This window comes from Vidua macroura, chromosome 6 (assembly GCF_024509145.1).
Source record: "Vidua macroura isolate BioBank_ID:100142 chromosome 6, ASM2450914v1, whole genome shotgun sequence".
In the NCBI taxonomy this organism is placed as follows: domain Eukaryota; kingdom Metazoa; phylum Chordata; class Aves; order Passeriformes; family Viduidae; genus Vidua; species Vidua macroura.
In genome coordinates this window covers 12,890,847-12,962,935 of record NC_071576.1, presented here as the reverse complement: position 1 = coordinate 12,962,935, position 72,089 = coordinate 12,890,847, and the positions used below count along the sequence as shown (strand labels likewise).

Below are 72,089 nucleotides of genomic sequence, written 5' to 3'. Positions count from 1 at the left end.
GCATTTACAGTAAGTTACCTAAAGTTCCCTTCAGATCAAGTTACACAGTATTTATTACACCTTCAGGTTATACTTTTAAAATTCACAGAGTAACTGACAGGAGCAGAGGCTTTTAAAATCTATTTTATAAAATGCTGTAAGAATTTTCACATGGTTTTCAAAATTGCCTGGACGAGTTTGCAGCCTAAATCCTTACAGTAACCACTAGACCCTTTGGTACAATTGAAAAACTGTACTCACTGTATTCATACTTGGCTTTAAATGCTGCTTATCTTCCAGAAATCCAAGAGCTGTTGCCATTTTTTTTACAGGATGCCTAAAAACAAATGGCAAGAGGTTCTGATTGGGTCAGACTGTGTCCAGAATTCTTCACTGGAGGCCATAGGCAGCAGCAATTCATTCATTCTCCCTTCCCCTAGGCCATGTGCCCTAGGAGTCTTAGCCCCACATGAAATCTCCACATATTTTGAATTCCGAATTCTCATCAGCTGTGTTTCAAGGTTTCATAAAAACAGTTTCTAGGAAAATCTGCAAACATTTGTCCCTTGCCATCACTAATAATAGGCAATATGAGAAAACTATTATTGTGTTATTGATATTCTTCTATGTTGCTCGGTTGCACTTTTTCTTTTATCTGCATTCATTAGCAATTTTCATCAGACATGGGGATTAATATTAAAGCTAATTTATTAGCAGCTATACCAATTTTTCTCCACTTACCCCACAGTCAGAGAGAAACTGTCTACATACAGAACCCTTCAGTACTCCTCTCTACATCCACAGACTTTGTGTCACTTAGGGAAGATGTCTTGAGACATCTATCCTTCAAGATTAAATGCATCCCTTCTGAGTGGCAGTTGCCACAATTGAAGTAAGCATTTACTGCTAGTGCTCAGCCATGCAGCTAACTGCTCTGTGGCTGTGGCCTCTCAAGGTGTAGGACATTCATGGGGGAACACTAGTAATTTTGTTTTACCCTGCAGGCATGCAGTTTCTGGCTACATTGTAAGGAAATATCGTTGAGTCCATGCTGAGATTGCGGTGCCTGCTGCTCAGAGCTCTCATGAAATGAACTAAAAGGATAAGAGCTCTCTTGACCTTTAAAGTCCACTTATTTAGGGTGATGGATCTCCCAGACATTAAAAAAAAAATAAATCCCAAGCCCATTAGAAAACAAGTGAGGATTGGCTGAATAGAGTGATCAAAATTCCATCTGCCAGAACAAAGAGAAAATCTGTTGTAAAAAAAGTAGAAGTGGGTTGGCAATTAAAGTTCATTTCCACAACTTTATGACTAAGGGCTGCTAAGAGTCTCCCACTTCTTGCCATTCTACTTCTGCCACAACAAGGAGTCATATTCTTTTCATTTCTTTGATGTCCATTCTGTTATTGTTGTTTGTTTTTTTTTTTTTTCAAAGCCAACCTGTCTTCCTTATTACCAATTATCAAATCAGCCAGAACTTTTGCTTGTGTAAAGTATGCTGGTGAAATGATGCAGAAAAAAATAGATTCAGTCAAGTTCAGATATAATTCCTGGGACAATCTTTATGACCAGAAATCAAACCGAAATATTATCAGGGGAAAGAGGGAAAAGTTAACAAAATTTTCAGTGTCCAGGATTTGATCAGGTTGACTAGATAGTGTTCTAAAACTGAGGTAATTTCCCAAATATTGTGTCCCTCTGTCTCAAAGAGAGTTTTTAATCTTTACTCCACACCCCACATCTGCTCAAGAAGCAGGATCCACTTTCCATGCAGTTAATTCTTTATTCACCAAAGTAGAAGGTTTTTAGCCTGTAAACCATTTTGCTACATACCAACAATCATGTGAATATGCTATCTAAGTTAGTGAGGTATTTGCCAGTTTAACCACTTCTCCACCTGTGTCCTGACTGAAACCCTGAATTGGTTTGTGGAAGATTTGAAGGAGCTGTGACTGTTAGAAGTTCCACAAGAATACGACTCCACACTGGTCAAATGTCTTGTTGCTCTTAGAAATTCACAACAAGGAATAAATTGATATTGCCCTAAAGGAAAAATAAACAGCAGACTCTTCTTTTAGTGTATTTATCAAACAGATGAAAATAACATCTGACACAGCGACATGGAAAGGTTTGCAACACTAATCTATTTCATTTTTTCTAACAGCAGCATTTTTAGTTGCTGTATTTATTGACTGAAAGTTCATTTGAATTTAACAAGGTGGAATTCAGCTCTTTCAATCTTGGCATAGGATAATACAGGCCTGAACAGAACCACAAAATACTTTGCCCCCTTTTATGTTCACATAAATGACACTATTGTTTTTGATAGCCCTTACCACTTATTCTGCCATGTATACTCCAGACAAAAAAGATGGAAAGCATAATAGGAGCTCCTGATAAATCTATAAACAGACTGAGCTGGGGATAACAAAGCAGGAAGGGAACAACCATGCTGGATCAGAACAGAGTCCTACCAGGCAGTGCAGCCCGCAGAGGAGTTGACTGTTTAAGCAAAAACAAGTAGGCTTCAAATCATCAGGGTCCTCCTCCCCAACGCCCAGCTCTGAATTAATATGAAGGATAACAGAATGATGTGGCACAGAACCTGGGGTGAAAAAAAATCTGAAATGTAGAAGCTATAGACCCCACCAGACAAGGGAGAAAGAAGAAAAAAAAAAAAAACCAAAAGCCTGATGGCACTGAACAAGGGACTTTCCTTGTAAAACACAAGGCCAAGTTCTACAGTGGAGGTTGGGCCTTTTCCAGCACTGCTGAATCTCAAATCTGTAGCAGAATGAATAGAAGGCTGAGAAAAATTCCACCATTGTCAATGCAGTATTTATAGAAAATAAGTTCTTGTGTAGCATGTGATGCTGTCCTCTGCTGTGAAAAAGGAATCTAGAATAGGATCAAAAACATCTGGTTTATGACAGGAGAAAGAATGTTACCAAAGGGAAAGGGTGTCTGAATCACCCCATAACCTCAACTTAAAAAAAAAAAAAAAAATAGTTCGATCATTACCAAATGGACAAGGATGATGAAGAGTAGGGTAAACAGGCATTCAAGATATTTCCAGTTAATACTTTCCCAGGCACCAGCTCTTTTCAGTCTGGGGATTCCAGACCTGAATGTGATTTCTACGTATTTAGTGATCTTCAAAGGATTTCTCTTTCATAATATTGCCCAGTCACAGAGCCTGGATATAAGCCAGCAATGTGAGCTTGCAGCCCGTAAAGTCAATTGTATCCTGGTCAGCACCAAGAAAGGAGTGACCAGCAGATTGAGGAAAGGGACACTGACCCTCTGCTCTGCTCTGCTCTGCTCTGCTCTGCTCTGCTCTGCTCTGCTCTGCTCTGCTCTGGTGAGACCCCACTGGGAGTGCTGCAACCAGGTCCTCATCACAGGAAGGCCTTGGATCTGTTGGAGCAAGTCCGGAGGAAGCCACCAAGATGATTCTGAGGGACGGAGCAACTCTAGTAGAATTGGGATTGTTCAGACTGGAAAAGAGTAGGCTTCAGGATGTCCTAACTGTGGCCTTCCAGTACCTAAGCAGAACAAGGAAATGGAGACACTATTTACCAGAGTGTGTAGTGACAAGACAAGGGGGAATGGCTTCAAACTAAACATGAATAGGTCTAGATTAGATATTAGGCAAAAATTATTCACTGTGTGGTTGATGAGGCACTAGAACAGGTTGCCCAGAGAAGTTGTGTGTGCCTCATCCCTGGAAGTATTCAAGGATAGGTTGGGTGGGGCTCTAAAAAACCTGGTGTAGTGAAAAGTTTGGAACTAGATGGTCTTTAAGGTCAGTTCAAAGCCAAGCCGTTCTACCATTCTATTTTTCTATATTATGTTGGTCCCTGACACATCTCAGCCCCTCTCCAGTGCATCAGTGTGCTCTTCTACACTTCTGCTCCAAGGAAGAAGGTACTATTTAGCACCCTTGATCACACTAGACAGTGTAGGCAACTGGAATTTTAAAGAGGCACAGCAATGAGGCTGTGTGCTTTGTTTCTCCGTCAGTAGGAACTGAAGAGTAAGTCTGCAGTAACATTGCCACTGCTTAGCTTGTGTATTTAGATGCGTGATCTGCCAAGATTCAGACAGTATTTTACTTCTGCACACAGACACAAAGTTCCTTGGAAGGGTGTACTCTGTGTAAGAGAAAGCGTGAGTAGGCATGTTTGCAACTAATTGAGGCTCTTGCGCCTCAGCAAGACTTCAGCCCTTTTGGACCAAGTCTCTCATTTGTTTTATACATGCATTTTGCATGAAACAATAGATTCCTACTGTCTGTGGTAGTTGCTAAGTAATAATGGTGGAAATTCAATCAAATCATATGAATGGATACACTCTTCACATAATGGTCATGGTTTCCTTAACTGTCCAAAACCAACACTTCATAACACAGACCAATACTTGGAATCATCCTTCTTTTCACAAGAATTCCTTTGTTTAACATAGGAACTTGAAGCGGTTTCTGATGGATTAATTCTTGAGAACTTGATATATAAATTTAGTATTTTCCTCAAGCAATTCTATTTATTCATTCTTGCAGAGTCAAGTTGGAAGAAACCAAGAGGAGAGTTACTAAACAGATTTTCCCCTGTCGCTAATATTTCCTGTTGTTCTTTTCCTTGTCTTGTCCTGTCCTGCTTGCAGAAGGCCAGTGCTCCAATTCATGCTCTTGCCCAGTTTTCCCAGTAGGATACAAACTTTGCTCTTCACATCAAACATCAGCATATTGATTTTTCTTCTCTTTCCATGAAGTTTTCTCTATTCAGTCATATTGCTGCAGAAAACCGGACCTTGGCTCTTTCCCCAGCCACACTGGACACATATTTGCTGACATGTCGTTTCAATTAGACTACCCAAGAGCTGCACAGAAACAGGAAACCACTCTCAACCTCAAACCAATCCAGACACCGGAAACCAGGGGTAGACAGAAGTGAGTTGCAGCTTCATTAACAGCAGTCAGAGCAGCAAAAAGCAGTATTTGCAGAAGGACAGCAGACCTTGTGGGGACGTATACTGTTCTGACAGTCATTAGTTAAACACATGAGTTAAATCCTTCCCACTTTGCTGTCTCAGACCCATTTCAACTCACAAAGGCAGCACTAGCCATCAGTGGCTAGGGGCTCATCTTCACCAAAGTCACACACAGTAACAGGTTTATTGCAATGAAAGGACACACAAACCTCCTCCAATCCTCTTGGCACTGTAGCCAGACCATTAGGGAGCTCAGTTAGGAAGAAACAGAACCAACCACTGAGAAATATACAGCTGTGGCTAGGCAGTTTTCTACTGAACCAGAATGTCTCATACCTAACTTAGCTTACAAGTAGCAAAACCACTATATTACACTGCCTCCTGGTATGTAGATATACTCTGAGAGATGAACAGGAATACTTGGGAGGAAATGACTGTCATTCTCACATCATCATCTCTAGTGGGTTCTTCAACCAAGAAACTAAATTTGGCATGTAATAGATACAAAGTTTATTTTTCAAAATAGACAATTTTCAGCCTAAGAAACCACCTCACTGAAAATTTTGCCAAAAATCTCTGCATTGCTAATTCCTTTGCTGAAGCAGTATATTTAGGGAATACATATATATATATATATATATATATATATATATATATAAATTCTAAGTAGTGTTTCTGGTGAACTGCAGATTGGGCAATATTGTGTTGCAACCTTAGAAGAACAGATGTCAGTGATGATTGATACAAGTAGTAGAGCATGGGAGACAAGTTTTTAAGCATTGCTTAAGAAAAGCAAAAGATGTATAATGGGAATGATGTCTTCATTATCAACATCCTTCCACCTGACAGTCTGTGCAAGTGCTCCAAACTAGTATGATTTATCAAGACATCAGGAGTGGCACAGCTAGCCCCTTCTCTGGCTTTGGACTTTGGAAGTCTGGTCCCTGATTGCTTGTTTGACTCATAAAGTAATGAATGCTGTTATTTGCTTGCTGACAGGTGCTCTTTAATATATAATATAATTTATAACTTGATTAATATAGTTTAAAGTATAAGGTATGTATAATAATATGTATTATAATTTGGTATAATGCAACCTTGACACCCAAAGCAGAGGAGGGAAGAGGAACATCTTCTTATTGACTTACAGCCATCAGTTCTGTGGTATAGACTGTGCAAGGCACCCCAAAAGGCACACTCAACTCCCAGAAGCCTTCACCATTCTGCAACAAAGATTACTCTGTCATTAGGAGCCATGGGGAGCTTTAGCTACACAGCAGGACCTGGATCCAGGCCTAATTCCACGGTTTGGATCACAATCCAACAGGTATTAGAGATGAGAGGCCATTCAGAAGGACCACATTTTTTTCTGAGATATGTAGTCAGACTGGCATCTAGTGGGATTTTGAAATGTGCCTAGGAGCCTAACTGGATTTCGGAAACCCTCTTTTAGCACTGATCAACAGTTTTTGGTGGCTGAAATCTTCCAGGCTGGCACGTGGTTTTGATTTGTAGTCAATCTTCTGCTAGCAGAGCAATTCAAATCTAAAGTTTCAGTTCTTGTTTCTCCCTCTACTTGATTTGTTTTTTTATTTGGAAAAAAAAGAAAAAGGCTGTGCTGCTCTTGGACAGAGCTAGGAGTGGCAGCTGAATGTGATAAACAGGAGACAAATGCATCAGCTAACAGGGCTTTTTTTAGAAACTTCAAGTATCACTTGAGAGAAGATTTGGCACAACATGTTTTTATACAAGTACCACGTGTTGGATAGTTTGGTGTGATTATGTTCTCAGCAGACATGGAGAGTGACAATACATGCTTTACCTCTCATTTCACTGGGAAGATAGCCCTCCAGATGACATGACAGCACTGATGCTGTTGATCATCTGACACACAAATGATAATTTACAGAGACTTTTATTGAGCTGACCTGTGTCACAGAATGACATTAAAGCCTATTGGTTATCCCTGTTTCAATGAAGAGACTTAACCTGACACGAGTATCTCAGGATTATTGAGTTTGGGTAAAAATATTGAGTACTTTGATGATGGTTCATCTTCACATGCAAATCAGATGGAAAAGAAAAAGCGTGGTCATAACTAGAAACACAGTTAGAAAAGAACATGGATATTTGGTACATATGCAGGGACTATCCATTTGTAGATTATGTATTTCTTCTAAGTCCTTTATTCAATTAAACACCCTTCAACTGCCAAGAGACAGTCTTCATAAGATTCTTATATTGAGAAATAAAAGCAGCTAAATTGTTTTCTTTTAATTTTATCTTTATTCATAACAATTTAAGTTGGTTTTGATTAGGAAAAAGTTTGTTCATTGGCATTTTTTTAAAGTATCAGTTTGAGTTTGCATCTCTTGATGTAGGATGTTATATTAAATTATTCATTTTTACAGAATGGAAATTAATTATTGTGTATGAAATCCCAAACACATATGGTCACAGTGCTGGTTAGATCTGCCTCCCGCTATGCTTTAGAGATTCAAATTTGGAGGTAGTATGTTATTTTCCATGCCAAGACCACCTATGGTTTTCAAGATATAAGTATCTGAAAATTAGCATTTTCACACTGAGCACTTGTTCCAGCTTTATTATACATTGACGACTACCATCTTGTAGCTACATGTACTAGAAGGGATGTTAGCAATCTACAAATGTAATTTAAGTTGTTCAGAATTTCACTGACTGACTGCATTTTCTACATCTACCTTTAGCACCATGTAACATCAATCTCTTCTTTTGAAATCTCTCAGAATGTCTTTTGACTGATAGCAGTGATTGGCATTAATTAATTTCAAGGGTCAGTTGTGAATGATTGGTTTGTCATGGTCGAGGACTGAATTATATACGATCAGGGGAGCGTGCTGAAATGGTCAGTCAGTCAGTGAAAATCAAAGAACATAAGTTCAGATGGAAAAGAATTCACAGCTCTGTTTATGAATGCAGCCAAGACATTTTACATCTGAAATTAAGGGGTTTTGGTCTTGAATCTACTCTTACGAAAATAGCCCAATCTCTAACTGCATTTTTGGCAATAAAATGTATTTAAAAAAAGTTATATTTCTTTCTGTGAATGTCAAGAAAAGTCTTACTAAAAAGATTCAGAAAATCTGTTCTTTATTGTATATTTATAAAAGAAAATAAGATTAATTTCTGTTAGTATATAATAAACTTCTATTTCTTAACTCTTCTAATGCATCTACATCATATGCTATCAAAAGTAGAAAGATTCCAGGAGAAGCAACAAAAAATAATGATCCCTATTGGTTTTTGTTTGTTTTTGTTGGGGATTTTTTTGTTTTTGTTGGGGTTTTGTTTTGTTTTACTTTACATTCTGTTTTGTTTCCCCTGCAGTTTGTAACTAAAGGGAAAGTGAAAAAAATATTATTAGATGCACAGAATATGCTTGAGGGAGAAATATCTTTTTTCCAAAAAAGGGTCACTCATGATTTTTTGTTAACTTATATGTTGATAAAGGTTAATCTTGAAAGTATTCTAATCAAACACATCAGTGAAGGATCATTGCATGCAGCTTTTGTAACAGTGTAGCAAATACTTGAACTGATATGTCAGTACCTATAGGAACTTATAGAATAGCATATTGGGGAATATCGGAATATCTTAGTAGATAAGTATTTAGAAACCTACTGACTGCTGATGGCCAAAAGGGTAATTCAATTTACTCACCTTAACATCTCAATTGGTGGTGGTACAGATGAACAATTATTCAGTAAAAATATATATTTTTTAAAGAAAACATTTTTTATTCATTTTATGTATCTTGCAAGCGCTCAAGACAGAAAGATGCAACATTTATCAATCTATATAAGCTTTTGATTCACCATCTGAGAATATCCAGCATTTAGTGCAATACATTTTAATACATAGCAATGATACCTGGACTGGGCACAAGATCAAAAACCAGACTGGGTAGATTTTACTTCTCTGCAACTTTCTTACATTCAAAACTTGAATGATATTTCTTAGAAAAATGAAGGCCAAGACAGTGCAAAGAAACTTGATATTCCAGCAAGTTTTAAGAATAAATACTTTGCTATTCTTTTATCATAAAGACAAAGGCCAACAGTCCATAGACAATAGGAAAAAATTTTACTTTATAGGATGAAATTAAACCCTGAGCAGACAATAAGGGCTAGATGGGCTAGATTAGACTTTGAGCTAGTCACTTTGAGTATTTGGGGGCTTTTAGAATGGCAGTCCACTCAACTGGAAAGGTCAGTTTAAGTGATTAGAGATTAAACAGTAAACTAAAGTGCAACAGGTACAGGAGATGAAAGGCAGAATGTCTGCAGTAGGAGCATGCAAACCACAGCTATGGACAGCTCTGTTAAATATATTCCTAGTGCTACGCTTGCAAATTAGCACTGTCTACATCTCTAAGGGTTCATCAGCAGGACTGTGGAAGGACCACCTGATGCAATGATTTTCATCCTGTGCTATAGTCATGCATGACCATCCTAGCCTGTGAAAGCTTACAGGAAAGAAGAAAAGAAAATCCAACATGCATGTTCTACTCAAAAATGAAGAGGTTACTTTGCACTGATATATGTTGCCCAACTGAACACGCAGATAGACCCACAGTACTGGCCAACCATCCCTGGCATAAGGCACCACTAACTTTGGCATGCACTAGAACCATGCGAAAGTCATCAACAGCATGTCACAGGGAAGGAAGTTTCACTCAAGGAACTTGTCATAGTGGCACCAAGAGCTGCAGCTCTAGGAGCCAGGGAGCCTGCTTGTGAAAGACATGCACATCAGGAAGCAGCACCCCTTTTGCCTCCTCTGTAGTCAACACAAGTAAATTATCAGGTAATTATTCTGCAGAACTATCAATCAAAAGCATATCAGAAGAACAAATCCTAAATATAAAGTAAAAAGCTTGGCTCTAGCAAAGTCACTTTTAATTTTTTTTTTTTTTTTTTTTTTTTTTTTTTTTTTTTTTTTTTTTTTGGCTACAAAAGGGCTTGAAGCCAAGGTTTGATATGAACTTTTTCATGGTCAGGCAAGATATGATTACAGATCTACGGAGGTAAGGTGATGTTTCATGGCGCATTGCTAATACTGAACTCATCAATACTAGCTCTCCTGATCTTATTCAAGTTTCACATTATCGGTGTTTTCAGTCATCGATGACAGATTCAAGAGAACTCTAACATAAAAATCTCAGTAATCTTTATTTAAATGGGCTTCTTTTGTTTGTTTAATGGCAATTCTAGCCATATCATTGCTGAGAGAACTCTGAGTATATGTTCTAAATGCAATCTCCGGGCTAAAACTCCATTAGAAGAACACAAAATAGTTTTCTAGTACATCTTGGTGACTGTAAGATGGTTCTATGAAGCAGGAACTTTTGAGGATAGTAATGTCACCATTAACTTGCCACAGAAATGAGAATAGTCCAGTGAAGTGCAAAATTTCACAACATTTCACTCTCAAGAAGCCATATGAATGGGGCCTATGACAGTGAGTGGCACCTCAGCGTTCTCGAGAATGTCATGGTACACGAATCTAGCATTGTTTGTAATAAAAAATTGTAAGTATGATAAATGCCAGCTCTTCCCATCTGCTTCTCAAATCGAAACAGATCCAATTTCTTAAAGGTGTTGAGCCAAAAGTGGACCTTCTGTATTTGTAAACTAAACTGGATATAAATTGTTTTCTTTCTATTGTTACAGTTATATCCTATTTAGTTTTAAAACCATAGAGACCACTGTCATCATAATAGTGTCATAATACAGGTGTGTTTCATAACATGGGTACATGGTTTTCATTACCAACAAAGCTGGAAGTGGGTGTTATTTATTAATCCAATAGCACCTAAATTTCCAGCCCTGTTAATTTCTCAAACAGACTAGGATCTGCACAAATATAGTACTTCCAATCTGTGTATGGAAACCATGCCATCAATAATCCCACACATTTAGAATATTCAGTAAATATCAAACTTCTGTTAAAGAATCAAAGATGGACAGCAATGCTAACAAATATGGAATGGAGAGAGAATCAGGATTGCAAATCATCATGGACATCAGTGATAAACCAGGTGAAAAAAAGTTAAAATAACTAGGCAGTGCTTTTTGCACAGTAAAGTTCATAGAAAAACCAGTCTTCCTTTCAAAAAAAGTGAAAATATATATATATATATATATATATATAATTTATACCGGGCAATTCTGTTCTTGAGACCTCTTATATACATTCCAAAATATTTAAAACTTGTGAGACCCCACCTGGAACATGGCACCCAGCTCTTGGCTCCTCAACATAAGAATGACAAGAACCTGTTATAGTGGGTCCAGAGGAGGGCAATGAAGACGATCAGACGGATGGAGCACCTCTCCTACAGAGACAGGATGACAGAGCTGTGGTTGGTCAGTGTGGAGAAGAGAAGGCATTGGACAGATCTCACTGTGGCCTTTCAGAACAGTAAGAAGGCTTAATAAAAGGAGACACAGAGACTTTTTATACAGGAAGATTATATAGTTTTGAACTGAAAGAGGGCAGGTTTAGATGAGATATTAGCAAATTTTTTTTTTACTCTGAGGGTGGTGAGGAACTGGAACAAGTTGCCCAGAGAAGCTGTGGACAACCCATACCTGGAAGTGTTCAAGGCCAGGCCGGATGGGGCCCCAGAAACCTGATCTTGGATCAGGGATCTTGGATACCCTGATCACGGATAGGGAATGGAATCCCTGTCCGTGGCAGGGGTTTTTGAACTAGGTGATCTTAAAAATCTCTTTCAACCCAAATCATTTAACTATTCTATGATTCTACTAAGCAGTATGAGAAACCATGGTGATGGACACATTAAAAAATACCTGAGACAGGGAAAAAAAAAATAGGCTGATAGAAAGGTGACAAGGTCACATGGCATGCATCCGCAGGTGATGCGCATTGGGTGACAGCTGGTACCTGGAAGCATGCAATATATTGTAAGGCCTTTTTTTTTTACCAGAAAGTTGGTGCATTTCCAAACACTGGTGAAAAGCAGAAACACCGTGAGTGGGTCAACCTCCCACAGTTCACATCTGATCCACTGAGAGTAGGATTAAATGTGATTGGCGTAGATACTCGTCTATTCCCATGTAAACTGATGGCAATATATATAAACAAAAGTAGCTGTGTGTCAGTCATTTAATCAGATGTTGCAACTTTATTAATTTAGTATGTGCACAAGGACAGAAGTTTTCCAAGGAGAGTGCAATTTCTGATAGGGTAGGTGTATCTCTGATTTTTTTTTTTTCTTTTCTCAAGAGAAAATAACCCTGCTTTAGACACTCACAATACTAGTGAAGCAGTTTAACAAAACAGCAAGCGCTGCAGGAAGAATGATCGGACATCAGGTAGTGATCAAACTAATGATCAGGCAATGTAGGTAAGTGGAGAACTATCAGTATACAGCTGACACGAGAGTTGCAAAGAGCTTACCCATCCACTTTCACCCTATTTATTTAAAGAACTCTAACAGAGACAGTGCAGATCAGTGCTACCATATCAGTAAACTTAGGGGGTGACAGCCCATGTTGAAAAGTGAAATAACCTGCAATTTGCTCTGTTAGCATTTTGTCAGCCAAATAGAGAGCAGAGTGGGCAGACAGTTTCTAATTCCAGGACCAGCAGGTTATGGCTACCAATCAGGCAGGAAAAGACAAGGGTTAAGAGTTTACCTACATTTACCCAGACAGTTAGATTCCCAGGACAGGGGAATATGAACTGGTAAGTTATTGCCCTGGCCTTCTTTCCTTCACTGTATTCTTACAGTGATTGTGATGTCTTGGATAGTCTGTTCATGATCAAGTTCACAAAAATTAGGGTTTCTCCTCATATACAGTGTACTGGTGTCAGACCCTTAATAGAGTTTTACTATGAACTTTAATTTTTGACTGCCTATGTTAGCAGATACCAAAAATAAGCTGCATGGGTGCATCCTACATACCTACAATGCCAATATAACTCAGGACTATTTAATGGTTACAGTCCATCAGTGCTATTGCTGGGATTCAACACAGTCATTTGGATGTTAAATTGCATTAAATTTGCTTGTTGAAAGTTGGTGCTCACAATAGAAATAGATAACAATCTCTGGGTATTGAATCAAGAATGGATCATAGTTCTAGCTGTGTTGGCTCCCTATTGTCTCAAAAACACCAACATTTTAAAGTTCTGTAAAGAGACAGAAAAATTGAAGAAGATTTTAATGGATCATTTTAAGCCTTTAATGAGAATGAGGGTACATCTTGGACACAGGTCATAAAACTGGCTCAAGACTGACAACAATGCATAATGACTATGCAAAGGAATCCCCATTATCAACCTAATAGTCAGGAAAAGATAGATTAGGATGGCAGAGTGTTCACATGTGGCCTCTTGGGGATCATTTCTTAAATTAATTCTTAACACGCAATGCTGTAAAAAGATGATTTGTTGAGACTTGAGGATGATTTCTTTCCCAGATATTTCCATGGTTTTAGCATGGCTGATGACATATTTCCTCCTAAGGTTGTGTGCCCAGAAAAAAAAGACAGGAATATATTAAGTGGCATAAAAGCACAGTTTAACAAGCATCTTAAACTCCATTCATCAGGATTCATATACTGCAGGGCAAAAATACAGATTGCTTTGAGTCTTTGATACACACAAGGAGAAGTGCTGAACACAGGTTTTCTCTACAAGAACCACTAAGCTTAAAAGAATTAGAGTCAGAAAATTCCTCTGTAACATCATGGCTGGAGCAAATCTTCATTAATCCCAATGGCTGTCAATAATCATGTGAAAATTCTTGGTGCATTTTGTCCCATTTAAAATATAAAAGTTTTATATGGATGCCTGTTAACATGGACATCACAGAAGGGGATCAGTCTATGATGTTAAGTTACAGACTCCACTGGAAAAAATTACCCATGTATTCGAAAAAAGAAGTCTTCCTGTCCATTCTGACAAATGGTGGGTGGTATCTGCCAAAAGAGCACCAAAAGACCATTATAGCAAACTCTCTGAGGACATTTTGTAAAAGGATAAAGAAAATATAAAGACATGAACTTTGTACAACCTTTCATGAAGCACGATGATATAGCAGGACAACAAATTGCTTCCATTGTGGTCATGTTGACTACCAAAGAACAAAAATAATCATAATAAAATAAGTTGGTTTGTATTTATTCCATCATGAAAAGGCTAATAATTACCTGGACAGAGCTGGCACAGAGAACTAAAACATTCAACAGAAATCAGGCTTATGCAATCATGCTGCTTATTTAACATCTACTTCTCCTCATAACAACTTTGAGTCTTTTCACCAGTTTCTTTGTCCATATCACCCACTGGCTTTGAGCCTTCAGTGATGAATGTTTTCCCATTCTGACATACTTGTTGTATCCCAGTTCAGTTTAGAAGTCACAAAATTAATTAGATTTCGTAAGTACTTTGAAAATCAAAACCTGAACAGTAGAGAAATGCCACATTAATTTTTTTTTTCTCCACAGAGAAAATTCCTCCTGTAGTTTGGCACTAGGTCAAAAACAGATCAGTAGTGAACCAAAGAAATGGGATAGGAATCTTATGAGATCTAATGATACTGCTGCAGGAGGTATTATAGAAGGCCCAAAAGGAATCCAAAGCTTTTGCAGTGAGTAAAGCAGATGACACAGCATATACATCTGTGAGAAACCAAAATCCTTTGCTGGTTAAATACTATGAGTGGTCCTTTACATACCTATGTAAGGGTGTGGAAAGACCTCTAAAACTTTTGTTCCATGTATACAATAACATGAAAGTCATATGCCTTGTCACTTTGTTCAAGTGGGATACATTTTGCAGAGGGCCAGAATTTGGTGTGGGGTATATGATGCTCTGAGTCAAAGTCAACTAATGTCAATGGGGCCCCATCTGCTGCCTTCAGCAGACTTTGGATCAGGCTCATTGCATACTGATAAAGATCAGGCAGAAGGGGGCCTTGAATTCTCATTCTGATTTATGCTGAGTAATTGAATTCAAATATAAAGACAATATAAATAACTTCGGAAAGGTCACTTGGCTAGTCAGCCTAGGAAATAAATTTAGAAGTCTTAGGTGAATGTTTAAACTACCAATGAAAACACTTTTTGAAGGCATGAGACGACTGTTTTATGGGCTTTTTTTAAATAATTACAGGCATCATCCAAAATCTACATTTTTTTGCATTCCTAATGTAATAAACAATCGATAGGGCTTTTCAACTCTTTTCTTATAGCCTCATCCTTCTATTGATCTCAGCTCGAAGTCCTCACCTCAGTGAAGTCACACACATATAAGGACAGACAGACTCAGCCTTAATGAGTTCCTGTATCAGACTTGTCCATGATATGTGCAAGATTATATATAGATCTGGAAATAGCATCTGACAGCCGTGTGCTGCTGCATGAGAGTGGATGGAGACAACACTCAACCTACCTGTGTGACCACTAAATACCCTTTGGCAGTAATATATGAACCCATCTGTTAAGTAGTCCAAGAAATGGGGTTGCCAATGTCTGGATTTCATTTTCAGACGGAAGAGGAATATAAATACATATCCTTTTTCTTTCTGGTTTGACTCTGCTGTTTGTCTTCCAAGGGTCATAAGATTTTCTCCAACCTGGACAGGTCGTTCTGTTCTTACTTACATATCTTTGGGGTGATCTGCTCCCCAGATATTATATCCAAATCCTACATACGTACCAAGGAAAATTAAGTCAATTTTGTATTTCCTGACCTGACATGAAACAAGCTTTGGGGGATACCATTCTCAGAGACCTGAATACCACAGGTTGTTTGTGACGACATTCAAAGTCAGGAATATCTGTATTTGTACCAAGCATGTCATGGCACTGAGGCCATGACATTAGCTGCACAACCATCAAAACTGTTGTCCAGGTTATGTTAAGGAGTAGAGCCATATCAACAGTCTAGGGTCCTGCTGAAGTAACTTAGCTTACTGAAAAAGTTGTACTGTGATGGTAGAACATCTATTCTAAGTATTGCTTAGGTCACTTATATTGATAATACACCATAAACAAGCTGTAGTCAAGTCACCAAATTCACAGTTGAAAGTGTCACTGGAAGACAGCAGCATTCTGAAACCAGAATAACCCATATTTCTCACTTTCTACTCCAGTATTCTATCTACTAGGCAGTCACTCACATCCTTGAGTTTACAATATTAGATTCTCTATGCTGCTTACCACAGTGAATTCCAAGTATCTATTCCCTATTACCTGCAAAACTATAGTTTACTGATCCATTCCCTCAACAGGAAAATTTGTTTGCAGTGCAAGTCCCCAGTCTTGCCCACAATTTTAATTTTAATCATATGACATTCCCATTAAGGAAATGGCACTTTCAAGGTTAAAGATAAGAACACGATTGTTTACAAGGTTTACTTTTGACTTTGTAGCTAATACGTACCTACAAAGTCTAAAAGCTGGGCAATCATTCCTTCTGTTTCACCTACAGGGAGGCTATGTTCCTACATGTTTAACTACACCTGTTCCCTGATTGATACAATATATTAAATTATTAATTAATACAAAAGCTTCAGCCATTTTATACTCTTGAATAATATAAAAGGAAGGTATGTAGGTTTCCCACTCCATCAAAGTGATTTCACCTTAAACTATGTTTTTGGGCACCTGACAATTGCCTGGAAGAAATTGTGTAGGTCTGTCATCTGTTGTTCAGGTTTTGGGATTCATATTGTGCCCTGTAGAAAGGAGCATTATTTTGTTTAACTGCATTTTCTATGCCATGCCCAGAAAGATCACAGCACATCCAAGACCAAGTGGGAAAGGGAAGAGGGAGGGAAAGATGAGAGGAATGGCCACAAGTACCTGGTATCTTATTTGTTCTATCCTTTAAGAAATAATATTTTTCTTTAAAGAAAAGGTGGAAATACCAAGAGCTGCAAAGAAAGAGGAAATATTGTTGGTATCATATGAACGCAGAAAGGAGGACAGAGCTGGTGTTTGGGGCTGGTCAGGAAATGGAAGTAATCCAAGATTCCTTCCCAAGGAAGGGAAGGATTCCTCCCAGGATGAGTCAGGAGCCAGCTGACTTGTTTCTTTATATTCATTAATTAAAATGGATAGTGAAAAAACAAAAAGTCTACAGTTTAAAGAGAATCAGTTCACCTGATTCACTGGCATATTTGAAGGAAAATAAAATGTTGCATAATCATTTTATGCCAATGCATCCCCTTTTAATTTTCTGTGATGGATGTAAAAATAACATTATGCCAGCTATGAAGAAAGTGACTGCCAGAATACATTGGGCTGCTATGTTTCATCCTTTCTACGAACCCAAATAACCCAACTGCACAAGTCTTTTTAAGACACTGTTTCATTTTTGTGGAAGGGAAGGTAGGAAAAAAAAATTACCCAGATGCCTCAGGGAATACAGCCCCCTCTGCTTTGACTTATAAAAATATCACTGTTAACATAACTGATAATTCATACATGATACCACTTAGCAAATGGGAACATTGACCTCTTTAACAGTCCTGTGATACAGGCTGTGTTGGGTCAAGTTCAGCATCCCCGGAAGTACATTTATGCATTATGAGCTTGAACATTTCTCCCTGTCTCTTAAGTAGAAAAATAAAGAAAAAGTAAGTAAGTGACAGAGAGAACTGGAAGGAAAGCTGCAGCCAAATTAGAACAAAAGCACAAGTAATCACTGCCCTTTCTCTCTTTACAGTGAGCTTTTTTTTGATCATTCCTGCTTTGTTAGAACAATATTAAAGGTTTAATTCCATAACCCTGGCTCACACAAGCAGACCTTTTGCAAGCAGAAATACCCCATGAGTTTAGTGCAATTAGTACTGCTATATAATGGGATTTTTAAAAAGGACCCAGGTGGAAGCCACTGGTGGTAGATATTGGCCTCATACTGCTGAAGGAAAGCTTTTGTATCATTTTCCTTGTTACTAAAAGCCACCCATGAAATTAAGATATGATTAATTGTAACCCACGGCAGTGTTGTAGGTTAGAAGGGCTGCATCATATCCTCTCCACTTTGATGATTAAAAGCATTATGCCTTGATCCTTATTTACAGTAGACAATCACTATTTTCCATAACATGCTACCAAATCTCCTGCTTTGCTGTACTGCAGCATGGCTGGGACAGGGAACTTCTGGAACACTTGTGCAGAGTACGTTTCAGCGACACTGTCCTGTTTCTGTAAATGGTCCTCATTTTCTCCTGCTAAATGTGCAGGCATGCCTCACTAACAATTACTGAGGGTCACAGGCAAACAATTTCTACACCTACTGTACATAATAATTGTCATGAGAAATTATCTTCACAGCCTTCTAAGCTTCCGTTTGCAAACAATGATCTATATGATAATAATATCTCTATAGCTTACAATGCATACACATTAGCCTGGTGTATACACAGCACAACTTTCCATAGAGAAGTCCACATTGATCATCAAAACCTTATTCCATACTTCATAGCTGGGAATAAAATGCTTGGCATGTTTTTATCAACAAAACACTCATTTTCAGTGCCTCTGGCTGCACATTATTCTTGACTAAATGGACATGCTACAAACCTCCTACATTCCAACATATGGCTTTCTTGCATACTTCAGAAAGAGAAATTAAACAGACATAGGCATTAATACCCTCTATTGTGCTAAATGAAGAAGATTTTGTAGTAGTATATCTTATAATATGGCTGCTTCAAGAGATACCTCTTTAAAAAACAGAATATATTTACATTCAAAATTAAGTATTATTTTCTCCCTATTTCTCATAATCCTTTAATATGGCAGACGTGCACCTGATCATGCTGTTTCCCATACAGCAAAGCATGTTTGTGTGCTGTTAAGTGGTAATGCATTTCATGTATATGATACCTGCTCTGCCAAGTTGCCTCTCTTTTTCTATGCATGCTGCAAGAACATTTTTAATGAGGCATTTGCCATTAACAACATTTTCATACATGCATGCTATTCATAAGAGGAAAACAAATAATTTTGCTTTGGATTAAGCTCAGTTTTAAATAACAAACCTCCCCCCTTCCTGAGGCAGAGGCACATGGCTGTGTACACATAGCTACACACCCTCAGAGAGCAGAGCACTGCATTTTCCCCTGAGTATTGTGTGTCCCCTGTAGCCCTTTAATGCTTAAGGCTTAAATGCTAAAACACTAAAAACAGGTGTACCTTGACCCTCTGAAGATCTGATAAGATCTGACTGGATCAAAGGCCAAGGTCACTTGAGTCATGAGATTGGCTGAGTGATATTATTTTTGTCATGGTTCCAAACTGTTGAGAGGTAGGACTCTGATTCTGGCACATGAGAATCAAATGATATGATAGTCTAGTTATTAAATATGACAGATAGAAAAAGCTGTATGTTGCACAGCTACTCTGTGATTAGTAGCCTATATTTTACAATGTCACTGCTTTGAATGCTGTAATACTTCCAAGACTCTTTCAAGAACTAAGGCTTTTGAATTTAAAAAGAAACAATAAAAGAAGATAGAGATGAAATCTGGTAACAGTTCTGTAAGATTTCACAGCTTATTTTCCCAAACAGCATTCTATTTCAATAATTCAACTGTAAAACAAGTTCTCTATTGCCATTTTTTTTCCTTAGGATCATCTTTAAATCTTCTATTTTATTTTATTTTAATCAGACAGATGAATAAACTTCTATGGAACATTAGAGGAACGCAAAACAAGAAAAGTTAGCTCTATCTTCTCATTTTCATGTTATGCTTGCAAATAGATGCAGCATTTTAAATCCAGCTCATTCCCCTACAGGTAACTTATCTTAAGAATTAGGGAGGAACCCCAGCAACAATAAAAATGCCCATCTCACCCATGTATCTCAAACACTATCTTTCTAAGGTAATCAAAGGTGAAGTAGTTGGATGTTTAGCATGGCATATCTATAACTTACACATCCTATCAGTTCATTCATCTGTAAACTAGATATACTTTTCTGTCTCCCTGATGCCTTGCAAATGTTTTTAAAGGGCTTTGAGATCCACTGATGAAAGGCATTTTAATAGCATGCAGTATCATTGTCATGGGCATCTTGAGTGCCTACTTGCATTTTGAAAATGCAGCCTTTTGTCTTTAGAAAGCAGCCTAAAACCCTAATTAAATCGGAAGATTTTTGTGGACTGAGGAATTGTGCAGTATTAGATAAGTTAGCAACAAACCCATCAAGTAGTCCAGAGGAAAAAAATAAAATGCAATCAGGTAATCTTACAATCAGCAGATAAAAGCTAAATAGAAACATATTACATAGCCTGTAACTATAATAGGCTAACACTGCATTATTTCCAAGACATAACTACTGAACACAATCAGTAGGAGAGCGAAGAACCGTGAAACGCTCAGTGAAAATGGGATGAGAAGGGAGAACTTGCATTCAAAACTTGGGATTTTCTGTTGTTTCTTCTTCAAGAATGGATGATTGCTTGATATAGATAATATAAATGATGATATTAAGGCATGTCTGAACAGGCAACAGTTGCTACTGTGCTTAAGACCAGAGCTGGAAGGAATGACTCTTTCTGTTTTGGGTAGAAATGGGCCCCCGGTCTCTAAGAATGTGTGCATGATGTATAATAGATACCTGTCTGATATAATTAATTATATTTTTCCTAAATTTAACATTGCCTGAAGGGTAAAATCATTTTGCTTGGTGAAATCCCTCATGCCACACAAAGTCTGTGCACAAGTCAGATTTAATTGCTGTGATAAAACCACAAGAAAGACCAGGTTTGCATTAAATCTATAACCACATCTAGTGAAGAATAGCTTTAATCACCTTTGAAATGGTGACCACAAGATAATTAAAGGGAAAGTGTTCTCATTAGTAATTATCCAGGAATATCAAATCTCAGTTTATCTTAAAGTCCAATTTAAAATTACTTGGCATGGTTTTAATTTTTCCCTCTATTTCTGAGGTTATGAATCTCCTAGAATTTCTTCTATGAGGGTGGGAAAAAAATCAAGTTTGTCCTGTGGAATTCCACAATCCACTGTCATGCTTCCTTTCCTGTGTCTGTGCTAGTCAGAGTACCAGTTAACAGCAGTCACTTCTCCCTGATACTTTTGCCATTTTCACATTCTGGACAAACTGAAAACTGAATTTTTTCATTCTCAATAAAGACAGCATTACTTGTGTTGCTAGGAGATGATATATCTCATTGCTTTTATCACTAAAGCCTCTTTGGTGTAGTTTCTCTGCTCCTGGTAACAAATATTTGATCTCTTGCACATGTGCTTCCAGTGGAAAAGGGAAGCAGAGTCTTACTTGAATTTGAGCAATAACTTGCTGTAATTTGCATGAGTAAATCAGCCTTGAATCTGAAATTTTCAAACAGCACACAAGACCACCCCAATTCTCCAGAATCAAAGCATAGCTCTGACTCCAGGCTTTGACAAGAGTCACCTGTGTTATGAAATGACCCTAATCAAAGAACAGCCCAGAGAGCAAATTCTCCTGCTTCTCACATTGTTTCCTCTGTCTGACCTGTTTAACAAATCTAACACATCACATCTCATTAGGCTCAGCCTTTACTTCACTGTAAAGAAAATGAAGTTGTAAGACTATATTTAAGAACATCAGATAGTGCTAACAGCATAGCATGATATGTGTAGTAGGGTAAACCATTCTTTTACAGGAACTTATTTCCCTCGGCATACTTTCTGTGTTTTCCTCCCCCTTTCCTCTTTAAACACCTTAGCAAATATGCCAGGAGGGGGGATTCTGATCTGAACTGCTGCCTATGAAATTTCAGACAGCTTGATTTTTGGCTTGGCAAAGTTTGGTAGGGGTCACTTTCAATATTAGGCTTATAATGAAAGGATTGTTGTAACCTTATCTATGTTATGTGGAAGAGATCAGCATCACTCAAACATTAAAAAAAAATAAAAAAGAAAGAAAGCAAAAGGCTTCTCTTTTTTCTTTAAATGTAATTTAGTTTTCCTTTCCCCCTTTCCCAAGTTTCATTGTGGGTTCACTGAGCTACTCTCCCCTTCAGGCAGAAATGGAAACCAGAAGAGTTGCATTCCTTCAGTCTGTTTCTGACAGCGACTGTGGCTGCATCAAACTTAGCAACTAAGGGCTTGCCCTGCACTCTGTAGTGCAGCTGTGCAGAACTTGGCTGTTTCAGATCACATTGCTTTCATAAAGACTTTCACAAAGATTTTACTTGGCTTGCTGCTGTTGAATTGCACTTTGAGATGGGTAAACACCACAAAAATAAGGGGAAAAAAGGTATCAAAACATTCAGTGAAAAACCTTGCATTTCATCAGTTCCTGTGTTGAAATTGCATGATGCTATGAAGTTTGCATGATAGAGAGGAATAAAAGAACTTTTTGAACCTTGGCCCTGGTTTGCCTTGAAATGTTCACAGACCATAGCAAAACTTTCAACTGATATAAAGTGAGATTCAAGTTTCTAATGAAACCAGGCCATTTTGCATGGATTCAGGTTTCATAATGCAGGTTTCTTACAACTGTACTCTCAAAGGAATATATTCCTATCTCAAGATGGGATTTACATACTGTATGTAACTCCCCACATGTCCCGGCAAGATTATTACTTTCTTATATAGCCGTAAATCCTAGAGCTTTATGTTATGTCAAGGGAATGGATAATCCGCTCACTAAGGGCCAAATCCTACCCCTTGAACAGGCATGTCAAGGCCCAAGAGGTAAAAGAAACCCTATTCTTTGAGGAGATAGATTAGCAAGGCACGCCCTCCACAGCAGCACAGAAGAGTCTCAGTTCACACTGGTGTGCCAGAGTCCTGACCAGAACATGGTAATGTCAATCAGGTCCTGACACACATTTTTTTTTTTTTGCCTAGAAGCATCCTTGCAACTTAAATTCAAAGAATACTGGCCAATTAACATGGGTAATGTCAAACTGTAGAGAGGATAAACAGAAGGCACCAGGTTCTGGACTCAAGTGCTATTCTCTTGCACTAAGGGGAGATGGGGTTTTTGAGTGAATGCAGAATAAAACTTCACAGCTGTGCAGTATATTTTATTTTAAGGAAACCAGACTGGTGTTTTTCAGAATCTGAGTATTCTTCATTGCAATTTTTCTAACAATGGGCAGCCTGAAGAACCCAATTCTCTCTGTACATATGCAGTTCTCTGTATATATACCACCAGTACTCCCTATTATTTTCATGTTTGATTTCCATAATTTAGGATTCCTCCTGCTCTGCCCACCCTTGGATGCCCTGAAGTGCGTGTATGTGCATGGCATGATGTATCAGTACACAAACACAGCCAGGAAAAATTCCTTGTTCCAAAGGTTAAGAACAAACCAAACTGTCCCTTCTCAGCAGCAGCCATCACATAATGATAGCTTGTTTGTGCCCTGCCTAAGCACTGCCCACATCAGGCGAGCACCAGAGAGCAGGACACCGCCTTGCTCAGACCTGATGTCTGACACTGGACCCAGCTTCCTTCCTTTCCCCTTCTCCCTGCCAAGCCAGGGCCCTTCCAACACACCCCTTTATGTTGTGCAGGAGTGGTGTGTATAGGAAGCAATTAACTTCCCACAGCTGGTCTAATTCCTACAGGATGGAGAAACAACTGTAGTCCCTTTTCTAGCCGGTTTAAGGATTAACTCCTTTTTCCCCAGTGTCCCAAGGGGGTGTGCACACTCTAGGAGTTAGAGTACAGCTCTGAACATATTTGACAGCTGACTTTCAGCAGCAGTTTCACATCTGAAGGGCTATCTGTCTTTAAACAAAACATATTATCAGTAACAGACTAAGTTCTGTGTTTAGACTTATTATCTTAGATCTGCTTTAAGCAAATAAAATCATGTCCTGTAGAGATTAACCAAAAGTATAGAAAAGGAAGTCCACATTGTAAAATCTTATTTCTTTCATGCAAGTTATTAATATATAATTGAATGATAAGATTACAAATAATAATAATAATACATGGCACTTATATAGCACCTGCCATCTGAGGATCTCAGCACTTTTCAAACAGCTACAAAATCTCACACATGCTAACAACATGGCTTATGATCTTTCCTGCCTAACCTTTCAAAACTTTACATGCCATATGAGCGTGTTAAAACCAGGAAATGAATATGCCTGTGACTTCACAGAATTGGACATGGGTTTAGGTCTAAATCTGGTGCAAATATGTGCCCACCCTAACTGAAGCTGATCCCAGCATGGCTACAGTTAGGATATTATTGGGGTGAGGTAGATATGTGAGCATACATATTTAATTACTATCTGAGTTTTGATTCATTTAGGGAGTATCTTGGTTCAAGGAAAGGGGAAAAACTTAGTTCAAGGAAAGCAAAAGAACTTGTACTGCCAGAAGTTATCTTTACCTTATTCTGCCTGAGACACATAAACACAAAAAAGAGCTTGGCCAGGTTAGACAGAGGATTCATTAATGTGCCCTTGATGCAGTCTCTACCACAGGTGCTCACATAAAGCCCAGCCAGATGTAAAATCTAGATCAGAAGTTAAATTTCCTCCTGCAGGTATGTTGGCAAAGGCACTTGGTGCAGAGCCCCACACATGTACATCTGATTGGTGACTGTGAGGAGTTGTAGGTGAATGATGAAGCTACATAAAACAAAGATTAACAGATTCAACCCATGTGCTTGGCAGATATATTAAAGTGTGCAGATTGTCATTATGTGCGGGGTTTGGAAAATGCAACAGTAATTCCTGTTGAGAGGAATCAAGAATTAAATGGGCCAGACCCTGGTGTCCAGCTTCTCATATGGCCTTAAGAATGTGCACTGCCTGAAAAGGGACAGTGGTGGCTTATTGATATGGCACCAGCTGAGGAACCTGAGGTGTTGGGATCTATCTGCAATATGGCCAGTGGTCACATCTATCACCTCAGTTAAATAGGTTCTCTCCATAATTCTGATTTCTTTCCACTTCAGAGTAAACTGTCATTATAAAAACAATAAGTATTTTAAGTTGATATTTAGTTCCATTAAGAGGCAGTTTAAATGATCTAGTGATCTGTGTAATACAAGGACACCCAGGTATGTGAGCCCAACAGTACTGAGCACAGTAACCCATTAACTGAAGATCTTATTTTTTAGATATTTATCTAACTCAATACAAAATTCTTTTAGGAATGAGAGAAAACATTCCCTCCCTCCCTCCCTCCCTCCCTCCCTCCCTCCCTCCCTCCCTCCCTCCCTCCCTTCCTCCCTTCCTCCCTTCCTTCCTTCCTTCCTTCCTTCCTTCCTTCCTTCCTTCCTTCCTTCCTTCCTTCCTTCCTTCCTTCCTTCCTTCCTTCCTTCCTTCCTTCCTTCCTTCCTTCCTTCCTTCCTTCCTTCCTTCCTTCCTTCCTTCCTTCCTTCCTTCCTTCCTTCCTTCCTTCCTTCCTTCCTTCCTTCCTTCCTTCCTTCCTTCCTTCCTTCCTTCCTTCCTTCCTTCCTTCCTTCCTTCCTTCCTTCCTTCCTTCCTTCCTTCCTTCCTTCCTTCCTTCCTTCCTTCCTTCCTTCCTTCCTTCCTTCCTCCCTCCCTCCCCTCCCCTCCCCTCCCCTCCCCTCTCCTTCCCTCCCCTCCCCTCCCCTCCCCTCCCCTCCCCTCCCCTCCCCTCCAGTACTCTTCTAGAGACATTTAATCCTCTTCACACTAAACTCTTGACTGAAAATTCCAAATAAAGCATCTACTTCTAAAAGTCACACTATCCAATCAGGGACCAGAAATAAACCAGGTGAAGAGTCACACACAAGGAATAACTTAAAGTAAATAATCATAGTGTTCAAATTGCAGATAATTCATAGGGTACAGTTTGCTCACAAAAATAATTCAGCAGACAATTACAAATAATGATCTAATTTGGGAAAATCGCAATCAGCTTGTGCGCATTACATTTACAGAAGAGCTGAATTTGCTGGATGAAATATTTGTCATGAAGAGTTCAACCAGCTCCACTATTTACTTCACAGAGTAGCTAAATCCAAAGAGCACACAGTGGAAACCACTGCAGAAGGGAAATATTTACACATTATCTATGTTAGAAGTGTGCATTGAAAGTTGGAGAGAATACACAGCTAAAAAGGCATGCTAAACACCCTGGAAATCATAATGCAAAATTAGCATGCAATAGATGCTAAATGGCAAGCAAATAAATGCAGATGCATGACCAAAGCAGGCCCAAAAATTCCAGATCAGTATCTTACTTCCCCACTGATAGTATTTATTTTATAGGTAGGGGAATAGAATGATGTTGTTACTATTGTTGTAGAGCACAGACCAAAATTTCAGACTCATTTGGCTTACAAACACACACGAGGTTCTTAATTTCTCTCCCATAGAGACTGACTCATGTTACCAGGTGCATACTAAACCCTGATGGATACAAGGTGTTTGGAGATGACTGTGCAAAAATCTGTGGACCACCTTGAAATTTTGAGCCCAATTTAGCAAAACTGAATTATAATTACATTTCACAGTAACTTTGTTTTGGTTCTTCCAGAAGACAAAGAAAGAAATGGAGCTGGATACACAGACACTGTTAGGAAGTCAGGTTTAACCCTCTGTTCTGGGTGAATCTATCCTTGTTACATTTTGGGTTCTTTCTTTGCAGGAGCTTATCCTGTCTCATTTTACCCAAGAGCTGTCAAAGAACGCCTTCCAGACCAGAATATTCACTTCTGACCTATGCTTGAGCCAAGTTTTAGACCAGAGGATACTTATTAGACAGCTTCACAGTTCTAAACAAACTTACATTGTTCCACAGCTTTAAGTAGGGAATTTCTCATGAACAATATCATGTCTCAATTTCACAATCCCTATTATAGACTTTATTTATAGTGCCTTGTGGAAAAATATTCTTAAAGCGACATTGAAGAAAGGGCCTTAAAATGAACATATGTTGAAGTTAATAAATTATAGCATTTCTTGTTCTCTGTTTCCCCGTTATTTTAGTTCTCATGTTTTGGGACCAATCCCATTCAGACCAGGTCCAAATAAAACTGAATAAAGATTTAGGAGGCAATTTGGGATCAATCTCATTTTAGCAGTACTATTCTTACCACACCAGGATGTTATGTAGTCTCATCTTTTTCTCTTTTTGAAAGTTGGCCATCGTTTCAGCCTCCAGAAATTGATATGCAAGTCGCAGAATTGTCTCAGATTTGGTTTTGACCAAAAAAAGGCAGTTTTCTAAGGACCCCATAGCCACAGCATTGGTATTTCCTATACCATATAGTACAGGAATACTCAGTGGGAGTTGAGGCAGTAGAAAAATCCTGGGTGAGGCTGCATGAAGCTACAAACACCATTTGAAAACTGAGTTGTCTCACCACTCTGACCAGAGAATCTCCACAAACCACTAATAAATGTACTCCAGACCACAGCTGGGGAAAGGCTGAGATAGACAAATCATTTAAAAACCAGAACATGCTCTTCATTCACAGGGCTTTTCTTTTAAGAGGAATGAAAATGAGACACAGTGTCTGACAAAGCATTTCCTTTAGACAATACAATGCTTACTTTTAATTTATAATCCAGTTTACTTGGCAAAAATTACTTTTCCTCCTCATGTCATTGCTATGTACTTCCTTGCCTCTACAGGGAGCCAGCTGGTCACCACTTTCTGCCCTAGAGGTAGCTGCTTTTCACTGGTGCTTTATATTGTTGTGAAGGGCTTAGGGATTTACAAGATGGAAGACACTATAAATGTGAGAAATTGTGGAGCTTGTTAAAGTTATTACAAAACTTCCACTTTGTATTAGTCAAATCTTTTCACAGCCACTTTACCACTGAAGTCATCAAAATGTCATCCATCCTTTCAACTAGGAAAGAGGGCTCACCAGATTCATTTAAATGGCATTATCCATTCTAAAATTCTGTTCAATTTGGATGACTGATGCCCGCACCCAGTTTATCCCCAGTTTTGCTCACACTCTGCAAATTTCAAACTGTACAGAATTTGAACTCTTCTTGAAAGCAATGTTGGTTAAACCCAGTCAAATACAACTATACCATTAAAAAAAAAAAAAAAAAGAGGGAAAGAGGGAAAACAAAAAAAAAAAACAAAACCACACTAGGTTGTTCAGACAAATCCATTTCTTAATTACCCTTTACTTCTCTCTAGATCTTGCATGTGTCAAATCATGAATGAAAAAATTTAATTTACAGCTCAGGACACCATAGATAAAAACAATCATTACAGCGTATGCACGTACACAAAACCTTCATCAGTTTAAGTTAGTCCAAATGGGCCAGTGAGGAAACAAAGAATTAACTAATTCATTGTGTGAGCAGCCTGCTGGTCATTAGCAGCTCTACAGAATGAGACATCAGCTTAACTAAAACAGTATTGTTGAAGTAAAAAAAAAAAAAAAAAAAAACCACCACAATTATGACATTCAATTATCTATTAAGTGAAATTAACTATTCTTCTTGTTCTTTGAACAGAGCAAGATAAAGCACAGGATCCAAATAATTAGGTCAGCGGCAATGAATTCTGAAGAAAAGCTGTCTAGACTTTTATTTTCGTTTTCAAATTTGAGTGGTTGGGTTTAGTGTGCTTGTGTGCACTTGCTGCTTTGAATTCTCAGGGTGGTCACGTTAATAAGTTTGCCCCAGCAGGTAGAGTGAAGCCTGGATCAAGGTGTGGCGTTCCCGCTTTGATGTCGGCTGTCACGCTCAGCTGCCTCTCGATCTCTTTGGCTGCCATCAAGTCTGTTGTTGTGGGAGACCAGGTAAACCAGGGCTGTTCTGCTGTGTGGCACAGCTCAAAGGAAGGTCAGTTCAGGTATGCTGTGAGGGGTTATGGTCCTCAGCAACTAAATGTACAAGGAGACCATAACTTGTGACAGACTTTTGTAAAAAAAGGCATTGATTTTCACTGGGCTTTTAGCAGAGACCATAGAATGTTAGAGCAACAGCAATTACTGAGGTCTGTTTGTAAAAGGTCCTGAAAAGGGTAACTATACAGTGGAATGGCAATGGTGGACCAAGATAAACAGTGAGTTGGCAGGTATTTAGAGAATTAGAAGCACAGTTCACAAAAGGGTTATAGAAGAAAGGTGTGCAAGGGGGTGGAGAGTGGAATAAGGCTTTCTTCAACTGGGAATTTGCTAGACATTCCAGAAACAGAACACTTTAAAAGCAATATTTTCTCAGCTTTTCTGTTCCTACAAACACTAGTAACTAATAGCAACTGTCTGCAAAGCAAGATGCAAAACTGAATGAGCAGTTTAAAAGGAAGAATGCAATACTCGCCTTTCCTCGAGCACAGGGAGGTCTGTTTCAAAGGGAAGCTCAGTAGGTGCAGTCTATTATTTATTAGTGTGACTAATGCGAGGAACTCCCATGGTTCACACAAGGAAGTTCTTCCCTGCTTATCTCAACATTCTGCAGGATAAAACCTTTCATGCATATTGTCCTCAAATGTCAAAAATGTTTTCATCTGAAAAAGAGGGTGGAAACCAAGTAGAGTCATCCCAGAAACTGAATCATCACACTGTATTTCTGACATGGTGCTATGATGTAAACTGCGACTGCTCTCAGCAGCATTGAATGCTGAAGATTTAAAAAATTCAACATTTTAACACAAATGTGAAAGCTTCTGTTTACCAAAGACTTCATCTCTTGCTCATATTTTCTAGTTTTTACCCAGGCTGGTAAACTGATGGAAATTTTGAAATGACCACTGAATGAGGATGGGACTTCTGAATTTGGTTTTTTACTCTTAAAGAAAGTTACAGGGTGAAAATGAAAAAACCCAGCCAGTAGCCTAACACCTTTCTAAAATTAAATACCACAGCAATGCTTATACATTTCTTCTATTCTGTCCAAGTTGCCACCTTGAGACAAACGTACAGCTAAGGTCAAAAGCAGCCTTGCAAGGCTGCCTGAAACAAGCAAGCACATTCATCCAATGCTAATAACTTCTGAGGATTTGTGGAGGAGTATTAGCTGCCACATACAATCCAAATTGGAACTCATCTTGCTACATAGCTTTTTTTGACAGCATAGTGAGCAATACCAGTGGTCACAATAAAGCCTACAATTTGAAAACAAGGCTGAAAATCCTGCAAACACCAGTCAATTTATTAATAACTTCTGAGGTTATGTATGGTAAACTGAGGAACTGGTCTGCTACCCAGCCACAAAGTCCTGCACATGGAGGCTCCCTCATTTCACAATTGCTTCATGTTCCTTATCATGGAACCTAACAGTTTTGTATCCTCCTGCTCCATGGGTCATGCAGCTTGGACTGTCAATTACTGATTATACATTTAGTAACTTCAGTTTTGCTTTTCTACAAACCCAGGCGGTCACTTGGGACTGGTGTAGTGGGAGATTACTTGGCATGAGAGGGGCTCTGCTATAGAACATGTGGAGGTGAATTAGATGCTGCAGCCTTGCCATGGTGTAGCAATAAATGAGTTTCCAGATCTTAGAGAAGTAAAAAATATGAGATTTTTTCATCAGTTTCTCAAGAAAATGCAACAAAGTTTTCTGCAAGAAAAAAAAAATTGTGTCATAAGGACAGCTTTAAAACACATTTTCAGAACAAAATTAACATTTCAAAGGTGTAGATAATCCATATCTAACATTAAGAACAGAGAATAATATAGACCATTGACTTAGGAACTGTGTGTCCATCTGCAAGGGCTTGTAGGAAATGATCCCATGATTCAGTGTGAGATGAGAAGAAGTTACAGAGCATCATGTAATAGTGCAATACCACTTTAGTTGCTTGTTATTTGATGTATATTTGGAGTAAACTGCCAAGAGCTCTTCAGCAACCTTCAGACACAAGATACCTTGAGCTATTACTGTGGTCAGTTCGTTCAGTTCCTGAAGTCTATAAGTAATCTTATTTGTACTTTCTCTCTTTTTTTTTCCCCCTTGTGAACCGTAAGTGTTCATTATTTTATCAATGTTAACAATGGAATAGATGAGTAAAAATTCCAGAGGCATCTAAATGACTTAAGGACAATAAATCCCATTGGCTTTGGATTCTAAGTCAATTAGATGCATTTGAAAATTTTACCTTTTATCTGCATGCTTCATTAGTCAGATTTATTAACCAATCATTTAGGAAGGAAAAGGCCAGAGCAAAAGGATCCCCAAAGTGTAAAATTTACAACACTGCTATCTATCCTCACCAATTGCCCAAGTTTAATTCTCTAATTTAATTCATTAATTAAAGAATATGCTAATTGACTGAGAAACCCAGGCAGAGGTTTTTCTCTGAGCCCTTTCCCGTTGAGAAAAATGGATCCCAGTTCCTAACAAAATACACATATCAAACATAAGGCCATTGAAATTCTTTTCAGATCTGAGCTCATGTTTAGCACAGGAGTACTTATCCCTATTGAATATATTATTTCACCTGAACTTTCCCAAGAAATGGGATTTTCATAGTTTGCATTTCTCATCAGTTCTCCAGCCCATTGAATTCTATTGTCAGCAAGTTTATTCCAAATATTTCTTCCTCAGTTATTTTCAACTCATTTAATTTCACTCATTTTACTTGATCTCTATGCCCTAGTGCTACCTAAAATAATTCCTCAATGCTTTTGCCAAGACTGAGCCAAATGGAAGAAAAGCCTCAAGGACTAAGAAAAGCATCTCTGCATAGCTGAGTGTTTGTGCTTCATTGTAATTCATTTTTTCCATACAGCTGACATCTCTGCAGGTACTTTTTTTGCCTCTGGGCAATAGGGTCGTAGGTTCATAGTACAGCAAAGGGGGAAGGCTGGAGAACTTCCTTTCCTCTTGGCCCAACACAGCTATGCACTCTCTACTGTTCCCATCTGCTACATAAACATTTAATAGCCCACAACTGTGCTGAAAAGTTGATAAATTCTGACACATTGGCCCATTTTCTCATTTAAGACTACCATATGAAATAGTATATGGCTTTTTCAGAGAGAGAATGCATTCAGGTCCCATCCTTATTTTTAAAATGTTTTCAATATAAAATATTTCCGACTCAGAGACAAATATCTTACAGAAACTATTGACCTCACGCTCATGATAAAAAAGAAATCAAAAACCCCCAAAACAGCATGGGGATTATTTGCCTGTGAATATTTCTGTCTATTTACAGTAGATCAGAATTAGTAAGAGAGATAGAATGGAGGTTTTATATCATCAATTTAACATTAATTACCTAAATCTCTTTGAGGACATGTAACAAAAAGCCCCCGACATTTGTGTCACAAAGATTATTATAACATATTGCCAAGTCATAGCATTGCTGCACTGGTTGATAGAATTCAAATTCAAATCCAGGCTAAAGATGCTACAGCTGTCACCCTTGCCCAGAAAAGCCCTCTTAGGTTCAAAAGTTAGCCGTCCTCCTGCCTGCCTCCACCAAATCAGCTCCTGATCCCTAGAGATTACTAATCCCGACTTCTCTGCACATAGTTGACAGGAAGAATAAAGCTATTGTGCCTTCCTAATAATTCAGGCTAATCACATATTTATAAAAGAAAATTAGGAAGAAGTGATTAACTCCTTCCAGTTCAGCCATTGATAGCATATAGTTTATAAAGAGGCAGCTGGAATAGCTTTAAAATGTGTTTAAATTTTAACACAGTATTATAAAATAATAAATGTTTAAGTAACTATGTTTTGTTTTAGCCTAGTTGCCCAATATTGTACCACTATCACCAAGGAAACATGGAAAAGGGAGGTGACAGAAGCTTGTGTTTTGGATGCATGTAGTCAACCTGAAAGTGCATCTATAATGCATGGCAGGTCCAGTTCAAGCATCAACCCTTCTGAAGGAAAAGCATGTTGCAAAAAATTGAAACAGAAAATTCATGTATGATGTGATTCATGTTGGATATGGCTTGAAACCCTGCAAGTCTGGAAGGATTCCCATCCTTGGTTTTTGTGTGTTTTAAAATGCTATGAATTCTAGAGTGATTCTGCATGCAGTGCAATACAAAACAAAGAAAACGGCCACTACTCTTCACTGTTTATGTTCCCTATCAGTTCAGTAGCAATAGAGTACAGGTAGACCAAAAAATGACAAACCAGAAAAGCCTCAAAAAACCCAGAATCCAGTGCGTTGTCATGGGCTTAGAGAGGAGCTGTTCCCTCGTCCCTGGTATTTCCTGCATCTCCCACAGAGGTATTGGTTTACTCATGATTTTCTCAAGTTCCCATTCGAGGAGAGGCTGGGCAGTGCTCAGTGACATCAATGTGTAACAGAGTCACAAGCACACAGCACCTTTCAAGAAAAAATCAGTGTTCCAGCAACTGTGGCTCATGGCATGAAAGGTCCTCTAGCAAGGGAGCAGGAAATGGCAAATTTAAAGAGAGCAATATGCTAGAAGAAAATTATTACTGAAACCACCCTCATATTGCTCTGTCCCTAACAGCAAGCAATTTAAAACAGTCTCTTCTCTGCAGTAACACCTTTAAAAATAAAGTGATATGCACATTTTTTGGTTTTGTTGAAAATCTTTACTTTTATCAGGCTCCACATACCATGAATATTGTCAAAACCTAGTAACTTTTAGATTTTTCCCTATATTCTGACAATCTCTTAATCCAGATGCAATTATGGAAAATTTACTAATTGTAAATTATGATAACTTTAGTAATTCTTTGAATATTAACCTTTAATCTTAGTCAAAAATAGAATGAAAATTCAATATTTCTATGGAAATCAGAGTATGTTTCAGGTACTTCCTTCCCTTTGACCCAAGTCCCATCTTTATTTCAGCTTTGTTATTGAAACTGTTATTTAGGAGAGGGGGAAAGCAAGAAAGACAGACAGCCAAAAGGGAGGAAGAGCCCAACCATATTCAGAATTTCTTCTCATAGCAAGGGAAAGCTGAGGCTGTGGATGCAAACACAGGGCCCTATTGGCAAGGGTAGGATGTTTGTATGGGATGAAGAAACTGCAGGTTCAAATCCTTCAATCCTTGAAATGCCTCCATTTCACACTGCATTAGCAGGAATGTGTTAATATCTTTAAAAATGTAATGAAATTTCAGACTTTCAATCTAATTTCAGAATGAGATTTGCAGCACTATATTTCATCCCACCTGTTTTATCACTGGACAGAGTTATAGCACTTCTCCAGTGGTGTTTAAGAGAGAAATACAAGGCTCTGAGATCCTACCTCTGAATCAGGATATATTTTATCTGGGGAAACCTGTGTATTTCTAATGAAAGCTAAAATCAGTGAAAAAAACCTGTTAGAGATCTAATGCATTTTAGCCTGCAGAAGTAAATCTCATTTGTTTATCCTGAGCAGTTAATGGGTTAAAAAAATGCTTCAGCACTGTTTATCACTCGTTCTGACTATCCATTTGAAGAATGGATTGTTTCTCTCACTTTTTTTCCTTTTTCAGTTATTTCAGAAGGCTGAATTTGTGTGTGAATGTGTTCTTCATTGTCCTTTGTGCTTCTCTCTCTTCTTTCCTTCTCTCCTTTTCATAAACCTATGAAGAATGCTTGTCATCCATCTATTAGGTTGCTTGGTCATAGACATAAATGGCTTTAAATTGAAAGAGTGCAGGTTTAGATTAGATATTAGAAGATAATCCTTACACAGAGGGTGGTGAGGCACTGGAACAGGTTGCTCAGAAAAGCTGTGGATGCCCCATACCTGGAAGTGTCCAGTGCCAGGCTAAATGGGGCTGTGAGCAACCTGGTCTAGTGAAAAATGTTCCTGCCTGTGGCAGAGGGGTTAAAAGTAGTAGTAGTTTAAAGTCCCTTTCAACCCAAACCATTTTATGATTCTATAATTCCCAAAGAAAATAAAAGACTTCTTGGTATGAATGAGCAGGAGAAGAAAGTGAATGTTGAGGAAAAAAAGTCTTGTTTACAAACATTTATCTTCAATTATTAAGTATTTATGGAGGAAAATAGCCGTAGATACATGATTGGCAAATTGGCTTATGTTTAAATAATGTGTCTAAAGTTTGACTGAGCATGGAAGTTCATCTTTAAATAAACAAATGGTACCATAATGTTACAGTCATGAAATATAAACAAGCTGCGGTCATGGTATCTGCCTGCCACACTAAAGTTGTGCAGAAGCATCTGAGTTTCCTTAAGCTCTTTCAGTGAACTGTGAAGAGGTTTGTATCAAGGAAAGTCACTGAAGTGTGTTACACTCACAGCTTTTCCTTTCATTGCATCTCAGTACCAAAGTCTGCAGGTGAACTGAGGTTGCTGGGAATGGAAATAAAGGAACATTTCCTAATGTTACCTGAAAACCAGGTAACTTTATCTCTCCAAAAGAGATAAACTTCTGTTCTTCAGCACTCGTTGTGGAACCACACATAATGTGCCTCAGATGCAATACCCTCTTTGAGGTTCCAGAGATAGTGGCAGAAACAGGCAGGTGAGCAGGGAGTTTTGTTTGGCTGATTTGCTGGGCTTGTCTCTGTTGCTGAGCCCGTTATTACAGTGTGAACTGCTGGCAGCTGTCCATCTCTCTGGTCTCCATCCCTCATGGTAGCACATTTGCACTGCCAAACACCTCATCCCTATTTCACTGTTATGAGGGCTGATAGTCACAAGAGGATTTTCTTCTTGCTTTTTGGAGAAGTCAGGGTAGAAAGGTGGTGCATGTAAATCTGAAAAGATTTGGATTTGGTAACTGCATTGAGAAAAATATTCTAGAATAAATGAATTAATGCCTGTTAGCCCATAACCAGATTTGTCCTGTGACCAGAACGGTGAGAGGGAAAGCTGCAGACTTTCTTCAAAGAATAAATATTACTTGCATGCTCAGTAATGTAGGACTTGGGAAAGAAATTGATTCTGCTTCTTCACGTCCCCTTCCCCTCTTCTAAACCCTGCTCCTGTAGCAGATGTAGCTACCAACCCAATATTACCTACCATGGCAGTCCATTGCTTTGTTCTAGGCAACAGCAGATGATTTGAAAGTGAGAAGAACACAAGGAATCAGATCTGAAGCATTTTAAGGACTTATCAGACCACATTGCAAACAATGGAGTGTGCTAAGGAAAGCATTTTTAGTTGGGGAATGCAGATGAGAAAACATAGGGATCGAGCAATTAAAAGCCTTGATTCCCCCCTCCCACCTCCAGCATATGGCAGGAAATTGGACCAGAATCAAGTGATGTCTCTCCTTGGTGGAGTCTGACTTCTGACCTCTAAGACAATGGAGTCACAAGCTATCCTGAGGCTTGATTGAGAAGCCACTTCAACATTTCCATAAGTCATTCTGCCATTGCAGATCTGTCACAATTTTGTCATAAAGTTTGCAGAATTCTGTTGACATTGTGTCATCTCAATAAATGCAAAGGGAAAAAAAATGAGTCGGGGCAGGTGCGAGCACAGATTTCAAGTCTAATGCGTGGGCTGCTGCATGTCTTCTGACATAATCTAGGCTCTCATACTTGATGTTTTTCTGGAGCCGTGGTGAACTCTTCCATCCTTTAAAGCGATCAACCTCATTTGACTAATTTGAGAAGAAAAAAAAAAAAGAAAAACACTTCACTTCCCCTCTCAAAGCATCCTCGGCCAACTTGGATCTTTAAAAAAAGTAACTTAACGATTTGGGGCCTGATTGTCATTTACATGAAGGTCACTTCACACTGATCTGGCTGTGTAAATGGGCCATAAGTTACTTCTACACCCACTTGAAAGACCTCTTGTGCCTGCCAGAATGATGTAAAATAGCCTCAATGTAAGTGAGAATTCAGGCTCTTATTTTTAAAGCACTATCCCTTTATGGCAATGCATCAGTCAAGCACATTATATTCCACTCATTATCCTAATGGAAGCCCGAAGCTTGCAGAAGGAAAACAAAATGGCCACTGACAGCATTGCAGCAACAACAGCCAGGACAGGCACATTCCACTGCAGAAGGACACAAAGCTTCCAAAATACCTAAATAACCCACTGGTTTTTAACACCTGACTATCTCTATTGACCATTTGCTTCAACACATCATCATACTGGTAATTTTAGGCCCCTTTTATCACGGGAAGGTGCAACTCGCCAAGATGCAAAACATCTGCTAGTAAAAGCTTGGTCAGACCTTTCCATGACTGCAGCCTTAGTGATTGTGTTTCTCCTGCACTTGGTCCAGCTGTGGTGGGATGGTATTTGTGCAGCCAGGGGGACCAAGACAGGAGCTAACAGTTGCAGCTACTGCACTTAATAATTGGGTCCTCAGCTGAGAGGCTGTTCATGCCCTTCTGTGCACCAACAGCTCAGTGGCTCAGTTTGCACAGAGGCCTTGTCAACTGTGATGGTGCCTTTGGATTATGCTTAATAGGAACCAAGTTGAAATTACTTGTATTGGATGGGCTAATGAATAAGCAGCAAACAGGAAGAGGCTTCAGAAACTTTGGAACTGATGAGATTTCACTCCAACATGAATGAGTTTCATTGCTTTTTACCTTACCCTTCATTCATCCATCTGGTGGTATTTGAAGAGAGATTTAATATTCTTAGTAGAAGTTGCATTTGTGACCCGAATGCTTTGTGCGAGAAACAAAATGAGGTAAGTTAGGAATGAAATACAAAAGGCAAGAATTGAGAAAATAATTTGTTTAGGTAGAGTTTGGTGGCTATATTGCATTTAAATGCACTCTAAACCCCAAAGAGAGCTCAAAGGGGTTAGAAACAGAGAGCTCAAACTGAATTGTGTGAAACATAATTTGAGCCCAGTCCAGACTTCAGTTTTTGTGGTCCCTGGGAGAGCTAACACATTCAGATCCCCAGGCAGATGCCTCCCAAATCTCCATCACTAATCCCCTAGAAGCCTTCTGTTATTCTCTCATCTCCATCAGGCTGAAACAAACCTTCTCACCTTTGTGTAGCTCCCAAAGCAGGCAAACCCAAATTGTCTCTTAACTTTTGAAAGGAGATGGCAAAAACAAAATCCACATTAACTAGCTTTAATGAGTGCCTACTATTCCCGCTTGTGCATCATTTCAGTCAATGTCATGATATTTAATATAAATATTCCATTAAATACCACCATACTGTAACTTTTAAAACTAAATATTTCTATAAAAAGAAAAAGACAAAAAGCCAATTTGTCCTGACATGCATCACAACCATTATGTGTTTGACCTTTATTCTCCTTATTTCTAATTTAAGGTCTCTTATTTATCTCCCTAAGCAGTAGACTTGTATAAATCAGATCCCACTCCTTTAGACGTACTTATCAACCAGAGAGCTGAAATTTTGATTTGGATTTCTTTATGTGCAAAATATGAAAAACAGAAGATCCACATATTACTGTACCTCCAAAGTATGAGTGTTAATACCTTAGAATATTCTCAGATATTTATTTAAGACACGATGGGAGCTGCCTGACAACTAGGAACTTTCAAGTGCTACTGTTGCATCCTGTGCCCCTTGAGGTTTCTCAGCCTACACAACCAAGAGCTGAATGGGGCCAGCATGAGGCTGCTGGGCAAACTGAGGAAGGAGACATCCCAGGGACTACCACGGGAGCTTTCCCAGCCCTGCTCCCCAGTGCTGCAATGGCCTGTATCAGTTTCAACCTGCATCTCACACCAGCCCTGCCCTCTGAACTATATAATTTTTACCTCATAGCTCTCAGCTTAGAGCTATGGTTTGTAAAACACAGGCTGTAGGGTAGGAAAGTTTAAGGACCTGTGTCCTCAGCCTTCCATCTTTGTGCAATCTTCTTTGTGTAAGTGTAGATTGTCATGTCCAGAAATTACTATCATGAAAGTCCAGCAGGCAAACAGAAGTAGAAAGGCATGAATTGTCATAAATGACATCACTGCAGCACACACTGAACATCCCATGTCATCAAAGAGGCACTTTCTTCCATTTCTTTTATATGCTGAGAGTCCAAAGCCAACTCTGATGCCAAGAAGTGTTTTTCTTTAGAACTGCTTTTATATTTGAACAAGAACAGTTGTTGGAGTAAAACACTCTGCTTACATTTGACAGGACAAAACTGAATTTCTTATCTGGGGTAATAGCTGAGTTTTTAGTTCAAAGGCTGGAAGGGAATATGCAGTGATTTCACTAAACTCCCCCAAAATGTAGTTCACTGAGGAACATGTTATCCTTTCTTTCCCTTCTCTGAGAAACAACTGCAGTTGCACCACACACTTCATCAGTGTTTCGCAAATTCATCATATTTTATTTCAACCTGGTTCGGGCACCTTCCTGCCCATCAGAACACCCTTCTCACAACAATAATACAAATTTTGAATGAAAAAAAGATCACCCTGAGGTGGCTACTTATGCTTTGTAATTAGCCATGTTGAATGATTAATGCACACAGACAATAAAGTTACTTCCTATTGCCCAGCTCCTAGCAGAAGGACAGGTGCTTCCTTTACTTCTCCTCTTTGGTGTTTCCCTGACATTCCCTGAAATGGTCAAGAAATTCCACGTCCAAATGAAAGTGCCAAGTGAGGCACTTTGTGGAGGAAGGTAGGAAATAATCCAAAGAGAAAATGTGACAAGAACAGAAGGCATGTGATCAGTGAGGCTGGGAGAGGTGTAATAGATTTATATAGCTCTGCTCTGCAATACAGAGTTCATATGCCCCACTAGTTACTGCACAAGTTTGTGCTGTGTCTAGAAAGGGTGCTGGAGGTTTCTGTTCTGGCTTTTCTGTTTTGATGTACTTTCTGCAGACACAAAGAAAGAAGGGAACAGAAAATATCAGTGCTAGGAATGCCTATTGTTCATGAGGTAAGGTCGGCACAGACCAGAATTACGAGAAAACCAGCAGAATGCAAGATGGGGTGGGACACAGGGAACTTCTGTTCCAGAACAGTACCAGTGTCACCCTCTCCTCTCTCCCCAGCAGGACCACAAAAACAGCCCCAGCTGGCCCTGCTCAAATACAGAACTTCAGGAAGAAACAAGCAGCCCTGGACACTTTTTGTCTTTATATATATGAAAACCAAAACTAGAGATATTTTAAAATGTTGAGTGGAAGTGCAACATCAGCTCCTTATCCTCATTTTTACTGAGAGGTCCCATGGACAAACCTCAGTTCTCTTCTGGGACAGGATACAGAGACAGATATACCCCTCCAGCATTTTTTTCAAGCATCCAAAGGGTATTTCAAAACCACAACTTTCTCCTCTCACCTTAATTTTTTCACCTGTTTCCAAATCTGGGACTCCAAAACAGCTTATTCCAAGGAAACAAAGTTCTGATTTTACTGACAGTTTTCTCTTACTCAATTTACCTGCTGCTTCTATCTCTGTTATTGTATCCATTCCTGGTTTTCAATCAAACACCCAAACAGCCAGCCTCCCAAGAACACACCACTCCAGATTCACTTACTGTCATGACTTAATAAGCTCCAGCTCCAAAAGGTGTTTTTCTCATGAGATTTTTTGGAATCAAATAAGTGTCTTCTTTCCGGCTAGTGCTGGTGTGATTTGTAACTTCACCTGTCATAGTTCAGACTAAGGGGCATCTATCTCTCTGCACAAACAGAAACCTAGCAAAAAACCTCAGGTTCCAGCCCTCTGCTACTCATGCAGCTGCTGTTAGGACCATCACCCAGACAGGAATTAGAAGCAGACTGTACAAAACAGCAGGAAGTAAAGTTAGTGCTGATCATAGCAAATTCCAATGCCAACAAAAAATAATGAACAGGGCATACCCTCATCACTTCCTAGGTGAGTAGTGCTAACTATCACTAAGATCTCACTGGAGGACATTACACCCTATTTTGCCTCTTATTCCATACTTTCTGCCCACTGTTCCTCCATTCCTTTTTCTGGGCAGGACAGGACAGGGTAGGACAGGACAGAACAAGACTGGTCTCATAGCCAATTAAACCCTGTGGTTTATGCCACAATGCCTATGAACTTGGCAATCTTTCTGCTGGTAAATAGACAAGTTGTTAAATTACTTTTTTCTTCCATAAAGGTTATCCGTACGTGGACAAAGGTGAGTTAATTCTAATATTGGCAGCTGAGTTACACATGCTATGCACACACACATGCACAAAAATCCTCATTATTAAATCACAAAGCAATTAAAAAATTAAAAATTTCATAAGACCCCACATAAAAGAAATACAAGTGTTTAATGATGGATTATAAAGTGAAAGTGAGAAAAAAGTAAAAGCTCAGCTGTCTCAGGGGTTTCCCTTGCAGCCTGTGATACTGATTTCTGTCTTCACCCTCACACAAGCCGCAAGAGCTAATAAATTCCTGGCTCCCCTGCCTGGGAGCCAAGGCCGATTAATATCTGCCTACCTTGTTACCTAATTCATTATGGAATAGCAGTTAATTTGATTTGATATTATTTTAATAAAATTCTGTAATATATTAGATTGTTTCAGGCTATCAAAATAATTTTCCAATTATTACGGTTACTCAAGCAAGTCTTTTTTTCCCTTCATGAGCGGCAGTTGGTCTGACTCAGAATACATTAGCTCCTACAGCTTCATCCTGGCCAGAGGAATACGAAGTATATGCATGATTACACCAGAAATATTATTGCCAGTAATGTGAGCCTGCAGATCAAGGCACAGAGTCCAGATTGATGTGCAATTACAGGCCCCCATGATGTCATGACATTGCTGATTGCTCTTCATCTACAAATGAGTTAATGCGTTAATATACATATACACGCTTGCACATACACATATGTGCAAGCATGCATGCATGCAAGTCTCTGTTATTTTCTGCGTCTTGATAGTAGTGTTTGAGGGGCAGCAGTACACGAAGGCAATGGGGGATAGATGCTCCATCTTACAGGAACTTGTGCTACTTACTCCTGGCATGGGCAGTGCCAATCTGACCAGCAGGAGAGGGTGGATGACTTTAGCAAGCTGTGGGAGCTACCTTTTCTTGTTGCCATTACTTTTGACCACTTCAACATACCAACATAGGCATTATATTCCTACTGAGGAAACAAACATCAGGCTGCTCTTTTCTCTTTCCCATTTCTCAAATGCCTACGAGACAGAGAAAAGAGAGGACATGGGTGGAACTTGATTGAAATAGGAAAAGGCAGCCTAGACAAAAGAGCAGGTGCAAACACAGCCATTCCATTTGCAGATGTGCTGAATGCCATAACATTTCTTCCTGGGTATATGAGAGCATCTTCGTCATATGCTTATGGGGTTGAGAGGGTGGCACACCAAACACCTTCATGGCTTGATCCCAGTCCCACTGGACTGGGTCATCATCTTCCTTAGGGGCAGAACTGGGTCTGCATTACTAAACTTATAGAGCGCAATCACCAGCAATAGAACTGATTAGCTGCTATGTCTCACCCTTTATACAGCACTTCCTCAAGGAGCTTCTGTTCACGTGAACATCCAAAATATCTGTACTTCCATGCTGTGAGCAATAGGGTCCTGAATTCTAAATGGTGGAAGATGTTGCTTTTTTCTCAAAAATAAGAACTGATGGGACCAATTGCCTCTCTTTTAGGTCACCATTCCATGAACACCCTGACACAATCTCTGCACTCCTGAAGCAGTCTCTCACCCTGCAGGGGCTCATCCCATGTCAAGTTCATGAAAAAAGTTCATGCAAGATTGCTATCTTGCCAATCTGTTCTACCATTTCCTTGCCTGGACTGAAAAAAGAAGTGCAAGCAACTAGAGTTTAAGCTGACGATCATTTTTAAGTGATGTTTTTCTGCCTTATACAGTACATCACAATTTCTTTTTCATATTCTGCTTCCAAAAGTGGTTATTCCCATTCCATTCAGTGCTCTTAGAAGAGTGGTGGCTGACCCATGGGATGTATGTCAAATATGATTTACAACCTTTTTCATGCTTCAGCAGAACTCAGCAGAAGCAAAAATGGATCAGAACACACCATCCATACGTGAGGAAATAAAACTTCTTTTTGTTTTGATATTTGTAAATTGTCTTATTATTTCCATTTATTAGCTATCATTAAGAGCATGAAACAGCCTTGTTAATCACAGGATGTTGCAACAGCAGTTATTGTGCAAAGAGTTTATTATTATTGTGAATAAACTATATGCAACCTCCAAGTGAAAGCACTATCATATCAAAGGCAGAGGTTAGTGAAATTTTTCCTTCTCCACATTAATTTTTATTAATTTATGTTCATATATAATTTATTTGGGTGGATTTAAATTGCTGAAACAAAAATTATATTTTCTACCAAAAGGATATTAGTGAAAGATGAGAGGATGGTGCAGATGCCTAACATGAGGCTATTTGTCCCTCTAATCCTGGACAGCAAAAATGTTTCTAAGTTTTCCTTTTAAAATCATTGAATTTTTCTACTAACTACATTTTTGCTAACCCTTACAGGATAAAAATATAACAAAATTATCTTGTCACAAAATTCAAGTATACAAAAGACTCTGGAAGAATTCACAGTTTTAAATATATCCATTTCCAAAAGGAAGCTTCTCATACAGCACTCAATGACTAGAAAGCTGGCTTAAAGTCTGTCTTTCACCAATTTTTTTTTATATGCAAGCTTTTTTTGATGAGTAATATTTTTAAATATTAATATGTTTTAAATGTATCCATCACATTTTAAAAACAGGCAAAAAGACTTACAAAGACTTCTGACTTTATATTTTAAAAAATATCCTGATGTCATTAATCATAACTAAAGTTTTTCAGTCACTCAGTATTAGTGATGCTGAAGTGAATTAACTAAAAGGCTTTCATGCTTCTTGATCTTATATCCCATGCCTGAAACCCTCATTCATCCAAATTTTTCTTGCTCACATAAGTTGTCCTATTGAAGTCAATGTATCTCAGCATGTAAGTGGGGTTTGAAGAGAGGCCTTTGGCATATAAAAGTGGGAAACAACGTTGGTTCTCATGATTCTTGCATAGAAACTGGTAGGTTTACATTCTTTTCAACATCTCTAATGCATAATCATCTAAAATGATTTTAGATCCTTGAAATTGCTACAAGATGGTTATAAATTCTTTGTGTGGACAACTTTTCCATTTGGTGGTAAAACTGGAAGGCCTTATCACTCTTTTATAACTCTCTATATAATTTTTATGAAGGCAAACATAAGGCATCAAAGACTGCAGGCTAAAAACTCCTCTGTGATCCAAACCAAGTGGCAAAATTAAGTCCTGAGAAAGTTAAGAAACACATCTGGTTTATGGTCTGTTTAGGCGACTTGGCCTGAGAACATAGCACAGGAGTAGATTGATGCAGAATAAGGCTCAAATTTAATAATCAAGCTTGGTTACTGAATACAGCTATAAAGATGGGTAAAATGAAAAGTTTGTATTACATGTCTCCACTCATCACGTAACAAAAGAACATGAAATAAGGGGACGTTTTGAGACGAAAAGAATGGTCTGTGCTGAAAAGGCATCAGAAGTAAACAATATGGAATAAGACTTTAATGCAACAATAACCAAGGAAGGATGTGGTGTCCATTGCCTGGTAATGGGAAAGGGACCTTAGGCCCAAGCAGCTGTCACTCTGTACATGTGCTTCTTTTTATGCAAGTGATAGAAGATCACAAAATCCTTTGTTACTTGGCTTCCAGGAAAGGGCTCTGCCAGCATATTACCATTGTAGAATCTCTTTTCTCCACCCTTCTTCCTCAATCCACCCCTCTTCCCTCTGGGTAGTCATCTTCTTGGCTGGCCAGCAGAGTAGGTTTGGTAATTCTCTATTCTTCTTGTCCTTCTCTGATCAGAAGTCCTGCAATACAGTCCATCCTAAATGACATACAGTAGAAGGGAAAATTTAATTGAAAAATTACAAACTGTGCTACTTCAATAATTATTATTATATACATTCTTTGGCTATTACATCTTCTGTGAGTCACAGGACTGAAAATCCAAGAAGCATCAATAACCCTGGGATCCTCAAAAGTTCTTTCTTTCAAAGAAACTTGAATTACGAGAGCTGGGATATGGAGATTCCCTGATTGAGGGGAAAATCCTGAAAGTGATATAACCCCGGGGAAATTTCCCACAATAACTGATGACAACTCCAGCAGGGAAGATTTAATGCAGTTTTATTCCATGGTTGGGCTTTCTGAATTGTCCTGTGCAAAAAGTGTGGCCTGAAGATTTGTCTTTCTAGACATCCATCCTAGGTGTGTGCATGATTACCCAGCTCAGGGCCTGACTGTCCTGCTTTGACATGCTAACCTGCCAGCATCCCTCCAGAACTGCCTGTCCCAGCTGGCCAGCCTCGTGCAAGGTCTGTGGGCATACTGACCTTCCAAGCATCTTTCCCTATGAACTACTAGGTAACGTAATCAAGGAATATCCCCTTACTAGTGTGCTCCTTTCACTCTAACTGCTGTTGCACTTGGTGAAACACAAGCACTCTGCAGTCCAGGCTGCTCAGAACTAAGTCCTCTTTATCATATGTAATGGCTTGGAAAAATGTTTTAGATGTTATTGCTCAGTATTCCTTCTAAATAAGTGCCATGGTATTTTTCTGCGATTTTTGGGTTTTGGTTTGTTGTTGTTGTTGTTGTTGTTGTTGTTGTTGTTGTTGTTTCTTATGAACACATTACAATATTTTCTTTTACTAACTTTCTTTCTTAATATATTTCAAGAGTACATGGACTCAGTTTCTGTTTCTCTTTTGTTGGTTTTTTGAAGACTTCAAATAGATGCCTATGTACAAGAGGAACAAAACTCTGATGAGATCAGTCTGTATGGAAAAAGCCTCATGCATTACAGTGATTAATGCCTAAATTTTCTATACAATAACAAATATAATCAGCACCCTGATTAAAAAAACGGTCAGATAAAGGGCGCATCCACAAGGAGGGAAGGGCAGAATATATTGGTTAATTGGTTCACAAATGTTTCCTGACCTCTGAAAAACAGAAGTATTCTCCATGTTCAGGGGCCTCTACAGTTAACACAAGGAACATACTATGAAAACAAATGGTATGGTCATGTTCCTTTTCCATGTTCTGAGGTATAAATTATGGTTAATGGTTGAATGTGCCAGATGAAAAAAAAATATAAAACTGTTATAAAAAGAGAATGAGATTTTTTCTCATGTTAAATTTTGTATTCTTAAATATAGATTCTTAAGGAAATAACTAATTATATCTGTTTATCTAAGGCTGATGCTTCGGGTTTTAGAACATGTACATTAGAATAAAATGTATACACATAACTAATTTCAGATAAAACTGTAACAGAGCTCTTCTAGTGATTCAGAGAAAACAAATGAATGAGGGTTAGCAGCACTGTCAAAGATTTCAAGAAAAGAAATAGAATGCATGCTCTGCCTTAGTCTTCCTGTGTAACTTTTGACGAGTCATTGAATGTCAAGTTTCCCAGCTGTAACATGGGGGCAATACCATTGCCATTTTCACGTGGGTGGTTAGAGGATGGACAGGTTGAGATAATGTCCTGCCTCTGAACGGGACCTACAGAACCAGTTGCACCTTCAGCAGTTTGTCCTCCTGCTCAGCAGAAAAGGAGAGGCAATGATCCTGGAGATGAGTGGTTGCACAAGAGACATAAAAGTAAGGTAATTAAAAATCATTGGGTAGAACAGTGATGAGTAATTGCATTCTCCTTACTTAAAAAATAACTCCCTGAAGCTTCAATTGGATCTAGGATTCTTTCCTTTCATTAGAGGACAGCAGGTGTTGGGCTACATTGCTGTGCATTGTTAATGAGTTGCCATGTTTCTTCTTAAACATTGGCAAAGTGATTCCCTTTAGTACGTAAAACACTTTGTGGCCCTCTGAGGTGAAATATATAGATGAAAAATCAGCCATACCTGAAAAGGCCTGATTTCATAGGAAGGTTTCCATGGAAGGGAGCAGCAGGACCTGGTTTCTTGTGGGAGGTCTCAAGCCCAGCAGTGCCACCACACTGATCACCTCCCAGGGACTGCCCTGATTATTTCCTTGGTTGAACAGAAATCACATGGATTTGTCAGCACCCAAATCTGTGAGTTTCGCTCAGGTAGAACAGTTGCTTTTGCCTTCAGATCAATAAGGTCTTTCCACAATTTGTTCTACCAACACTGTCCTATAAGAGGTAAGCTCTTGAGAGGGTGCATAGAAAATCATCTGGAGAGAAATCAGGAACGAATGCTTGAATCCATTTCAGCCATTTATAAAGGAACCCCGTATCTAAAAAGTGAGCATTTTCAGGACCCTCACAAGCTCTGTGTCTCTCTTAGAAATCTCCAGGCATATGGGGAATCCTTTAATTCTTCTATAAGCAGTTACTGGTTTTATTCTGAACTTATTCTAGAGGTTATGCTGTATCTCAACACACAGATCTATGAATGAAATACTCTGCTTATCTTTAGGGCACAAACTGACATGAAGCAAATTCACAGCTTATTGAATAAGAGAAACTGAGCAAAAAGAGCAGGACTGCCAACCAAACAAGGAGCTCTTTCAGCTGACTACTACCATGAAATAGTTGGGTGGGAAGACAGCACTGTGGAAAATATTTTAAAAATTGTTTCTTCTTAGAAAGAAATGAAAGCTATGGTTTCCCTCTGGAGAATGAATAAGTCTTCTTGCATAACCAAGGATTGCTCTTCGGGGTTTGATTTTTTTCCAGCAGAGAATCTGCTTCGGACAAACCTTGCTGCATGCCATAATTTCAATTTCCTTTAAATTATTTTCCCTTTTAAAAAATGATCATATAAACATGTAAAGTCACTTCACCCCTCTGTTGAGGTTATGGTGATTTGCATAGTAGTTATGGTTGTTAAAAGAGGATGGACTGAAAACAGGTTCTTCATTTTTACATTAAACATGAATCATAAATTAGGAAAATCAGAGCATAAAGAAAAAATAAAGAAGTCCTGGAACACCTGTAGTCTTCAAAAATTAGATTTCTTATTAGTCTATTTAGTCTCTAGTTTCTAAACTCACTTGCCAGCATAACACCTGAATGTTTCATGAGAACTAATCTATCTCACATTGCTTTCTCAAGCTTTGGCCATTATGGGAGAAAGGGAGCTGGTATATACATGTATGTAAGGAAACAAGTTCCAGAAAATCTGTGCAAGTAAAAGAGGAGGTATCAGAATTTGTGATGATCCCTCATTCCCAAGTGTTTATACTGCAGGCTTGGAGTAAAATTCTCACAACACAAGAAAAGACATTAACTTCCACATAATCTTATATACTCACATGACTTAAGGTGGTCATACACCAGTAGAGAGTTCTAGAAGTGAATAAGCATTAAATAAGACAGGGTGGTACCTCCACTTAAATTTTCCATATGATTTTCTTTTTTAAGGAGGTCAAGAGAATTATAATTGGACTCAAAAGAGAGTGAATACCAAAAAACAGAAGAGTATTATGAGATTTGAGTTTTAAACACCAGAACGCCAGATTGTGAGCTTAGTTATAGCAGAGTATATCTGAAGTAAATCCATTGACATAAAAGCAAAACTGCAGTCACTGAAGTCAGTTACTCTGGATTTAGAATGCCATGACTGAGATTAGAATTTGGCCCATGCTGCTTAAATAAGGTAAATATATATGAATGAAAACAGAAATCAAGGCAGTAGAATGCAGAAAAACTGAGGTGATAAATAGAATGGAAGAGTTTACAGATGAGAGAATTACTTAGTCTTAGAAGAATAATAAAGATGATTAAGAGGTGACGTATTTAAACTAGCTGAAGATTATTATAAAATTAAGCTTGATGATCTATTTGAGTTTGTTGAAGATACCAGAACTTGAGGATTTAGGTTTAAGTAAAGTGGGAATATATATAAGAAGAATTTAAGGAAGTACTATTTTACAGAGACTGATAAAAAGATGGAAGGTACTTCATATTCAAATGTTAGAGACGTGCTGCATTAATATTTAAGCAAATGCAGTAAGACTATCTGGAACCTAATGCAGTTAAGTGGTAACAGTCAGTTTTCTACTTGCAAAAAACCAATCATTTTTACAGAGAGCTAATTTCCACTGATTTTTTCTTCACCCGAATAACTAGATCAAATCAAAGATATAGAGCTTACAGCTGCTCAGGTTTTTGGAGCAGTGTCAGTTTCCACAAGGTACAGACCTGGTCCTGTGTTTTGCTTTCATTAGCAAGACTGGGAGATTCTCTCCAACTCCGGGAGCTTGGCTGCATGCACTGTCAGGGTGGCATGAGGAAGCTTACACTTCTGCTGTCCACACATAACCTGTTTGGTGGGTAATTAAAGGATTTTAAACTCCAACACAGTCAATCTGGCACCTTTCAACAATTCAAACTGACAGAAGCAGAGGACAAAAAAGAAAAAGCACATTTAATTCTTGTTGAAGCAGAAAAAAAAATTATGTGGAAAAGATAAATAAGACCTATGAACAGTGTATCATTGTTTCTTTTGTATCTCTGAATCACTACTGAAAAAGACAAAGCTCAGCCTAAAGCCCTACCTCCAAACATCTCCATATATAATCTTCTGCCTTCCCCAATTCGTGCAGCTCTGCTATAATTCTGCTTAAGTACATTTTTCATGACGGTAAATGACAACTTTTAATTTAATCAGTGCTGTGCATGCCTTCAAGTCAAAAGGTAAATCTGGAAAAGATAAAATAGGGAAATAACCCAGCAGTTTACTTCCATAGTCCCACTTTACATTTGGTCCTGCTCCCTTACTTTCCCAACTCTACCAGCCTTACAAATGGGATTAATCAAGAGAAAGTTTCAAGTCACTTTAAAGAATGCAATAGGAGAGAGTGCTAATACTTTATCATTTTCTCTTATATCAGATTATAATATAAGACTCACAGGAAATATTATGTCAGGCATATGTAAAATCTCAACCCAGTTCAGTTCCTTAAGGATCACCTTTTAACTCAGATTGCAGGGCTCCAAAATTGCTATGCAAATGTGCCTTACACAACAGGTTGGAAAAGTCTTGTCAAGAGGGCTTCATAAAGGGCTGTTTTTGGTAAGGAAACATGCAATTCTGATGGAAGGTTTGAGGTTGAATTTCCCCAGGACATAAACGCTCTAGACTCACCAGCAATTGCTCACCAGCAATTACTCTAACTCCTTTAAGCTATCACCACTCCCAGATCAGTTTGAAAAATTGCAGCAAACCTGTCATTCACAGAGAAGGGAAGGGCTGAAAAGAGTACTGCTCCATGAATCCAAGCTTCATGAAGGGGGGATTTGCAAGGTGGGCAGAAAAACTGAGGAGAGAGATAGGATTTTAAATTATCTGCCATTATTTTCTCCTTTGTGAATCTATGTTACTTCCTACTGTCTTTTGTCCCATTTGGTATTGGCTCCATCCTATTTCATTTAAGCAATTAACTGGTTGTCAGAAGCAGTGTCACTCTAGATTTCTCACATAACTGATGAAAAAAGCTGACTGTCTTCATAGGGAAATTCAACTTTTGTTCAGTTGGGAGGTAAACTGCCTTTTACACCTGCACTTGTCTTTCCCCTGAGCACACAGGAAGATTACATTGGCTGTGCTTCTAAATCTCTTACATTTCTAGTTAGACCCTTAGTGTGAGATGGCTGAGTCCAGTCCTGAGACACCTGGGTCTTTTCAAAAGATGTACAGTGCAGGTTGGTGAACTTGACTACTTGAACTTGACACTGAGAGTTATGTGAAAAATACCTTGCTAAGTACTTTTGTGAATCTTTCCCAGGGTCATAGAAGTTATTAGTTGAATTCATTCCACTCATAACTTAGGTGATTATGCTAGCCACTGTAACACCTTTCTCTTTTTTAAGGGTTTTTTTCTTTGAAGAAAGAAGATCGTTGGGGTTACGTGGGAAGGCTGGCTTGGTGTCCTCACCCTTGAATGTTTTTTTCCCTGAATAAATCCATTGACAATTTCAACCACATGCAAAATCATAAAACAGTAAAGTTTCAATGTGCTTATGAAAATCAGTAGGTAGAGCAAATTAAAATGATGCCTCTAGTGAAGAGAAAAATTTTAAAAAATAGTTCTTTTCAACTCTGTTTGACAAAGGTCAACAGGCTAATCAATGACAGAGTGTGATGATTTTGCTCAATAGATATATAAAAAAAGCAAGGGTTGTAGGAGAACCTTCTACCATTTGCCAAGGAAGGGGAAGTTTGCACGACAAAGGATTTTTATTCACCTATATATTAAAATTCAGACTGAACTACTTCTATTACTTATGAAAGAATTTATTTTTTTCAGTATGAGTATTGTAGGCATGATTGTTTCTCACATAATTTCTTTTTTCACTAGAATTTACTAGGTAAATATAGGAGAAAACAGTAATTGCCTGAATAAAAATAATATTTTTTAAAATTTTGTTTACTTGAGATTATTTTTGGATTTACACTTAATTATAAGGCCGCAAATACATATTTCTTTTTGCACAGCTCCTCTTCTGTATGCACAAGTTAAAAATGGAAAAATCTATTTCTTTGTAAACTGCAGTTGGGAAGACAGCAAAAACAGTTTTAGGGGCATACTTAATGGATCAAAAATGTTATTACCTCTTGAGGCAAAATGCAGAACTAGTACAAACTCATTTGGCCAATTCACACTTGTTTGATATATTTCAAAAGCATTATTTTATGCTGGATCAGCTATCATTTCTCTTCCTGCAGCCGTCATCAGGCCAGGATAAACACTGCAGTGTATACTCTGATTAATTTGACATAAATACCGTCAAATTCTCACACCTGAGACAGATCATGTTTTGTACAGAAGATGATCCAGGTGTGTACATATCTGGTATTAATGAGCACAGAAACAAGGTTTAAACTAGGTCTTCCCTCTCAGTGTAAGTAAGAAATGGTAGCCAAGTATAAATTCCTGATTATAGTTCTCCTCTGATGATGGCCAGCTTTCCATATTCAGTCCAAGTACATGAGCATTTTAGCAATATATCCATATGATTCTCACTTTCCATTGCGCTATCCCAAATATTGCACTGAGCCTGCTTTACTCCCAGATGATTATACATAATGGGCAATGTCTGGATGGAAGTGTGCTGCAGGGATTGTGAGCAAATGAGCTGTCTCAAACTTACAATGTGGGACTGCTCTACCGTTAACAGAATCTTCTGACATTATTTCAAGCAGTGAGATTATTAAGTGTCATATGGCTAAATAGGATGGGTCATTCAATGGAAATATCAGCAAACTCAGTCATATAAAAACGTAGTACCAAATGCTCTGTGTGACATTAGCCCATATCCCCCATAAATCTATAGATCTCATTTATTATATAAATATATATTATATCATTTTATGTGTGGCATGGTAAAACAATGCCAACTCTGTGCATAACTGCCTTTTCCTGCAGTGGGGAAGTCTCCATGTTTGGGCACTTGTCTCAATTCAAGACAAGAAGGCGTTTAATAAGGCAAATAAAAAGGGGACTGTATAGTTTAAAGGATAAATGGTTACTACCCAACTGGCAAGACATAGATCTCAAGGATATTCACATCATACAGCTGATCATGAAGATTAGCCCACCTGTTTATGCCTGATTAAATGGCCTCAAATATATATATATATATATAAATGTATAAAGTAAATAATTTTACAAAAGGCAGAAAATACAATAATCCTAAAATATCAAAACTGATACCTAACCTCTTTTCCCTGGGCTTCAAAGAGGCAGCTCCAGATCTTGGTAAAGCCTGATCTATTTACAATATAAGCATTGTGCTTGAGGGGATGGGAACAAAATGTAGTCCCTGATAATGCTCCCTGGAATATCCACCTACCCCACCTGGAGTACTGCATCCAGCTATGGGGCCCCCAGCATAGAAAACACATGGGCCTGTTGGAGAGAGTCCAGAGGAGGCCACCAAAATGATTAGAGAGCTGGAGTACCTTTTCCATGAGTAAAGGTTGAGAGAATTGGCATTCTTGAGCCTTGGGAAAAGAGAAGGCTTTGAGGTGGCCTAATGGTGGGCTTCTAGTGCCTGAACAGAACCTAAAAGAAATATGGAGAAAAAATATTTACAAGGGAATGTAGCGACAGAACAAGGAGGAATAGCTTCAAATTGAAGGAGAATAGGTTTACTTAAGATATTAAGAAGAAATTCTTTACTGTGAGGGTGGTGAGATACTTATTGTTCGGATATGTTGTGGATGCCCCATCCCTGGCAGTGTTCAGTGCCAGGCTGGATGGTGCTGTGAGCAACCTGGTCTAGTGACAGGTGTCCTAGCCCATGGCAGGGGGGTTGGAATTAAGTGTTATTTAAGGTCCTTTCCAACCTAAACCATTCTATGACTCCAATATTCCATCATTAATGTTACCCAGCTGGAACATGTTGGATAACACCAACTAGACAAAGTGGTGTCTTCATCTCAGTAAAAGTCATCTCTTTCACCCTGTTCACTCAGTAAAAGACCAAGAAAAGCAGAGAAGACCAAGACAAAGAGAAATAGTATCTTGTGGACAAAATACTGGACTATAACTCAGAGATACTCAAATTACTCTGGGCACTATCACCAGCCTGCTGTGTGAATCTGTTTTTCCAAATTTAGCTTCCTGTGCCATACCCATCTTTTCCCATTTGTTTGTATTTCTAGTGCAATGTAGCTTACACATGCAGCTAAAATCAATAACAACAGTGGCATAGGATAGTGTAAAATCAGAATTGTGTACAGGAGGAAAGAAAATGTCCTGTGATGGTCTGCTCTACAGTGAGAAAGTATTCCATGAAATTAAACTCATTAGGTATTTGGAAGGCTGGAAAGAAGATAATGCTAATGTCAAAAAGTGTTGATGCAAACAGTTTGATAAGATTATTTTTATCTGGAGCAAAACGGTTAATTCCTGTTTGCTCAGCCCCATCTGTAAACAACTGTTGATGTGAAATGCACTGGGGAATTGAAAGCACTGAGTCCTTTAACCCATTCAGGAGGTTCTACCATTAAAAGGATGTAACAGAGCTGGATCTTATTTGCCAGTATTGCTTTGGAAACGGAGATGAAAGAAAGGATGCCTTTGTGTTGAAGGGAAAGAATTATTCCTACAATTCAGGCAGTTCAGTTCCAGCCTAGTTCACCAATTCCCATCTGACCTTGTGCACATTTAAGCTCAGCCTCTCAGTGTGGGAGCCAAAGTTCCCCTATGGAAGGTGCTGAGGACAGAGGTGTATTATGGGTCCAGAGAGGGCTTGACTCATGCAGAGAGACTTTACTTTAAACATCACGGTCTGAATGACCTGAGGGTTTTCAAACAGCATCAAATCTCAGTACAGAAACTGAAAGGATGTACCAAGGAAAGATCTCTTCAATAGTTGCTTTTTCCCTATGCTTTCCTATGCTTTCATTACTGCCCCTGCCAGAGACAGGATACTTGAAAGGTTGTTCTTCTGCTGAGGAATGGTTGCTCTTCTGTTACAGCTATGTTTTGATATAGATGATTCAGTGCAGGTCTCAGATTCAGATCTCTGCAGGTCTCGGTTTTTCCCGTCCACCTTTTTTGTCTGTCTTCTCTAATTTGGCTGTAAGTTTGAATCCCAGCCCCACTGATTTATGGGAGTTTTGCCATTAGTTTTACTGAGCAAAGATTTGCTCTTACATTCTTTGAGCCTAGGACTGTCTTTTATTATATGTGTGCCATGTCTAGCTCACTGGGGTGCTGAAGTCAGTTGGGACTGCCAGATGCTACTGTAATTCGAATAAATGCTAGTATACATGGAGGAAGGAGAGAGATTGTATAGGTTTGCTTTCAACCGTTATATAAAAATCCTCTCAAACTTAAAGGACTTCATGATATTACATTAAAACCAGCTATTTTATTATTTTTTGCAGGATCTCCAGCATTTTTCATGTGCAGACTGATGGCTAACAGCTCTTCATGGTATTTACAGGAAAAATGCATAGTGCTAAATAATCGCCACATGCCGTGGGAGTAACTTCTGTTTTTAATAAAACCAATCTGGTCTGGATCAATGATAAGGGGGCATAATTTCTTCAAATGGGAAGCCAGCTCTTTGAAAGGAATCTAACAGTCTACATTGCTCTCAGATCAGGGTCTGCAGGGTAAGCAGAAATCAGGGCCTGACTGTTTTTATGAAAAAAGAGTCCCTGTCTGATGAGAAATTCTGGCAAAGAGATTTTACTGGGAGAAAGAAGTTTTGGCGAACAAAATAAAGTGGTCTGGAGCATGTGGGGCTAATTGCTGCTCTCTGTTCCTTTAGGTCTACAGGCACTCATTCAAGAATGAATTTACTGGACAGTAAGCTCTTGCATTAGTGCTCCCTTTTTTTCAGGGAATGAATCCTCCTTGTTGCAAGTCAGGGAGCAATAACTGAGCAGGATTGCTGCCCACACCATAATTGCCTTTAGCACTGTCAACCCTTATATCATACATTATCACCTCTATTCCCTGCTGGCAGTCCCTCTCTCCACTTTGCATGTGTGTGGGTGGCCCAACACAGTTGACTCAAGCATCACTGATATCCAGGGTGGTTTGCTTGCACAGAGCAGTCCATCATACTTTAAGGACCAAGTAGCAGGACTAATGACTCTTTGTCTTCTCCCCTCTGCTACATCTCTATCTTGCTGCTGGATCTGTTCTTACAGTCTCTCCCTTACTGTTCCTGCAGACACAATGCCGGTAGTCTCCACCCTGCATTTGTGACACCATGACACAATCAATCTAATCTTACTGTCCATTGTTTCTGTAATTAATGCATTGGCACGTGACAAATTGCTAAACAGAGGAAAAACAGTGACTTGTCTTTGGATGGTATGGATCCCAAACAGAAACTGCAGGGAGGAGAAGAAAAAGATGGCAGGTGTCCAAGCAGACCAATTGTTGTCACTGGACTCAAGGATGGCATTCCAAAAGGAGATCATTTTTAGCAGCTGTCCAGCCAGATACACTTGCTGCAAACAAAGTGGTTTGCTACTCACTTTTCCAAATATAATAAGTGAACCAAAGCCCATGGATTATCCTCAGTCTTATTATGAACAATAAGAATAAAGGTATACACATAGTGCCTTTATCCCACTGATTTTATGTGTTCTATAAGCTTTAAGCATTCTTCTCTTATAACTGGAGTAGACAATGATTTGCACAAGGTCATAACATAAATCATAAATTAACTGAAGGTTTCCAGATTTCAGTTTTGCATTCATACCAGTAAATCTCAGTTGTATCTCTGGTAGGAGACAAGACAGGACAGGCACCTACTTACTACCTGATTTCATTTTGTGTAAAATGCAAGTGGACAGAAAGTTAGAATACAAAACCACCCAATTTTGCTTTAATCATATGACTGCTTTAGGCCAGGGTTTGGGATTTTTTTTCAGCTCTAAATCTATGTGCTGCAAATACTTCCTTAGCTGTGCATTATTGCATGTTTCAAGCAGTAAACTCTCTAAAATGATACAAGATTTTTTTCATTTTCTGCTCTGGATGTGACCACCAGAAAGATGAAAATTTCCATGGTGTTGGAAAAGCAGGCAAACAAGTCATACAGCCAACCAAAATAATTACTTTTTGGCAAAGTGCTTAGTGGAAAATTTCCCATTGTCATTGTACAAACAATGCACGTTCTCCCATGAAACAGTGTCAGAGTGTTTCTCATAAACATATGCACCATTTCCTCTTCAGAAAGGTCAAGTAAAATAGCATCAAGAGGAGCATTTAGAAGCAACCCACCTGTTATTGCCAGCCAATAGCTACTCAGAGAAATGATGCTAGTGTATCTTGGGGAAAGACAACTGGGTCTCTGTCTGCAGTGGATTTTTATGGTGTAAAAGAAGAACACACTGGTTGAAATTCACAATCCATTGCTTTAAACTAGCTTTGTGAGGCACAATAAAGTCACTAAAGATAAATCATTGAGGTTTGTATTAGATGCTTCAATGGAAGTATTGAAAAGAGATGTGCTAGTGTATCAATGGAAGCTTTTGAGCCTTTCTATGAGATCCTTCCATTTAGGGGATTCACTTTTGAAACAGAAATTATTGCAATCAGCAGATATCTTCTAAAAAAGGATAGTGCAGCTCAGCCAAAGGTTATGTGTTAGAAGCAAAAATGGATGGATGAAATTCTTCAGTCCATTTTATATAGGATAATAGACACTATTGTCATAACGATCCCTTGGACTTTATTAACCACAAATCTATACCACACCTTACAGCATGTGATCCGTGCATCTCTGATCATCTATAAATGATATCTACAGATATGGGAAAGAATATGGAAAAAAATCGAGCTCATTTTCACTCTACAGCATGATTTCTAAAGGAGAGGGGCACATCACCAGAAGAATATATTTATGGGTCTACCAATAACAGAAGGTTATCTACTGGGAACCTGCAAATAATCATTCCCAGATAAACAAAACTTTGGTCTTTCAGTCAGTTGTGACCTTAACATTAAAATCAATTAAACAAAACAAACAAACAAAAAAACAATCAAAACAAAACAAAAATTACAAAAGTATCTTCCAGGAAAATGAGTCCCTGGGCTTTGATTCCAATTTTCAGTCTCCCTTCACTATTCTGAACCACCAATGTGAGAATCCTATGTATATGTATATGTACATGTACATGTAAATGTATATGTATTTTTGTACATATGTATATAAATTTGTTGAAGAAGATACCCTTTAGAAATCTGTAGTCAAAGACATCAAATGGTTCAGAGGAGAACTATGTCAGGGTAGGTACAGAAGAAACAGCACTGAAAGGTTTCTGAGTGACAATAATGCATATGACAAATGGAAAGGGCCACTGAAATCTGAAGTCTTACAGAAGAGAAGTTTAATATGCAGGTCATCAGGGAGAGGAGGAAGAATTGGACAACTTGAAGGGCAAATCATGCTAGAATTCTGTGCAAGCCACTGAGCACAAATGACAAATACACCCAGAGACAATACCCATGCGCACAAATACACTGTATAATCCCAGACACTGTAAGAAACATGTAAACATTCGAGCTTGCATTTGCATACATTCTGAAAATGCTAGAGGACGTTTTTGCAAGCTATTATTTAATTTATTCACAAGGTCGATTTGGAAACAGTGTTCAAATGTTTTGGAAATACGTCAAGAACATCGTTTTATTTCATGGTATTGTGGTAGCATCTCATTATAGTAGTCTAATATGAATGCAGCACAATGAAAAAGCTATTGTGATTGTATTGTACTAGGCTAAATAGATAGAATGTTATTACAGTACTGTAAAAGGAAAGATTTATAGGTTAGCATTTGCATTTATGAGTAAGAACAGCACAAGCAGCCACATACTTGGCTATTTGGACTCCCAAGGAAACGAAACCTTTTGTTATATTCAGAGTTATCAGACATTTGAGCAGTGAATGACCCTGCTACTGCTGGAAAAAAACAGCAGCAAGGGAGAATAGGTGTGTTGACTCTGCTTCTGGAACAGTTTCTGCTGCCATGCTCCCCAGAGGTTTAACCCCCTTTCAACAAGAACATCAGGGTACCAGACAGAATAGGATCCAATTGCACATCAAACCAGCCTTTTTTTAATTTCTTTAGGATGGACAATTAAGGGGCATAATTTTAATTTCTACAGAAATGCTTCCAGCAGGGAAACAAAACTACCTTGTATGAGCTGAGGAATGTCTTTGCCTTCTCCAGGATATTTTCCACTGCTATTAGAGGCAGAGGCGATAGAGGAGAGCTGAGGGGATTTCTCTGTTTCCTTGCTAAAAACATTTTGCCAGCTATGAGGGTATTTCAGTAGGGCATCCCTTCATCCCCTTTTCTCCCTTGCTGAGTTTCAATTGATGAGATCTATTTAAAGGAGAAAATCCCTGTTTGCTTTCAACTTAGGTGAATAAATATGATCTGGAGAGGAAAGAATCCTGAAAGCCAAGTCCTTGGTGTTGTAATCACCACAGTTGCGCTGACTAGAATGGAACTACACTGATTTGTATCGGCTAAGGCTCTGGCCCAATACCATGAACATATCTTTGCAAGCCACTAAACATCTCTCCGTGCTGTATTTTGAAAGAATAGATACTTTAGTAGTAACTGCTTCCAACTGGAAATCTAACACAATAATGAGAAATCTTAAAAACAGAAAATAGTACTCAGCTGTGGAATAAGGGCTTGATGGAAAGCCTATGGAAACAAATGGGAATGATATCATGGCTTCACACAGGTTTTGGGTGGTTCCTAAAAATGAACATTAAAAAGTGTCTGAAGGAACCGGGTGCTTCATTCTCAGTAAATACTGCTGTAAAATGAGATGCTAATTTCTTAGACCCTATTGAAAAATCACAAATAATCTCAAAATTGCGAAAGACTTTCGCATATAAGTGAATTATGGATATCTATTTTTACTGTGGAATTTCCAATTATTCTGGACAGATTCTGGGTGCTTTCAAGAATCACATCCTCCTGTTCACTTTAACAATACATGCATTGATTGATTGTCAGTATGGAAGAATGGCTTTTCAGTCTTAATTTATGGGGCAGGTATCTATGTTTAACAAGAGATACCAGCTTGTGCACTGCTGGATGTTTGCTGCCAGGCGCTGAATGTCTTCATTATTGTTAAAAGTACTCCACATCCTGCTAAAGCTGGTCAGCAAGGCAGGAGGACAGTGCTTGTTCAGAAATAAAATCTGCAAAGGAATCAATGATAAAATAATAACTTTATATATATATATATATATATATATATAAAAGAAAAATTTAGAAGGTTTGTCCCATGAAATCTTTTTTTTTTTTTTTTTTGTAAAAATCAGAACAGAGTTTTTAGGAAGCTTACTAAAAGCTTTATCCAACCTATTGATTTAAGTAAATCATTGGATGTTATGAAAAGTATATGTAGTAAATAAATGGTTGGAAAAGTACAGAGGCAGAGAGATAATTATTGCTTAAAACAGCAACATAAAAAGCTTTATATACCTGAGAAAGGCCTTTTCCCGTCTCCAAAAATCTATTTATATAAATATAAATCTTTCATATGCTATGTCCTGTGGGATCAGGAGTTCTCTGATTTTAGCAGAATTGCAATATAAATAAGAAGATAAGTTAATGTAGGGGAAGAGTTCCTATTAGAGAGTTAGAAAATAATGTTACTGATCCGCCTCTGTTTATAAGTAACTACTGCTCAGAAACAGAAATTAATTCCAAGTAATATTTTAAGCAAATTTTTTGAGATATTTATGAGATATTTATTATTTTAAAATATTTAAGACCAATTCAGTCATGTCAAAATTATTAAAAAAGTAGTACTTGGAGTTTTATCATCACATAATAAATCTTTATAGGTAGACTCAAACAAAATAAACTTCTGATTTTGCTACCCCTATATTATTCTTGTTAAGTCTTGTTGTTGTTGACTACCGAATTACAGATTTTTCAAGGCTGCTGATGAAGTTTAAGCCAATGAACTATTAGGTGTTAATTTTGCCAGAGAATTTCCATCCATTTTCTACCCACAGAACTACCAGAGTGGGTTCTTCCCAAAGCCCAGTTGCTTTCAGCTAAAACATATTTGGAAAACATGTTGAGTTGTAGGGACCTCATGGCAGAAGTTGCCATACTGTCACTAGGTGCTTACTCCCAGAAGAATAATCCATGCTCCAGATTACAAGTGAAAAGATCCATGATCTTAAAAAAAAAGAAAAAAAAAAAGAAAAAAAAAGCACAATTCTTAGTTCAGAAAGCAGCAGAAAACTAGAAACTGCACTGGCTGTTGCTTGGTACCATCTAGTTGTCTGTGGCTCTTTCCTCAGCATCTCAAATTTTTGTCTCATTTTCTGGTTATTCTCTTTGACCATGCATAGAAACTAATCAGACAATTTTAGCTCTACAAATCACCTGCTAAGGTCAGGAAGGTAATTTTTTACCTAGTAGGTGTGTGAACATAAGATATTTATATGCAATCTTACTTAGAAAATGTAGAAAAAAGTCCACTGACTTATTTCTTAAAAGAAGAGGACACATGCTTAAAGTAAGATATCTAGTTAAATGTCTTGATGAATCAGTACTTTTATGTCAATGCAGAAAATAATAATCAACCTCTCTATTTCATACTATCATCTCCCAGATGAATTCAACTTCTAGAAACTTATTACAATTGCCAAGACATTTTTGATTCTTCTCAGTGGGCCACATCTTCAAAGAGCAATCATGATAAACATTTGCAAATAGAAATATTTGTTAAAGCCAATGTTCATCCCAAAGGGATCTCTCCTTGTGAGTGTACCGATGGATTTTTGCCTTTTACAGGAAGGTAAAATAGGAAGTCGTTTATTGTTCAATACCGGGCCTGTGACAGACTTCTAACTGGAGAATTGGAGACCATAAAACACCAAATGATTATATCTTTCAGTCCCCCTCTTATGCCTGAAAGGAAATTATTTGATTCATTAAGCATTCCGCAGGTTAAAAACAAATTATCTCCATTTGTATTTATTTGCAAATCTAAAGAGCTATCGAGCTCACAAACCTCTTCTGGCCTATTAAAACCATCCAGCACCAATTTTAAGAGTGCTTGGGAGGCAGCTTGCAAACAAGTAGCACCCAAAACCATGGACAGACTTTCTGAGAGCTCCATCTACAACACATTGAGTTTATTTTGGGACACAAACAGGAACCAAGCCCTTTTGAAAATCTGTGCTTCATTAGGAATTCTGATTATTATTAAAAATCTGGCACTCACTGAAGGTGCTGAGTACTTGAAAACTCAGTGCTTGGTTCTCTTGAATTTCCTGTTGGAGAGTTGTTGATAAGTCAGGCAAGGCTTTTGAGTTAGAAATATGTTTAACCAAATTTTGAGATACATATCCAGGTACCAGATTACCTTCTTAAAATATGTATAAATCACCACTGCAGGAAAAATAGGGTGACATTGTTGTGTGATGACATAATTACACCTCATGCACTCAGTGGCTTCCTAGAGCTACAGAAATAAAAATGTGTGCAATTTCTTATGAAGATCTGAAAAGAAAATATTTTTAGTCCATTTCTTAATAATTATAATATTCTTAAAACAGACAAAAACTTATGGCTATTTCTAGTGATTAAAATGCTGACATTCATTGCTGACATGTCATAGTGGTAGAATTTGGAGAAACAAAGACTCAAATTTAAGGGCCTTACACTTTAAAGCTACCAATGCAAAGGGCTGCTCCAAAATCCAAAGGCAGTTAAAACAACGGCCTCCTAGGTCTGGGAGAAATTACTTACATTGGATAAAGCAGTTCAGTACTGAGCATTTGGCTTTGTTTTTCCCCTCTGGGCCACACCATTGTTCTGTCATTTTGAACAAAAGAAAAATATTTTAAAAGGATAATATTTCTAGGTCTTACAGACTTGCCTTCTCTCCTTAGCTCTTTACAGGAAAAGGAACTATGAGATAAATTGCCCTGTGAAATAGGAGAAATTCTAATGGGTAAAATATTAGACACTTCTGGGCTTTTGGATAATCTTCAAACATTCAAATATTGAATGTCTCGAATTTTAAGAGGCATTAGGGCAATGCCCTTAACAAGATGACTTAACTTTTGGTCAGCCCCGAAGTGGTCAAGAAGTTGGACTAAATGATCCTTTTAGGTCCTTTCCAACTGGAACTATTCTATTCTACTTCGTTCTATCAAGTGATGATCCTCTATGGGGACAAATGAGGCCTATGGGAAACATAAAAAATACTTAACTTTCTGAAAGGTTACAAAAAATTACCAAGTCTTTAGGGAGGACACCACTGGGATTCACCAGGAAGAATATGCAAGAACGTTATATATAAAAATACAGATAAATCAATGTGTAATGTAAGAAAAATACCTTTTAAAAGAACGAGAGGCAGTGTTTCACATTTATTCCTTGGGTAGTTGGCAACATCCTGTCTGTGTTGTAAATCTGTGGAACATCTGGGTCTGATCTGAGGCTGCTATTCCACCAAATGTGTTAAAAAAGTTGTCTCTTCTCAGGTGCAGCAATGTGGACACCGGCTGCATAATGACCCTTCAACCTTTTGTCCCAGATGTTGCTGGTGGCAAAGGCTCTGGTTCTTCTTCCTTAGGATGACTTATGATTGCTTGTTTCCTTCTTCTGCCTTAGGTGGAAGCTAAAAGTATCAGGGCTTTTGAGGGAGACCCGCAGTGCACTTCCTCCTGCTGGTGGCTTTTTGGTGGATGAAAGCTCCAGGGACAGTCCTGGTCTGGCACAGCTGCAGAAAGGTGTCCCTGGAAGGTGAGAATAAGTCTGTCTCTCTGGAGCACCCTTTGTTCCATCCCCTCAGAGCAGATAACTCCCATCTGCAGCTAATGCAGGGTAACAGGGAGGTAAGACTGCCATATACAATGATCTCTGTTTCATTTCATCTGAATCATCCCACTGAAAAATTAGTCTTGCACCCACCAACGCCCTTAAAGGGATATGCTCTTTTTAATGTATGAGATGAAGAACAGGAGGAAGATAAGAGATGAAAGAGAAGAACTCTGATAACTGTGAAATCTAGAAGCTATAGTGAGCTCAATTAATTAGAATCTTCTCTTGTTTAAAAAAAAATGGTCTCTCTGTGCACATATTTAAAAGCTGGTAATAAAATATCACTACTGCACCACTATGGAGTCTCTTTGAGATGCTCAATGAAATACTTGAATTACAAAGTAACAATTTCTATTGTTAGGAGTTGCTGCTATTCTCTTTTTATTGATGTCATAAAGTAGGTATTTATGAGATGAGGTTATTAAGATCAATAGTATAAATGGAACACCTAATTCTCTCTTTTTCAGACCAACACAAAGCATTCCTTGGGTGGAATATGTGAGAATAAAAGGTGACTGGATACTGTCAGTTAACCCTAATCCAAATGCAAAGAGCTCACCCTATTAACAATGAGTCATTTTTTTTACGTGTTTCTTAGATCTAAAACTATCTTGTCCCTAAGTAGCCTTTTTATGAAATGTACAGATTTGAATTCATTGCAGGATTGGATTTGCCACTTTACAACTAACACTGAAACTCTATTTTTGTCTTTTTTTAAATATGAAAGACAAGACATAGCATTTTCTTTTAAAATCCATTTAGTAGTGTGTTTTTAATAAATATGATCCTTCTTTGTGAAAAATGTCCTTTCATGAAGAACAAAAGTCTCAGATTTTAACACTGATACCACGCCTTCTATCTACTAAATAATGAACTGCAAAGACACTATGGAATCGACTGAGTTAAATCTGTGTACTAATGAAGACTTTAAAATTTCATTGCTCAGACCAAGTTGAAAAAGATTGTGTTTTTGAGCCAAATGTAGTCACTAAACTCTCTCAACTGTTTCTGTGATCTGCCTCTTGTTTCCATTACCCATTTTCACAGCAACATCATCAATCACTACTAATTTAAGCTCATGATTAAATAATATCAGCTTAGTTTAGGGGTCATCAGTCAGTGAAGTATTTGCCAACAGATGATCACGTTGTTGTTCTTAATAACCCTGCTCATAGAACTCCATTCTACAAGCACTTGATAATATCAATAAGATTTACACATAGAGGCAGAGTTTGAAAAGTTCACCAGTCATGAGATGCTACAGAAGACAGAGAGTGCTCTCCATTGAAATGAAAAAAAATTTTGCAGAAGACTTTTTCTCAGATTTATGTTAAACAAAATACTTGAGAAATTTGGATAACTTCAGCAACAGAAACAAAAAAACCTCAAACACTTTTATGAAATAATCAAAGCATAATATCATTCTAGTCTTGCTCACTACCCAAAAATAATAGTATGTTTTAATTTAAAAGATGCACTTTTCAAAAATGCACATCAAAAATTGCCATAATACTTTAAAACCTAAAAAAGCACACAAAAAATCTTCAACAGCTTATTTTACAGAGATTAACTTCCCTTATCTTAATTGTTAAGTTTTCAGTAGTGTACAAAGAGTTAATTGAAACAGCAAACTGAGATGTGAGCTCTTCCCATGGGAACTGTTGAATGAGAAAAAGGTCTATGTGGCTACATACAAAAAAAATATATCCATCTAAGTGATTGTAACCAGACACAACAAATTTGCTATGAAAGTTAAAATACATAATCTGATGCATCCCAACACTAACAGTAGTAATTGACTGGTAAAATATTTTCCATGCTACTTATACATCTTTGAGGATTGTGAAAGCAGAGAAAAGCTGTCTCTGGATTTTGCACCATCAGCTACTGCCTGTCAGCCTGCATGGTGGCAGGGAAGGGTGTACAAAGCAGTGCTGGTGAAGCTCAGCTCTGTGGTGTGTCCCCAGATGCAGCCCCCCACTTGCATGGGGCTCTGCTCAGCCCTCTTCTCTGTCCTGAGCATGTTCCTCCTGCACCTGCAACCAGGGGGTGTGAAACCTTTACAGGGCTAATACAAAGCTCACATCTGTGTCATGCTGAAATGTATTTGAGGAGGAAAAGACCCCTGCTTGTCTGCTAGGCTGTCTATTCCCCACACTGTATTCAAAGCCTCTTTACTGTTGTGCCACAAAGGTTGAATCAGAGAGAGCAGGGAACAAAAAGCTTCTAGATGGCAAATCTGAGTAACAACGTGAAAGCTACATACTGTGCAATGCCATTATATGACTTCAAATCTTTTGTTCTAAAGAACATTATATACCTATTATATGCTTAAATAGAGGCATTGCTATAGTATAATTAAAATGTTTGTGATCACAGAAATAAAAGGAACAGTTAAAAAGCAAAACTGTATTACCTCTGTAGGACTGCTGAACTTTGGCTGTAGGCACAGAAAGAAAAGCCATCAGCATGAGGCAAGGAGTGTACAGGCCTTTGGCTCCATCTGAAAAAACAAGTTAATAGGTATAAGGGCAATTCTCTGTTAGTGTGTAGTTGTAGAAAACCACTTTCTCTTAGCTTGGCAAGCATGGTTACTTAAGCAGTGTTTTCATACCTGAAATGCTCCTGTGGGCATGCTTCAGGGCACTGGCTTTAGTGGGAGCTGTGCAACTCTACAGTAATATTTGTTAACCTGTACAACGTAATACTTGCTGTAGTTTCTTCTGTAGTGAAAAATACTGTACATTTGGTCAAAAGAAAAACAAAAGGTACAACTGCCAAAATACTTCAAATGTTAGTTCGAGACCTAGGGCTCTTCAATGTATTCCTTCTTTTACAGGAAAGCTGACACTAATTTCCATTTAGGAAAAAAAAATTATTTTCTACAGGGGAATGTATAAGTAAGCACTTGCAATCAGCTTTATTCATAGCATTGCAGATAAATTGTTGCAAACACCATACACTTTCATGCTTTGTTTAGCTTAAGAATTCTAGAGAAGTCCATAAGTGAGACTGTTGCCACAATTGGGAATCCTTAGTTTAGCTGACAAAGATCTAGCTAAAGTGTTCTACGGATGTAGAATTAAATGAGGACTTTGTCCTTCTTTTCTAGTCAGATCCCTGAAGATGCTAGATTATCTTCTATAATGTGTTTTGCCACAGTCTCTAGAGAGGACCACCTCCTTAAAAGGACAGCATAGTAATCTAATAAAAACCCAATCTATGGAGATCCATTACTGTGCAACTGAGAAAACCAAACCAAACAAGATACTAATACAAAAACCTCAGAATTCCTTGGTGCATTTTATGTACTACAGCATTTACAAATGACCACATGGATCGTGTAATATCATCTACTGTGCAGAGTTTCTTTTATAGCTCCCCATGGACTGAAATGTTTAGACACAACAGAGTTGAGCAGAGGGGCCAGTTGTAGATTTAACCGGGAATTCTTATGGTTTTATGGGCTTGTATGTCAGCCATATCATTGCTTTAAAAATTGCTTTTGTATTTAATAGTAGAGGAGCTTGACCCGAACATAGTAACAACACATGTATCCCTTTAACTGAGCCCTGTGAAGGATTGCAGACTGAAATGTTGAGAGATACTAGCCCTGTGAGTTAAGATGTCATTAGCTGCCCAGGAAGGGTAACTTTGTCAATTGTCATTAACACATTTATTACGCTGGTACTTTAAAGATCAGAAGTGTTAACCTGGAAATGGCATTCTGATTTAAATCTCTTTAACATTTTGAAGGATTGGTCATTTCTTTATACCTCTCCGTTCTTTGAGGAGAGTCCTCCCTTTGTTCAGCATCTGTAAATTGCTTGTATGTGGATCTCACTTAAGAAAGAAGGAAAAGATCCTGAGTTACTCAGATCTGTCATAAAACTGTCACTTTGGATTATTGCTTAAATGTTGGCTGCAGGCTGAAAACTGTATGTCCATGCAGCACTCGCCAGTTCAGGTGGGGTTTATAAAAGAGAAATTGTTGCTCTGCAGGGAGATACCTGTTGACCTTATTCATTTGTAAAACTGGTTACATATTTTGGCACCCGCCTATGCAGTCCGACACTGACAAAGCTTTTGACAAGATGAAGTAGATATACTGTATCTATATAAGGTTCTCAGAAACTGCAGGTTCAGAGCAAACCTTATTAACTGCACCTAAGCTGGTTCTGTGTCAACCAGCAACTCTTTGCAGAAAAGCCTTCAGATCTTCTGCCCTTTGACCTGTAACAAGACACAAAGCTGGGCTGCAGGTGATATAGGACTCTCAATTAGTCGTTCCAGCTTTACATGCATTCTTCTGTTTTGTGATTCAGATATCTTTTACCAGGCTACAGGTTGTGTGGGACAGAAGTTGGAAAACTAGGGGCTTATCTTGAGAGATGTTTAGCAGCTTCAGTTCCTATGAATGCCAATGTCCAGAATAATGAAGGATTCATCCATGCAGCTTACTGGACTGGGTTTTGTATGACTCTCTGCATTTTGCTATATAGTCAAGGATTAACTTCTAAATAATGGCAAACTGAAATTAACAATATACATACATTTGCCTACACAACTTAGCTTTTTTAATTAATATGGCTTATATTCACATTTAATTGTATTTAATCTGACGGTATTTTTCTACAGTTAGCACAGGAGTTTCATCATACCAGGAAATTCAGTGAGCAAAACTGCAAAAGACAAGGATTAAATGGTCTAAAATGTATGCATTTTATGTTCATTGCGTAGTCATTATCATTTTGGAGGATCTTGTTTAGAATAGAAAAAATATTGATTTTCACCAAAATCTTTGCACAGATTCCTCATAGTAAGACTCCAGCACATATTTGAAGAAAAGAATGAAAATCATGTCAGAGATTTTATTATTACCACAATTTTTCAGCTAGAGCAACAGTTGTTTTACCTGATTTCCTGGGTAAGGTACAAAAGGGCCCTAAGAGGGAAATATAATAGCAGGTGATGAAGGTCGGCACTCATTGGCCTGAAGCTGAATTGAGTTGTGGTTTATCTCCAGGAGCATATTTGAGGAAACTGCATTGGAAAATACTGAATTTCTGAATACTGAGATTCTCAGCATTTTCTAACATCAGTCAGCCCAATAGAAGTTGCATCTCAAAAACCCTATGGTATGTCTGGCTCACATTTGCAGTGTTTGAGCAATTACTCCAGCATCTAGGACACATTACACCTGCTGCAGAAGCAGTTCACAGCCAGGCTGTGGACATGCTATGGATCTAGTGAGCCATCCCTGCTGCTGACTAATGCTAATATCAGGGATGTCAAGAAGAGGAATAAACTTGGAGATGAAATGGTAATAAGGATCGCTGGGATTTTGTTGTGAAAGCAGACATTGCCAGTGTCTTTAAAAAGATTTAAGGTAATCTGTTGCAGCAGTTAATTTCTCACTGTTTTTTGTGCACAACTAAAGTCCCCACTGCAACACAGAACTGTCTCATGGTGTATTTATTTGATATCCTAAAACCGTTCCACCATGGTTGCCCTCCTCGCCATATCACCATGGGTTCCCTTTTCAGGTGTGGTATATTGCTGCCTCACATCACCCCTTTCCTTCGATGCTCCCTTTCTTGGAAGAAATTACACAGGTTCAAGCTGTTGGCTTGTCTAGGGATTTCTGCTAGGACAGTCACAGAAAAAGACACTTCCCTAGCTTAGCATAACCTCTGAGCTTCCCTCTGTACCTCCAGACAACCCATATTTTCTATTGTACCTCCCAACCCTACTGTGAAACAGCAAGACACTTGGATTTTTCCCCTGATTACATACAAGCTTTGCAATATAACCGCTGTATTGCAGGCTGGGATTTCATGTATTGTAATCAAGTATGATCAATTCACTGCAGGTGCTATGGCAGGCAGAGGACATGCAGTCCCTGGTTTCTAAGTGCTCCAAACCTAACCTTTAAATGTTGTTACCAAGAGGGGTGATTGGCAGTGCCTTCTGTACTGCAAGGAGATAATTGTGGTGCAATGGTATAATCAAGTGAGACTCATTCTGTATTTTTGCTATCGTGGAAAAAAATCTGATAAGAGCCATATGGGGTAAAAGACTAGGGTTACAAAATACAATTACAGGGTTGTTTTATCCAAGCATAGGTGTGACTGAGACAAGTGAACTTTTCTACAATATATGTATGCAGGCAAAGAATCTGAAAGACTGTGGACTCTATTTCTAACTCAGCTTCCTGTGACCACTGAAGAACAGAAGAATTTTCAATGAGGAATTAATGTTATGAAGAGGTTTAATATCATATAGCTCATGGCACACGAAAGATCCTTAGCTCTTAGCTCATGATAATCCGGATAGAATTTAACCTTCAAAACTTAAAAGGTGAGTCCGCATTACTTTTAAGACAAGAAAAAAGATCTATCTAATGCTGTCATTCAGGTCCAATTCAAAGTTCTTAAAGTTAACAGGTCTCTTTCCCTTGCCTTCAGTAGGCTTTGGATCAGATCCTGACAGTCACAACTCCAAATGGTGTGATATGTAAAAGTGCCTTTTTTTAAGTGCTCCTTGCAATCAGATAAAACTCTTTCCTAAACAGCATCATTCAATATACAGATTGTAGCAGGTAATTGTAATTGTAAATTACTGTAGCAAGCTTAGAATCAACTATTTAAGTACTTACCTGGCAAAACTGCAAAAGCTGACTTTTTTTCTTCTTACTTTTCAATACATTTTTCATGGCTCCCTAACTCAGATATTGCAGTGGCAATTAGGACTGAATCTTGGCATAGACATAGCCTCCAAGCAAATATTTGTCATTTCAAAATCATGGTTCAGTTGAGTAAAACTTGGCAAACTGTTCTAAAACTGTGTATGCAGCAGCTCTATTTGCAAGTATCAATGCACTAGATATGCACATTGGCAAAACACACTCCCATACATGTGTGTACTAACATACAAAATACACAAATATAATTTCCTAGCACATAGGAAATCTTCAGAATATCTAACATTGGATACAGGCCTGGATGAGACACTAAGCAAGTTCACAGATGATACAAAACTGAGAGGAGCTGTTGTCTCTCTTGGAGGCAGGGAGGCCCTGCAGAGAGACAAATTACAGGACTGGGCAATCACCAAGCATGTGAAGTTCAACAAGGGAAAGTGATGTGTTCTGCACAGGGGACAGGGCAACCCTGGATGTATGGAGAGAGTGGGGAGTGAGGTGCTGGAGAGCAGTGCCATGGCAAAGGACCTGCAGTTCTGGTCGATGGGAAGTTGAACATGAGCCAGCAGTGCCCTGGCAGCCAGGAGGGCCAAACCTGTCCTGGCGGGGGATCAGGCACAGCATCGCCAGCTGGGCAAGGGAGGAGATTGTCCTGATCTGCTCTGCACTGGCCTCACCTCGAGTGCTGGGGCAGTTTTAGGTGCTACAATATAAGAAAGATGTAAAGCTGTTACAGAGCTTCCAAAGGACAGCAATGAAGTTAAAGAGCCTTGAGGGGAAGCCGTGTGAGGAGTGTTTGAGATCACTTGGTCTGTTCAGCCTGGAGGAGACTGAGGGGAGACCTTACTGCAGGTACAACTTCCTTGTGAGGGGAAGAGGAGGGGCAGGCAATGATCTCTGCTCTGTGGTGATCAGTGACAGGACCCGAGGGAATGACCTGAAGTTGTGTCATGGAGGTTTAGGTTGGATACTAGGAAAAAGTTTTTCACCCACAGGGTTGCTGGGCACTGGCACAACTCCCCAGGGCAGTGGTCACAGCCCCAAGCCTGACAAGGTTCAAGAAACATTTGGACAATACTCTTGAGCACATGGTGCAACTCTGGGGGATGGTGCTGTGCAGGGCCAGGAGTTGGACTTGATAGTTCTTGTGCCTCCCTTCCAACTCAGTATATTCTATGATTTTGGGTGTGCCTTTCATACAAAAGACTACTTAGTATTTCATATTCACTGGCATAATAGACTCTAATCCCTCCAAAAGCAGTCTTAATAACTAATATTCACATAGGCACACATTTTGAAAGCACACACTTCAGAAATATGGAAATAGAAGCATAAAAGGTAAATTTACAATTTCACACATAATGGAAATTGTAGAAAATTAGGCTTCTTGGAAGTGTCTCAACAAGGGGGGGAAGGGAGGGAAAGATAGAGGTGTTTCAAGATACTTCATAATACCTAATGCTTAATTACTTAATTATAATTACCAGCTTATAGTTTCATCTTTCCAACTACAGAAGCACTGAGAAGCCCTCACTGTTGTTAAATTTAATGGGAGTTGAGGCTGACCAGCACCCATCAGGATTTCTCAAAATTTGTAGGACTCACCTCTTTGAACACACACTCTTGGTGCTTCATGATCAGCAAATGAGACAATGAAATGGGTGGGAGGAACTCACAGCCAAGAACTCACTGCCTAAAGCTGAGGAAAGAATTAGGGATGAGAATAATAATGAAAGGAGACATTCATGCCAAACCAAACACAAGAGGTTTAAAGCCAACACAGTACCAGAAAGAATGACCTAAAAAGATCACAGGTCTACTCTCTGTCAGTGCAAAGATATTTTATCAGCTTTCTTCTTCAGCAGCTCTTAGTGACTCAATATATTAACTCATATGGCAGACACTACACTGCAATAAAATATAACCAGTTGAATTTGTGGCAGATTGGAAACTTTCATTTAAAAAATGTTCATGCTTGTCAATTCAATTAGATGAGAATTTACTGGCAAGACAAGCTAAGTAAGTCTTGCCAAAATACAAGGAAAAAAGCAGACTCATCAGATAACCGTCTGAAGCAGGTACAGCTCACCAGGCTTGGCATTTCCCTTTGCTTTAAATGTTTCTTCCACTGCATCTGAATGTTAGTATTGTCCCATCCCTGAACTGATAACAGGTTCTGCTATTCCAGGTTGCCTGTTTTGCTGTCTTGCTCCTCTTTGACAGTCTAAATCCTTTCTCTTTTATTCTGATGTGACAGTGGGGTGCAGTGAGGTGTTCATTTTT

At 38.5% G+C, this 72,089-nt stretch overlaps 1 long non-coding RNA gene across 2 annotated transcripts; it reads right to left on the bottom strand.

Moving 5' to 3' along the window:
* Window positions 1-44,135: 44,135 nt before the first annotated feature.
* LOC128809107 (uncharacterized) lies at window positions 44,136-69,840 on the bottom strand. Of its 2 annotated transcripts, XR_008437613.1 has the most exons (6): window positions 69,762-69,840; window positions 65,520-65,606; window positions 62,618-63,018; window positions 48,949-49,069; window positions 46,682-46,810; window positions 44,136-44,637 (listed from the first exon to the last, which is right to left on the bottom strand). It is a non-coding gene; the product is annotated as an uncharacterized LOC128809107 (long non-coding RNA). The 2 variants fall into 2 exon arrangements; XR_008437614.1 differs by lacking the exon at window positions 46,682-46,810.
* Window positions 69,841-72,089: the final 2,249 nt, after the last annotated feature.